Consider the following 72,089-nt stretch of genomic DNA (forward strand, 5'->3'; position numbering starts at 1 on the left):
TTCTTCACAGAGGAGGAGAGTAAATTAGTTAATGTGTGCCCTGTGCTCTAGGAATACACAGTGAGCTATGAGCCTAATATTGTGATTTCAGTGCCCCCCCCCCCCCCCCGGCATTTCATCTTTTTGTGCGTGTTTTGTTTTTGTTTTTAAATTTTATTTAATCTGCATAAAATGCAGAGGACAAAACTGATCATCATTGGCCTTTTTAAAAGCAAGAATTCCCTTTTTATGATTTTTGTATGGCAAAAAATCGTGTCTATCTCTTTAACAATGATAACATATCTTAAAATACTGATATTTAAAATACTCATACTGATATTTGAAATAGTTATATTACAAAGTGCTGTAATTTTGTTGATTTCACTTACAAAAGTGGGCCTAGTTTTCATATAAAAACATCTATCATGCTAATTTTGACATTTTCTGTTAATGATATGTAATAAAGAAATGTCATTTCAGCAGAGAGTTCTAATTAGTTGCCAGTAACACAGTATAGTCCTTTGTAATTACAAATTCTGTATGTGAGGAGAGCTGCCTTGTTCTCATTATAAGGACTGAAACCACATAGCATCACATTTCTCGTTATCCTACCAGAGGAATGCAGGAGCACAGTAATGATTGCATTAGGGAACAGCGCATAATAACAGAATCAATAACAGATATAAAATGTGATGACACTAAACTGCGAAGAAAAATCTGCCCATAGCAAAGCCACCACCCTGCTTGTGTTGTTCACGTCCCAGTGCAGCTCTCTGGTTGTTGCACAGCTCTTGAACACAAGGGCAGGCGTCTCTTTTCCTCAGCTAATCAAGGCAGCCTGGGGAGTGATGGTACCAAGGGAGGGCTGGATCAGAAAGGGGAAGAGAAAGATCCAGCAGTTCCTATAGGACATAATAAACACCACGGGAGAGGCACTATGGAAGTCATTTATCGCCTGTTGCATGGCTTTCTCCTTTAATTACCAGGAGCTTCAGCATTCAAGATGAGCAGAGGTCGGTCAATATTGTCAAGTGTGACCAGGTTACAGTGCAGATGCCAAATTGCGAATAAAGCCAGAAGCTGAGAGGTTCTCACCATTGCTAAAGCAGATCTATTTTTGTTTCATATCTTGAACTGCAGCATTAGCTCAGAAACAGCATGGGAAATAGAACAGAGCAGCACACCTTGTGTTCTCAACAATTAAAATGGTTTGGATTGCTACAGCATTGATCCAGACAGCAGTGTTTGCTTTTCTGGAAAAAATACATAAATAAAAATAAAAAGCTTGCTATAGTCCTTTCTAAAGATGCATTTACTTAATTTCCTCAGAAAAGAAGGCCAGCCTTACAAGGATCTCAGGAATGGTAAGGATAAAGGAAGGGCTATTAAAACATGAGCGTGAAATGACTTATATGTAGAAATGAATTACTTATTATTTAAACAACTATGTTATGTCAAAATAAAGATAAATTAATCATAATGTTTATCTCATGGTATCTATTATATTTGTACAATTTTATGAGGACAAGCCAGTTATACTGAAGTTCTTGCAATCAAAGTAACACACTGACTGATGCAATGAGCCAAAATCTCAGTTAAAGGCTGTGTAAGGTCAGACACACGAAACCTCATATTGCCTTTATATGTGCAATTTTGTTGTTGTTTTTATCTTCATTTCATTAAAACACCATCTGAAGGAACAGGTGCCCCGTTCTCAAGAAGTCACCTGTAAGAATTCCTGCCCTGAATCACCTCTTTCCCATTTATTTTTTTTCCAGTCTGCAGGAAGAGGGGTGCAGAAAGCCAATGGTTTTAGGCTGCATGAGAAGTTTGACTTCCCCACTGGCCCAGAGCTGGCAGCGAGGCTCCACACTCTCCCTGTGACCCAGATGGTGCCAGGATCCTGGGCAAGTCGTGGTGATGCCCCTCTTCAGTTAGACAGTCAGAGAGGGCTTATTTAAAACGGTTTTGCAGAACATGAAGCTATCTCACCTTCCATAGCTTGCTTTTTCTTTCTCGCTTGGATTCTCCACCAGGAGCAGCTCGATACAAGGCGGCCTTATTAATTGTCTAACCCCAAGCGTGCCGTGCCTCCTGCCCAGGTACTCACCCGCAGCGTTCCTCTGCCTGGCAGGGACAGATTAGAAAATATCCACCCAAGCTACTGCATTGGAGGTGCTCAGAAGGGGCTCGCCACCCCCACTGTTACCAGCTCCTGCTGCTGGAAGTTACGTGGCCCGCACTTATATAGTGCGGGTGGGTGGTGATTGTGTCCCTTTCTGTGCTGGCTAATCTGAGAGCTTCTTTTTCAGCTCAGACATGAAAAGATTTTGTTATTTTTTGAAATGTGGTGGTAAGGATGTTATACTCTGGGCCAGAGTGTCAGTGGAGGCTCTGCGGGGACGCACGCATTCGAAGTGACAAGCGGTGAATAACTGACATCAGGCATAAGTAATAGCTGTGTTCTGACTTTGGTATGTTATTCTTAAAAACAAAACAAAACAAAAAAGAAACACAACAGTCTGTGAATACAGTCTACATTTGTTAGCTTGAAAGAAGGGAAAGGGGATACAGGAAGAATACAGAAGAGAGAAACGAATAACCAAAAAAAGTAGAAAAAGCAATCAGAAGAAAGCTAATATAGAGCAAATGGGAGAAGATTGATTGAAAGAGATGATGTAAATATACAAATGGATCAAAACTAATGTAGAATTGCAAGAAGGCAGGAGAGAATTCGAGGATGAAAGCAATCACAGCATTGCAGATGAAGAAAAAAAATAAATCTGAGAAGAAAGTATTTGCAAACTTCCTCTGATTTATAGCGTACAACCAAAAATGATTCCAGCACTCTAGACAATAAGGACTTGGTTTTGCAAAACAAGTGTGCGCTGAAGTCCCATTGATTGTGAGAGAGCCTGTTTTGAAGGTTAACAAGAAATCTGTGAAAAGACTTAAAATATAGAGCAGGAGTGGGTGGGGCAGCGGGTATATGCAGCTTAGAAGCAATTTGGATGGCGACGAAGTCGCACTGTAAGACAAATATTATCTTTAACCACCGCAGGAACAATGCCGTTATTTCAGCAATAGAAGCGTTATGCAAGGGAAGACATTTGAATGAACTCGTGGGCCTCTTTCAGTGACTGCAGTGAAGCTGATGACTGTATTTCCATTCAGACATTTTGCTTTTCTTTGTTAGTCATCTGTAGAACAGAAACGGTGATGAGAGCAATAAGCTGTGAGGTGGTATGTACTTATGCTGTGTTCTTTCTCTACACGCTGCCCCTTGTTTTCTTTGAAATGTATAATCTAGCAGGGCACAAATCTATAAAGTCACTGCAGTATTTTCCAAAAAGGAAATATTTTATGTCAGAAAACCAGAAGAAGGAGAGCTGGGAGGCTCCCAGGACAGTTCAATGGCTGAAGCAGAGCTTCAGCTCCCATGTGGTGGTCTCATTATCACCCTCAAACAGCACTTTTACGTACAAGAGCTGTCAGATAAAACATCACACTTTTTCAACACGCTGAACATAGTAACAGGAGAAGAGTATGCGTCAGCATGTTTAGGCATCATGAATCATGGAAGAACCACAGTGCCCATCCATCGGAAAAAAATACAGCATTTTAATATCGTGTTTTGGAACTGAAACATCAACGGCCTGCCTTTTGTACTTGTCTGTTCATAGGACTTACTCAACTATACCAGAAAAAGACACACGTTAAATTTTTGGAAGGGGATGGAGCCAAGGCTGGGTACCACAGGGCAGTGACTGCACCCAGCTCCGCTTCCTGGGCAGCCACAGGTGCCAAAGAGCTTCCAAAAAACATATGCTAGCATTTTCACAGCTGTAAGTGGAAAAAAAGATTTCTGTACTACTCTTCCTGGTGTTGAATAAATATTTGCTATTTCCTCGGTTCACATGGCCTCTGCAAAAATATGATATGATAAAGTTTGTAAATAGCAGGGAGATCTTGGGTAGAAGGCACCACACACAGCTAGGTACTTAACACGAGTATTATACACTAAATTAAATAAGGGAGTATTATACTGCTTAACTGTCTGTCATGTGAAACAATTAAAGTATTTATTTTACACCAGATAGATTATTTGGCAGAAATGGCAATGACTTATGGAATTATCTTTAAAAGCATGTGCAAAATAACTATAAAAGAGGCTTTCATGAGGACACGAATGCTCTGCAGAGGCATATTATAGCATTATAGAAATATTACAGAAACTTAAAATAAAGCTTACAACAAAAAGGCCATTAAACAAAAAAAATGAAGAAAGAAAAAAGAGAGAAAGAGAGAGAGAGAGAGAAAGAGAGAGAGAGAGAGAAAGAAAGAAAGAAAGAAAGAAAGAAAGAAAGAGATTTCTTCTTTCTTTTCCAGAATTCCTGGATTACTCTTAATGTAATTCCCATCTTTTCAAGTGGAAGATGTTTTATTACAGTTACCATATCCTGGGTCATCATCCATTTTTCAATTAGCAAAGAGGAGATTTTATTTGAATGAAATGATGGGAACTATTGGTGCATGTGAGGAAAGATTCTTTTTTTGTGTGTTTTACAACCTGTTGCAAAAGCCTTAATACAATTCACAGCCGCACCAAACCCACTGTGCAATATTTAATGACACATTGTTATTGACCATGCATGGGACTTTACTTACAATCATAATTCCTAATTCTGCAGTGTTTATTACAGATACCAAGTACAGCCTCAGTGCAGAACAGCATCCCTTTTCAGAGATGCCTCAAACTTAATTAATTTTTAGTTCATGCTTTCAGTGATAGACTTCCACTACTGCCCAAGCATTTCCTTGAATTTTGACCAGGTGCATGCAGTATTCATAATCTATTAAACATACAGGCAGAACACATTTAGCTATTTGGCTATTATTTGTTGTTAATGTTGCAGATTTAAATTTAAGCATATATTCAAGAGGTACATACATCTTTAAATAGCTTCAGTGCTGCACCAAGGAAAGTTTCTTCAGAGATAGGTAAAATAGGTAAGAAGACTGCATACAGCTGATTTCAAGGAGAAAAATAAACAAATATTCTTCCCTATTAAAGTTTCTGACTTTTATTTATTATATGCCTTAATATATTGTATTCTACCTTACTTAGTTTTACCAAACTGTTCTTAATATGTTTTATTCATAAAAGAAAGTGACAAAACTGTGTTGCTAAAACCTTCTGACTCAATCATAAATCATTACTTGTTTGCTGTTCTACAATATGTATTTTCAATAATGCAGAAGCAAACTTGAGTACCTAGGTAATAAAAGTCTCCACGTAAAAAGGGGGCAAAAGGAATCCTGAGTCTTTGTAAAGTCCCTAGCACTTCGATAACTTTTGGGGACTCCACGTGTGGGCTCTGTTGGTCCCCCCATGCTAGGCATGGCTGTGCAGGGCCCTCGTGCCACCAAGGGACAGCTCGGGTTTGCACGGTCCAAGCGAAGGACGTGGGGAACGATGTGCTCTGTCCTTTGCCTTTTCAATACATTGGAGGCTGATTTATAGCAACATCTACTTTGTTTCACTAGAATGGCTTTAAGTATACTGGGCAGGAAACATTGGTGCAACCGTTGAGTGCATCCCGTTTATTCCCCAGTGGGATTCTGAGAAGCGTAAAGCATATAGTATGGGATTGGTTAATAAGCAGGCGCCAAACATTTGTTGGTGCTTTAATTATTCCCTTTCTTGAGCAAAAAGGAATTAACATTCTGCTCTTACTGTGTTTTGTGCCTTGACTTGATACCCTACTAAAAGAAAATGAAACAAAATAGTTTTGTCAAGATAGGGGTCCGAGTTACAAAGTGCTGGTCCAAGGCCCCACGACAAATCAAACACAGTTTGTGGTTATAAACACCAGCCTCTTGCCAGTTAGAAGAGGGAGCAGAAGCTGTAAGTCATAAATGTTTCTGTGAACAAGATTATTGCCCAATAACTTTTTTTTTTGTTACAGTAAAAATCTCCCTTTCTGATATTTTAAAGTATTGCCATATTTATTGAACTGATCTCCCTTTTGATTATAAGTAATGAAAACTACATATTTTTAGTATTTCCCCGTGCTCATGCAGCCCAGAGCAAGGTGCTGTAAGCAGAGCGGTGTCTTCCAGCTGGTCAGAGGGAAGTTCATGAAGCTGTTAAAGACTAATGGGACTTCTATTGTCTTCACCCTTTTTTATGTGTCCTCTGTTCTGGGGACACTGGATTTTGGTTGGTTCAGTCAAACCGCAGGCAGACATCTCAAGAATGAAGGAGTTTACAAGCATCAAATATATTTTTGCTTTCCTGATAAGAGGGAGTCCAGTCCATGAGGAATTTCTTGCCATCGTGTGACCCTGCCATGGTGCCATCCCAGTGGATGGCGCATCACAGGGTGTGGTTTGTCCTATTGCTGTGGCACTGGTTAAGAAGAATGAAAACATCAAAACTGGCCATTGACTTCAGCACAGTAGCTGATATATTTCCTTCTGTTTCGTGACACCTTGTCCCATTTTTTCTTCTCTTTGAGTGCATTCACTGGAATAAAACAATCTTAATAATGTTTTTTATTTTTTTTTAAGTTATGACAAAAAAAACTTTCTTTTTCTGTTATTATATTGTAGATTTAGGGTGTATTTAACTCGAAGTTTACTTTTGCTAATGATACAGGATATTCAAAATGCAGCTAGTCCAGAGTTTGAACCTTTTTTTTTTTTTTTTCTGAATCACTGTCCCACATCCTACAGATTGCTGCCGTTCATAACAAATTGCATATTATAAACAGCTATCCTCTTAGGCCTCGTGTGGCTTTATAGGAAAGCATCTATTCCCTCCGTGTATTCTCTCAACCTTCTTGCCAGATGGCAAACTTGACGTTTTGAAGGGTTTCCTTTTTTTTAAACTTCAAAGAATTTTGCACCATTGGCCGTGCAAGAAGGTTTGCTGACTTTATATAATCTGTATTTCTAATATTAAGTCTTTTCCATTATACGTGCCAGTCAAAGGAAGAATGACGGAAACTGTGTCCACCTGAGTTAAGTCCGGTCATAAAAAGGCACTAAATGCAAATCTGCTTGAAACACTGTGTGTTCAAAGAAAACAAAACGTCATTTAATTTTTACACAGGTTCGTACTACTTTTGTGTTACTTTTTTCTGCCCAGTCTCATTTCACCAGAATGGGCTATGGAGTGCATTTGACTGCACAAGGAATGCAGGGCTACCTTGGGACACCATACAAGTTTTTGTTTCTTGAAGGAAAAAACAGAAAACAATCTCTGAGGACACAGTTAATCAGATATAAACCAGCTCTGCCTTCAAGGGAGTCATGTTCTGTAATTACCAGCACGATTTCTAGCAATGAAAAGACTTCACAGGCCAGACTGTTGGCCTCCTGTATTTTACCCACAGCAGCACCTGAGTGTCACAGTACGGATATAACAGTTCCTACCTCTACAGCCCCGTCCTCTAGAAACCCTGTTGATACTTTGCTTTCCTCTTTGTTTTCTCTCTCTTCACAAAGTCCCCAGAAGAACTAGAGCAACCCCGTTTCCCTTCTCAAAAATTGTAGCTGTAGCATGGCAGGGAAATCAGGAAATGGAGAAGGTGCTCATTTCTGTATCTTTTAATCACAAGACTGTAAGTAATGCTTTATACAACAGCAGTTAATATACTCACCTTTATTGTCTTTCAAAGCTTGAAGAAACTTGTTTTTTTTTTTTCTTTTTTTTTTTTTCAGAAACTGCCATGTGAGCCCAAGACTCGTTGACTCGTAGGTGTATAAGCTGCTTGTGTAAGTGAGGTGCACGGTAGGTTTCCTACTTGGAAATTAAAAAAAAAAAAATATTAAAAGGTATGAGTCCAAGTAAAATGACAAATTCTGAAAATTTTACTATGAAACAAAACAGAGGTATTTATGAGATTAATGCAGTTCTCATAGCATACCATAATTCTGCTGGGAAATTATAAGAAATCTGAATTCTATAAAGTTGTAAACAACAGAAACTGCAATTGTTATACAGCGAAACAAATTCTTCACATATAAATTTATTTCCAACATAATATACAGTATATCTGGTTTGTAAGTAAACAAAAGTGATGCATGTGCATACTATGAGTCATATATGCAGCTAGATTAAAAAATAATAAATGGAATATGCAAATAATTTGTAAAATGTTCACTAACAAGGTTTTTTTTTCATTTATAGTGTGACTATATTATATAGACCATCATTAAACATTCACTGTTCAATAATGTGAAGAAAGAAAAATCAGCAGATCAAAATGAAACCATACTTGCATGCTTCATTGAAAGCTCCTGTTTCAATAAACTAGCTCTGAGAGTTAATGAATATACTTTCTTCTTATCTGAAACATTAATCTGATACTTGTTTTAGAAGTATTTGGGGGGAAATAACTCCATAATAATAAAGCTGTTGCTAGGAGGCCTGGAGAAACCTAAACCAATTTGGCTTGAAGAAATAGATAATCAGTATCTTAGCGCTTTCTTTCTAATGTGCTCCTCATGCTTTTCAATGACAGCAGAAAATCAGTGAGTTGGGAATAAATCTACATTCTGATTGTTTACAGAGCATAATGAGGGCCTCAAGCAAAGAAATGCATCATTTGCTTTGTACCTGTGGCTGAACTGCAACACATCCCATTAAATACACGCTGAATACCACGCAGGATGTGGAGCAAAAAGCCATAATTTTAGATGAACACCTCCTTGTCCTACAGCAGGTATTATTGTTTGGAGGAAAGTTTAAAACTGTCCATCTTGCAAAGGGTTTCTCGTCATTTCATATTGTATCGCAGTGTCCTCAGATTTCAGTTCATTGCTCGTCTTCTTCATACTTCTGTGTGACTCATTCTGGTCTGGATCTAGTTGGTGCCTTTATTTCTCTCGGCTCCTGCATTCCCCAAGTCCTACTTCTCTACCTTCTTCTCCACTCTCGGCCTCCCTCTGGAGGGGAAGTACTGCAGCTTTGATAGCATCCCTCCATCAAAAATGCGATCACTTTGCTCGTTCAATAGCTACATGTTCTTAGAAGCACTCGTTCTGGGGGCTTTGGTGGCTCCCTTGGCATCTCCGGATTCACACCCCACATTGCTGTGACCTGGTGCATTCTCCTCCTCCTTCTCACCTTGGTGCTTCTGACCCTCCAATCCAAAACCATTTTTCTCCCTCTGAGCATAATCTCCCTACAACTGTTTCTCCACACCTTTCTCTTGGATGTCCTATTGCTTCCCAAAATAGAGCAGGTCTACAATGGAGCTTCTCATATTTCCTCCTAAAATGACTTCCCTCCCCCATTTCTCTATCACCAGTTTTCTCCGCAACATTGAAGCTCAGTGTTAGCTTTGATCTTTCTCACTTTATTCTGCTTCTCACATTGCAACTTTCACTAAGTCATTTTACTTACCCTGGAATGTTTAAAATAAAAAAAAAAAAAAACTTTTTTGTAGGTATGTGATAAAAAAAAATCTAATACTGATCATCTCATAACTGGTATTAACCACTTCCTATTGCTCTTCCTAACTGTCCTGTTCTCTTTCTTTAGCCGATATACTGTACACCTTCTCAAATAAACTACGCCTGACACTTGGGTTCACTCACCAGAGTCCCTATATATCTTCCTTATAAAATTCACACTTCCTTATCCTCATTTTTAAGACTCTTTTCAGCTTCTTCCTGACAATATCTCAGCTGTAGTTTCTCTCTACTCCCCTCATCTCTCTCCAGATATTGCTAAGATTTCAGTTTGTCCCTCTTTTTCCTGGGAATCTTCATCCCTCTCCAAACAAATTTATTTTTCCTCCCTTTTTTATTGGCTTTCTCTTTTCACCTTGAGCCTCTAAAATATAAACATTTACCTTACATTGGACTGAACTATTAAGAGAAAAACAAACAAACAAACATAAGAATGGTCAAATTTATGTCTGTGGCTGGTAATTACAGTGCAAAAAGAGGAGGAGGGACTTATTCATCAAATTTCAAAACACGAAGAAAATACATTGCTCTTTGCCTATTGTTGTACAAGCATTGTAGAAAGCATTTCTGTCAGCAATATAACTTATGCTAAATTCACTACAGTAGGGCTCTGTCACTGAGACTTCCATTTCTCTGATGCAACAGTAATTTTCTCAAAATCTTGATTCAGTAAAGTACTTAAACAGATGTTTTTGGTCAGACTTGTGAGTGACCTCACAGATAATACCCAAATTGTATACTTCATATACTTGCAGTTAAGCACATAACTATTTTTTCTACTGAATTTAAGTTACCTTAGTGGTTTATTACATTCACTGTGCATTCAGGATATAAAAGAAATCATGTAAAGAAACATATATTTTGCAAGATGCTGGATTTAATAGGATTTTTCATTTTTTAAAAACATTTTTAACTGAGATATTTACTTTCTTTTCCAAACTAAGACATTAGTCTGCTGTTTTTTATGGAAACTCTCAGACAAAATAGTTTGTTAAAAAAATAAAAATAAAAAAGCAGTGATATCTCCTTATACTAACACCTGAAGATGAAAGTGATCGCAATTTCAATTCTTCCGCACAGAAAGAATGCTGTACCATAATGACACGTTTTAAAATAATTTCTGTTAGTGAATACTGGCTTCTTCGGAAGTAATGATAAAGATAAATGGGTATGTAAATGTAAAAATATTATTTATTGAAGGAAGAAAAAAAAAAGGTTCTGTGTTCTTTCTCAGGTACTACTCCAAGTTATTGTAGCATTAATAACGGTGGAAATACTGCAGACTCTAATTGTTTTGTGTCTGGAGCCTAACCAAAAAAAGGCTAAACGCATATAGAAAAGGAGCTAAAAAAGACATAATATTTATCTGGTACTAAAAATTGATATATCCTTAAAATATCATGCAGCACAGGAGGAGTACTTGGAAAACTGAGTAGAATTTATATACACATAATAAATTTTCAGCTTACAAAGGAGAGAAACTTTTCTTTGTAGATAAAAGCAACTCCTTTTCACTCTTTTAAACACTTACAAGTAAGGATTTCCAATATTAATGAATAAAGCTTTGCAGCATGGCTGTGATGTGAAATACCTACCACTTGCTCAGGGAAGGGAAGTTTCATGACTTGATCACACAGTAACTGTTCATCAGGCTCACAAAGGAGCCACGAATACTGCTAAAACAGCTTGGCGCAGACTCTTGGATTTTGACCAGATTTTTCCTCCCAGAAATTCCCCTTTTTGGATCTGTGCCTCCAACAAATGCCACCTTTACATATCTTAACTGCTCCTTCCAGATAGCATTTTTCAGAAGCTGCTGCGTTAAAATCTCAGAAACTCCATGTCTTTCAAAATATGTATGCCACCGAGAGGACAGCTCTCAAGGTTGCTTCTGCTTCCCAGAATATTTTCTATTGATCTGCATTAAAAATAGATTCCCGTGAGACGTCTGTCTGGGTGAATACCTTTTAGACTATTGCTAGCAGCTCCTGAGGATTTAAGCTGTTTTATAGAACAGCACATGTATAAACGTAGGTCTTTTTCCTCCAAGTAACCCATAGCTACATTTAAATATTAGATAACATATGGGCTGGGGGGAAAGCTGGGGATTTTCTCACGCAGTGCACTGTTGAATAGGAGCACAAAAAACTGAGCTCTGCAATGCCCTGAGCATGCTGGCCAGGGTTCAGCACAGTTCCACACAGCTGAGATGGTCCCTTTGATCTGTGGGATCAGAGGTTCAGCCTCACCCCCATCAGACTGTTGTTAGGCTTTTAGCGGGGAATTTTAGATTTAAGTTCTCATTTTTACGCATCCCCATCTGCTCTTGCTGTCAGGTCAGGAGCAGTTTTGGGCACCAGTGGGGTCTAGTGTGAAGGAATGGTGTTGACTCTCCACCCACACAGGGAGAGGTGCTGGTGTGAGTCTTTGCCCTGTGCAGGAGGAGATGCTGTGGGGCAATGCTTTGAGATCAAACTCCTCTGAGTGGGCTCCCTGGCCAAATCCCATCTGCCTAGAGATGTCGTTATCCCAAAAGAGCTATGAAACAATTTGCCACCTTACTGTGGTGACGGACGCATCACTATGTGCTGCTTGATGTTTCTGTAGTTTAGTTGGGACGAAACACTTCTGTGGTGTCCCTTTATTCAGACTTTGGAGATGATGACATTTCCAGATAGGAGCTGTGTGGAATTCCAAAGATCTTATCTCTTTGTATTAAACAAGAAAAAATCTGCTTTGAGTTTGATTTCCATTACAAGGGTTAAAATCTGTGGACCTCATTTTCTAAGCTGGGACACCATTTCCATTCCATACGCATGCAAGTGACACTCGTGCCTGCACATCTCACTTAATTGAGGACTGAGTCATTCCCTCCTACATTCAAACCCGTGTTCCCAACAGCTGCCTCACACTGTCTTCTGTAGCTCTTCTTTTTATTTACTGCAATTTTCTTGCATATACTATAGATTTCTTCCTAAATCACAGTCACAGTCCTCCAAAATTCTGACATTCTCAGTTGCTACTGGTAGGGCATTCAAGGCTGTTCTTCCTGTTGCCAGTTCTGCTGCTGTTGCTCTCACAAAAATATTTCTGAGACTTTTGAGAGGTTTGATTCCTTTAGGCAAAGATACCAGCATTAGCCTGGTTCCCATGGCTACCAACTCCTCAGTCACTCTTCAATACTGCTTCTCTCATCCAAAAAAAATAATTAAAAAAAAAAATAAATCCTTATCTATGGACACTGCAAGTTGAATTTCAGCTTCCTCTTCTTATTCACATTGGCAATAAGAAACCCTGAAGAGAAAAGTAAAAGAAATACAGGAGTGTGAAGCCCCACTTTGACGGTTCTGTGAAAGGTCACTGCTGTCACAAGCACATCATAAAATCCCAGGCATAAATCTGTCAAGGTCCATCATAATTCATTGTTTGGTTTACTTGATTAAGTTTGGCTAAATTTTTGGCACTATCGAGTCAAATAAATTGAAAGAATATTTTGAAGCAAAATGAGTGAATTTTGTTACCTGCTTTCACAATGACGAACAAGAAACACCAAAATTATTAACTTTTCATTTCCAATCAGGACACCTTTAAAAAATTAAAGGAATAGAATATTCAGATAGCTGTGAGCATCATTCACAGAGTAAAGCAAAAAATTACATTTCTGTTCCTTCTTCAGGCAAGGGAAAGCCCAATTTCTTGATTGAACAAGAATTTTTTGCCTTAATCCAGCATGTCTTTAAGGACCACATAAAACCTAATTTTGTTGGCTTTCACTCTTTCTTCACACACTCCATTGTATACTTCAGTGGAATGGTTAAAGCACTCTCCTGAAGTGCTCTTATAGCAGGAAAAAACACCCAGTTCAGTTTTTCCAGGTTCCAAAAGAGTGTCCCAAGCCACAAGCTGGTCAATGAGGTTTTCTTCACCTCTCACTCATAAACCTAGCCATATAGAGTTATTTCCACTAGACACACTGACAAAATCCACATAGATGCATGACTGGCTTTGAGATGAACAAGATTGCATTCCTTTAATTAACTAAACTGGTTTTAAAGTTTTAGTCTTTTGGTAGTTGACCAAAACAGAACATAGAATCTCAGATGAGAGCTTATTGATGTTATACAGTCATACATTAGTATATCATAAAACACTTGATAGCCCAAAATACTTGACATGTGTATAATTTAAACAGTCTAGAGTGTCAGGGAGCCTCATGCTGATTTACCACTGTATACATCTCCTGAACTGCACAAAACTGCAGAAAACAGAACATTTTCTGGTGACATATTATCAGCGGCAGCTGGTCAAAAGATGGGGAGAAACTGTCATCTAGAAAAAAATAATAATAATAAAAAAGGCTTATTTTCTTCTTTTTAACTATAAAGTTAAAATAGTAGCACTATATATAATGTTTAATGCTTTGGATTTTTTTTTTTCTCGGAACTGATGCAAAATATTTGTATAACTGAGGAAAAGCAGCCAGATTTAGAACACTAAAAATTGATTAGCTGACAGAAAAGTTATTTAAATTCAATGATAATGGCAGAACTTTTTAAAAACATTATTCTTTTGGGACAAATATGAGATGAAATTTCACTCTTGAACAGGATTTCTACATGACTTTCTAGCATGCCCTTTGTTAAGACCCTGGATTAAATCAATCCTCAAAGCATTTTTCCTGCAATGACACAGCCTTCTGCAGCTCTGCTACACCAAGCGTCTGCTGTCATGGTAGTTTAGCTCTCTGATCCCTCTGAAGTATTGCTGTCCTAATAACAGTAATGGTAGGGCTATCTAGTGTCTCGATTTCCCTACATATGCCCTGTTGGATCTCTGGAAGAGCCGTATGGTGGAATTTGAGGAGTGTACATTTGCCCAGGATTTAAGGATAGCAAAAAACAAGCTGGAATAGTTTCTTCATCACAAGTTTCATGCTTCGTTTGGATCAACTTTTCAGCATGTGTGAGATGAGTCTGATGTTTCTGGAAGGCATCAAAACTCCTGCATATGTACGGTACAAGTGGTCTCTTTGTGCACAGTGGATGTGACACAATCAGGTTTACTGTGGACCATCTGTGCAGCACACGCAGTGAATCTGATGCTTTCTGTCATCATCAAACATAATACTCATGCACTACTCAGCAGAGGCTTAAATAATGGTCAAAGCCACTAAAACAAATAACCAACCCACAGCCATCCACACTTTTTCCACAATGGGCTTCTCTTTAGGAATCTCTTCTTCCCAAAGCTGAGAGGAAAGGTAGGTTTCATTTCACCAAAGTACAAATTCTTCTGACAAGGAATATGCACTTCTGGACAATTCACCCCCTTCTCAGCAATCCATTAAAATAGGCCAGATGAACTGCCATCATCTAAGAGTGCCTATTTCTCTCTATTCATAACAGAGACAGCCTAAAATGAAAACCTCAGCAGTAAATGTATGCCTGTTAAAGGCCATTACAACTGGGTGATGAGCATTGTACTAAGCACCCTCCAAAAAGCTGTCAGCTAAATCTAGGTTGTTCTAAAATGCTTTCTGCTTGTCCAGAGCTATGTGCCATCACATTCATCCTCCCTTCAATCCGCTCACCATTCACAGAAGGGCCTTTGGGTGAGTCAGAGGTCAAAAATGAGAGCTAACTTCACTTCTGTAGTATTGAATGTCTGCCTCTTGGACGTCCTTGGGAACTTTCTGGGACAGGGCAACCTTGGATATGTGTACAGACTGCGGGACGAGAGGCTGGAGAGCTGCCCTGCAAAAAAGGGACTGGGGGGGGTTCTGTTTGATGGCAAGTTGAACATGAGCCAGCAGTGTGCCCTGGCAGCCAAAAGGGCCAACCATACCCCGGGGTGCATCAGGCACAGCACTGCTAGCCTGTCGAGGGAAGGGATTGTCCTGCCCTGCTCTGCGCTGGTGTGGCCTCACCTTGAGTACTACGTGCAGTTCTGGGCACCGCAGTATAAAAAGGACATAAAACTTTTAGAGAGTGTCCAAAAGAGGGCTACAAAGATCATGAAGGGCCTAGAGGGCAAGACGTATGAGGAGCAGCTGGGGCCCCTTGTTTTGTTCAGCCCAGAGCAGAGCAGGCCGAGGGGAGGCCTCATGGCGGCCTGCAGCTCCCTCACGAGGGGAGCGGAGGGGCAGGCGCTGAGCTCTGCTCTCTGGGGACAGCGACAGGACCCGAGGGAACGGCATGGAGCTGGGACAGGGGAGGGTCAGGCTGGGCGTTAGGGAAAGGTTCTGCACCCAGAGGGGGGTCGGGCACTGGGACGGGCTCCCCAGGGCAGTGGTCACAGCACTGAGCTGCCGGAGTTCAAGAAGCATTTGGACAACACTCTCAGCTATGTGGTCTGATTTTTGGGTGGTCCTGCATGGAGCCAGGAGTTGGACTCAGTGATCCTTGTGGGTCTCTTCCTACTTGGGATATTCTGTGATTCTATGAAATTTCTCTCATAAACCAAGCATGCATTAATACTCAACTAAAAACTTAATTGCTCTCTCGAAATGAACATGTACATATTTCCAGTCATTAACATCCCCTTTGATACCAATTGCAGTAAACGTTTCAAATATGACAGCTTTTCTTAGAATTTTCATTACTATAACATGCAACTCAAAGGAAAACTGCATATAATTTGAAGCATATTAATGAACTCCAGTTTATGCCAGTTTATCCAAGAAGGTAACTTCATTGAGTGCATTTGAAAAACAGTGCCTAATTCTTAGGGGATTAAACCTTTCACAATGTTCTGGGTGCTGCAAGTTAAATTTTGTTAGTGATGGTGAAAAGACCTGTTCCCTGCTGTAGTTGTGAAATTACACCAAATCCTCTTATGCTGCAAGTGTGTAACTGAAGTTTGTTAGGACTATTATGTGCAGCCTAATCTCTGCTCAACACAACAAGAAATTTTCAGTATTCTTTGTGGCACAAGAAGTACTAAGAAATAATTCAGCAGAACTACTCACTACATTTTTAAGCATGTTGTGTTATCAAATGTATGTTTAACATAGTCTTTTAAATCTGGTAACAACTTACCTTCCTTTTAATTGCTCCCTCAAGAATCATTGTTCTCTCATATGATCTGTTAATAAAAATAATATACCAATAAAGGAATGAATATGTATAATATAATGTTTATTTATAAGATACTCTCTCTTCAGTAAGCTGTTCTGACATACTCCCCTCCCTGAAGACCTCATGAATTTGTAATTAATGAGGCCTGATTTTAAGAATTTCTTCTGCACTGATAATTTTTCCACATCTCATGAACTTAACTATGAGGAAGCTGTGCCTTATACTTAAATAGGAAGAAAAAAAAAAAAAAAGAAAAAAAAAAAGAAAAAAGAAAAAAAAGGAAAAAAAGAAAAAAGAAAAAAAGAAAAAAAGAAAAAAAAGAAAAAGAAAAAAAAAAGCAAAAAAAAAGCCCAAGAAGCTGTTTCACTCCAAGGGGAGTGAAATCTCTCCTTTCAATATTTTTAGGGTCACTGACAAGCAGGGTGTCAAGGCTGTCCCCCTGCCAAGCAGAATGTCTGTGCATGAGGAGCAAAGAGCACCATCCCAGAGGGATGGGGGCAGTGTCTCTGGATGCCCCAGGAGGCAATTTGCCTTTTCCAGCAGCTCTTCTCTTCCCTTGGGGGTGAGTAGTCCTTGCTCATTCATGAAATCCTATTCAGCCTCTGACTGTCATGTTGCTCTGGCTGGTGTGGACACTTTCCCAGTCTGAAGGCCTTGGGTGGAAGTTGCATGGCTCAGAAACACTTGTTTGTTGCTCTGATATTATTCTAGTCCTGATCTATTCCCTTGTATAACATCAACATTACAGATAAATATTCAGAAACCATTTATCATGCCTGAACCTTTAATCTTCCGTGACCAATTGAGCTATATCATTGAGTTTAATGGTAGCTTTGATGAACCCATTTTTTTCCCCAATTTTTACTTTATAAAGCTGGCATGGATGACACTTATCAATATCAACTCCATATTTTGTACATTTACTGTGTCACATGTTAATTCAAGATCAGCACCCTACCTTGGTATTTTGCTGTAGAAGAGGACTGACAAAAAAGCACTGAGCCTCCCTAGTGCCTGGTTTGCAAATACCAGAACTCATGGACCTTATCTGGTATAGTGTACCCCTCTCTCTTTCTCCACTGTAGTGGAGTAAGTAGATAGTACATGCACATTTATGCTTTGACTAACTTCCTTATCCTTAGTGTGAGTTTAGGAGGAAGTAGAAATTGTCAAGAGATTAGTAGTTGGCACATAACACCTTCAGAATATGCTCACACTGCTTGCCACCACATCTGTACAACTATAGCATTGCTCTGCAGGCATTCACATATTTTTTCTCCTTTTCTCTGTCCACTATGCCTCCATTCTGATGGTTACCGGCATATTGTTTTATTTATTCAGTGAAAAACATATTTCAAAAATGAAAACTTCTGTGAGAGCACTTGTGCTCAAAGTTTCCCTAACTCCGAATGAGAGGTGATGGGTATCATTAAGGGGCAGGGGAAAGGTATTTGAATCTCTCATGTTTTGAAAATCAGGATCATTGTTACTTTTAATTAGAACAGAAGTGTTATAAAAATGCTTGTTGAAGAAGCTATCTTGGTTTCTACTTTTTTGCTCTGATGTTGCCTTCTGCTGTATAAAATTGTATTATATACACTGAAAGACATAAATGGTGCATAAACTAATATAGTAATGCCGAAACAGTTGTGTTTGCCTGAGACATCCAATCACATATGCCCTTCTTGATTTACTGACACAGTTACAGGAAGGTGATGTGCTGATGTTTGACCTCCATTTCATAGGAGAGAGGGAACTGCTGACAGATGTTGAACTTACAGGCTTGCAAGTCTGCAACGCTTCCCCGTCCTTTGCCAATAATAACTTTGATTAGCTCATTTTCAGAATGTGCTTCAGTACCCATTAGTTTTGCCTGTTCTTGATAAAACATAGCACTAGGCAATGATTTTTATTTTTTTTTTAATATTCAGCTTTCTGTTAAGTCGTCTTTTTTTTTTTGCACAGTTACGTGTATAACAGAATAAGCAAAACAAACACATTACTCTTCATCAAAATATGATACATTTCTTATTAAACAATGTTACTTTAACTATATTCTGCATTTCTAATCATCTTTGACACCGAGGCTCCCTCTTTTTTTTCTATGATAGCAATAATTTGGATTCATTTTTGTCCTAGTAATGAATGAAAGTGGTGTGTAAATTCTATTCCCAGACTAGCCAGATTAACAACTGTAAAACCCTTCAATCCTCTAGTTGGCAAGTGATTTATTGACATGACATTCAAATGTGTTTTGCTTCAGCATTAATGACAGGAGTTCCAGAACTTCTGTCACTGAGGTGATAAATGGATCCTTATACATACAGCCTTGAAAAACTGGGACTGGTGCCATTTTTTCCCTTCACTTTATTGAAAAGCACATCCCTTTACATTTATAGGAAGTAGCAACTTCTTTTTCTTTCTGTGATTATAATACATCACCATTTTGTTTATGCATGGTTAATCACTTTATTTGACTTGTTGTTATTGGGAGGGTATAGGTTAGCATGCAGGAAAGTACACTGAAAACAGCTGTTGCAGGACTGATTTTTGACCTTGAAAAGGATAACTGGAATGAATAAACCAGCCTAATCAAATGCAATGGTAGTAAAACTGCTATAGTCATGAAACACATTGGCAATGCATTTTCTACTGTGTCTGTTTTAAGTATATCTATACAAGCTTATAAAAAGGATTCCCAAGGACACACTGTCCTAAACTGATGTAAAACCATTGAAACTACAGCAGTTGCTAAAATATTTATGCAAATGAAAAATAGCAGATTTAATCATAATGATATAAAAGCTCTCTAATATTTTCAAAACTATATTCAAGATGTGACAAACAGTGAGTTTCAATCAAAGAGAAAAGTGAAATCTGCTTTTTTTTTCTTTTTTTTTTTTTTTTTAAACCAAAATCTTTTACTCAGAAAAGTCAGACTTGTCTGTGGAAAAAGACTGATTTTAATACATTTCTTCTTTTGGGATTGGGTTTTCATAGAATCATAGAATGGCTCAGGTTGGAATGGACCCTAAAGATCATCTAACTCCTACTCCCCTGCCATAGGCAGGGATGCCACCCACTAGAAGAGTTTGGTCAAAGCCCCATCCAGCCTGGCCTTGAACACCTCCAGAGATGGGGCATCCACAGCTTCTCTGGGCAACCTGTTCCAGTGCTTCACTGCCCTTCCAATGAAGAATTTCCTCCTAATGTCTAATCTAAATCTGTCCACTTTTAATTTAAGAACATTCCGCATTGTCCTGTCATTATCTACCGGAGTAAAGGGTCCTTCTCTATCCTTTTTTATAAGACCTCTTTAAGTATTGAAAGGCTGCAATGAGGTCTCCCTGGAGCCTTCCCTTCTCCAGGCTGAACGCCCCCAGCTCTCTCAGCCTTTCTTCAGAGGAGAGGTGCTCCAGCCCTCTGAGCATCTTTTAGCCCTCTCTGGATTCGCTCCAAATCCCAGACCTGGATGCAGAACTCCAGGTGGGGCCTCACAAGGGCAGAGCAGAGGGGCACAATCCCCTCCCTCACCCTGCTGGCCTCTCCTCTGGTGATGCAGCCCAGGACGCAGTTGGCCTTCTGGGCTGCAAGCACACACTGCTGGCTCGTGTCGAGCTTTTCATCCACCAGATCCCCCAAGTCCTTCTCTGCAGGGCTGCTTCTCAGTGAGTTCTTCTCCCAGTCTGTGCTCATATCTGGGATTGCCCCAACCCAGGTGTAGCACCTTGCACTTGCACTTGAACATCATGCGGTTCATATGGGCCCAGTTTTGTAAAAATATTCTGTATGCATTGAAGTGAACTCTGTTTTCAAACAACAACAAAAAATCAAACAGTTCATGCTGCAGTTGCTTTTATTTAGGCAAATTTATTGAAATTGAAGGAAAGAAAAAAGAATTATACAATGATCAAACAAAAATGAACCACTTCTATGCTCAAATATTTCAGTGAACCCCATTCTTTCTTATTATTAATGGTTACCACGTTGACGAAATTTTCTGTGTTGACTGTTTGACCTGGCTTGGGAATGAACACTAAATTTAAAAAACTCAGCAGTTTCCCAGAACAAGAAAACTATTATCTGTTCTTCTGTCTTAATAAAATATTGTAGTAAACCCAATAGGCTAGCATGGGTCATATGGTATTTTGAAAAGGTTCCATGTTCAGATGTTCCAGATAGGCTTATATCCTTTTCTGGCATTGCTTACACCAAGTGTTTCACAACTCAGTCACAGCACTGCTCTTGATGCATGCTGAAAGGACCCTCGTGCCAGCTTGCAAAGGCAGGAGAAGGCAGGTGAAAGAATCAGTGTTGGCTGCCCCAAAATCACCGCTTACAGCAAGGGCCATGCCAGCCTCCTTAAGACACTGTTTTAAGATGCCCAGACTGAACAGTTGTTACTCAGATTAAAATTAAGGTTGCTTTGCTAAAGAAAGCAGGCATAAACTCAGTGTGATTCAGTCACTTGCTCTGATCTGAAGCTCGGTAGAAAGCACTGCCTGGACCAGCAACAACTGCTGCATCAGCAACGCAGACAATCCATTACAAGCCCAAACAGCCCAGTGGTTAAAAAGCCAGTGCCAATATTTTTTGAATATCTCTGGAGTTTATCACAATTCTAATGTGAAAAATTGGGATGAAATTCCTGGAACAACCAACTTTCCTTCCTCCAGTGAATCTGCAGCTATTCTGCACAGCTCTTCTCCAGCATATTCATGCATCTGGAAGAGGGATGGGGGAAAGTAGAAAGTGCCCTTGTATGGAAAAAGCTTGAAAGCAACAAAAAGTGAACTTAACTTTGATGTATCCCAAAAAGGTTTAATAAGTGTTTGTCTGTTGGGTGAAATATATTGATGCTTTATTTATTTATTTATTTATTTGTTTGTTTGTTTGTTTGTTTGTTTATTTATTCATCCTTCATAATAATAATAACATAATTTTGTTAGTGATTTTTGTATCTTTAGCTTGGACAAACTTAATCAAAATCATTTCTGTTATATTTCTGAATGCCTATTTGTTCAGGAGGATCAGGGTAGTTGCTCATGCAATTAGGTTTCCATGTAAAACTATCTGCTATGATTCCCGAGAGCTTTATTATATGTGAAAGATTAAATGTAGTTTTCCCAAGTCTATGCAGGTTTTCCAAGTCTTATAGGAAACACTCCTACTGTTCAATAGTGCAGAATGCAGTTTAAGTGTAAGGTCAGCATTAGGCAAGAGGGAAATACGAGCTGTTTTATACTTGAACACAAACCACAGGCTTTCGAAAATACTGGTAAAGTTTCAGTACTGTGAGAAAAATTATGATACATTTTTACTGCTCTGAAAAGCCTGATAAAGACTGGAATATAGTCATAGATATTTAAACAAAGTTTCTATTACACTGCCTCCTGACATTTTGTCAAATCAGATGGGTTCAGGCAACGTAATATTATCAACTTCAGTCCCACGTTAAAACCCTTGAAAGGATCTGAATGTATCTGCAGGAGCGCATGGATTTGTTTTGCTAATTTTGCTATTTTTTTTGCTAACTTGTCAATACCTACAGTGTAAACTGAAGACACAATGATGCTGCAAAGTAGCATATTTTGAAAACAAGTAGCACCTTACCTTACTTGCAGCCTGTTTTGCTCATCATTAGCTGCCTTTCTCAGAGGTGACTGTGAAGGGCTGGTGGCTTTGTGTTGTCCTCATCAAAGCTGCTGCTTTGCAGTCTCTTGTAGCCTCCTGTGCCCTGTTTTCAGGGAGAAGAGCAGGTGGAGAAGCCATCACGAAAACAGTGGTTAAGATTAGGATATGATACACCAGCTTGTTTAGTATTTGTTAATACATTGTTAATGCAATGTTTATTATATATACATATACTTGGAAAGTGATCACTGGGAAAAAGATGAGGGAAGTGACTTGGGGGAACCAAAGGGCTGAGGAGGAATTCTGACCTCAGTTATTCAGATGAATGATGGCAAGTGAATTACAGTGTTAAGCAACGTAAAATCATGGCTGTTGAAAAGCATGAACTACCCAGACATTAGAGCATTCTCAATTAACCTTATCAGCCCAGCAAAGAGGCCAGGTTCTCACTGCAGCTCCATTAAGGCTCTGCTGACTGCAGTCAATAAAAGACAGGATATGCCACAGAGATAAGAATGGGGTGATAAAGGCTGCAGATGTTATAATGCCGTAACCAAGTGTGCAGCCCTGTCTCTAATACAATCAATGGTACTAGGGAGAGGAACAGAAAGTTCAGAAAAGAGTGTTGGAACCAGCAGCCTGTGAGGTGGAATTCACAGCAGCAGAAAGACAAAGAAATCAGGAATTTAAAAAGATTTTCAAATGATTATAAGGTCTGACAACCTAAAAACCTGACTGAAATACCCAGAAAAAAATCATGCATAGGCTAATCTTTATTGGATCAGGAGGAGATATAATGATGAGGGACACCCACCCCACCTGCACTTGCTGAGAATTTCTTAAATCTTACATTGAAACTGCTGCTGCTGGATAGTGGTTGATAGTACTGCACAGCATCTCTAGCATAACAATTCCCACATTTCTATATCAGCTGAAAATTAAAGAGGAAGGAATGGGATAGAGTCAGTAATGCAGCTGTTCGTAGCTTTACCACCTAAACCTCTCCAAAATTATTTTTAAGAGCTCCCTTGAATTTCAATGGAAAGTTACTGTGCACATGCTTTCTTTGTGCCTGTTCAGCCATAAATCAAAAAAGAGTCTTTCCGTCAAAAGACCAGCATGAGACCAACCTCTGAACGCTAACCTCAGAAAAGTGGTCTTGTGCTGCTACAAAATTAGACAGTTCTGTGTCTCTGTTCTGAATAAACTGTTAACCCTCACCATTTTCCCAGCACTAATAGAAATAATTATTGCTATTTACCATTGTTGCTCAGTCTTCTGAAAGTATGTGGTTAGGTGGTGTCCTACCTTGAGAAGCTTTTGCACAGATTGCATATGCACAATTAAAATTAAAGTGGCACAAATACATTGTAGTTAATAAGCCATAAAGATCTGCTTGAAATAGGACTTTTAAGATGTGATTTGAACACAATGATAGAAAGCACCTGATGTGTGAAAAGTCCTAGATTCCAGAAATAAAAAAGAAAAAGAAATGATAAAAATAATGATAACGCACTGGAAAGGGAAGCACTGATGTATTTGCTCTCTATATGTACTTTAAAAGCTAAATTGTCTAATTATACATCCAGTGGAATCAAAACCCAAACTTTATCTATTTCTAATTAATTGCTTTTTCACGGTCCAACGAGACTTTTGACACCGTGTATTTGGTGCAAGATTTGGAAAGTGCTGACATTCACAAAGTTATCTATTGTCTAAACCAGCCTGGGTTTGAACCCATGCTCCGGGGTCTGAAGAAGAGCTGTGTTTGGCTGAGTGCCCTCTGATAGGGAACTGCTGCTGCTGAGCAGAGCTGTCAGCTCCTTCGTTTTAAAATGCCAGGGGGAGCCTGGCTCGATTTTGAAATTAGACACCTTGCTGTCTAATTCAAGAGCACGTTTGGAGCTATAAGTCCAGAGGTAGCATCACTTGCATCAAAAAATTAATCCAAACCCAGGTAGAATTAAAGAAACATCTCTCTGTGTTTCCTCTGAGCTAGCTGAGTTTTCTCGCTGCTCAGTGAGCTGCTGGTCCTGAATCCCACTGGTGGCACCCAGCACTCCTCATGCCCTGCAGGGAGAGCCACAAAGTCTTACTGAATAGTGAATAAGACTTCGTAAATAAGACTTTGTGGCAGCAGACTCCTATTTGGGAGGCAGGGGACACAGGGCTTTGCAACACCCTCTTGGAGGCACAGCTATACTGCCCCTTCCAACAGACCTGGGGAAAACCTGAGCAGAGCCTGGCACTCGAGAACCCTCTTAATAAACAATAACAGAAGCAGAGCAGAAAAATCAACATAGCATTGCATGCATTTTTTTTACCAAACTGGGCTATGAAGATCATATGGTCCATAAACAGACTGATGGTGCAGAACAAAATGTGAAGATCATGTGGTCTGGCATTCAGGGCGATGCACGTCAGAAAACAAAACAAAACAAAACAACTCTCTGAGTTCTGCATAAAGACCAGAACTTCTGTTTGGATAGAGGAGAATAGATCCAGTCTTGATTTAAGGACTTAATGTCTCCACACTCAGGGGCAAACTGTTCCAGTGAGTAATTATCCACCCTTGCTGCTAGGAATGTGCTATTTCTGGTTTGATTTTGTTTAGCTTCTGCTTCTATTTCATCTGCTTTCCTTCTTCTTTTTTTTCCCCCCTTTCTTCTGTTTTCTTCTCTCTTTGAGAAATTTAAGAGCCAGCCACAGTCACTAATCTTTTTCGCTATGTTGGCACTATTAGACTGTGACTGAATTACTGCTTAGCCGAATTAAGGCTGAGCACCTCGGATTTTGGTATCTAAGTCAGACTTCCCAAAGCACAGATTATTCTTGTTGCTCTTTCTAAAGCTCATTCTATTCTGTAGGGGCGTTTTATTAATCTATTAACCCAAGGATCCCACTTATTGGGATGAAGAGTTTCTTTTTACCCTATGTTGAGTTTGGTGGATTGGGGCCACCTCTTACAGGGAGGGAAGGGGTGGAAGTTTGTTCAGAGAGAAATTTGGCAGAGAGCTGCTGCTTCTTCTAGAAAGGGGTTTGGGGACAGCATCCTGTTGGCACGGCAAGGCAATTTATTGCCTGTGGGGTCTGGGAGCTGACAAAACTGTGCTGTGGGATCTGCTGCCTGTGAAAGCCTGGGGAAGGAGACTGGGACACCAGGGCACATTTTGGCCGTGTGAGCTCTACGGATGAGGTGTATGTGGTGCTGGACCCTGGGAGTGCCTCTAGCTGGCCCAGGCCACCAGGCTCTCCTGGAGGACCAGGCTGTACCTGGAAGGGAGCCTCCTCCTCAGAAACATTTCATATTAATGATCCTACGTTATCCCTTACTTGCTCTCTCATTTCCCCAGTTCCGTTCTGCCCAAATACGCCCATGCAAGGCATGGTTGTCATTCCTCTGACTGCTGCAGCTATCCTCTCCTTGGACCTGCAAGCCAAACTCGCTGCACAGCTGCTGGAGAAAGCTAGCTTCCCACTGGACAAATGTCTCTGAACTTTGTCAACTCTATTGCACTGTGAATTTCAGTGTTGCAAAACTCCTATCTGACGTGCAGTGATAAGGTATGTGAATGCCTCATGTTTTTTAAGAAAAAAAGGGATAAAGTTATAAGTACTTACCAGTTACTACCTTTAACTGCTCTCTGTCTTTTATGAATAGAGTCCTTTATGCACATTACCTCTGTTTTCTTAAACAAAATAATTCAAATTTTTTCAACAGATATTTTCTTCACGTGTATTTCAACCTACTGCTTATCTAAAAGAGAATTAAAGAAATGAGACGTGCTGTCACTTATCCTCAGGTATGAGGGTAATGGGTTACCTAAGTCACCTGTTATTACTTCTATTCCAGGATTGGATGAATCACATTTTTATAAACATAAGAAAATATATCCAAGAGATTTCCAGATAGCCTTTGGGGTCATTAGGACTAAGTAGCTGGTCGCATTAGTAGTTTCACTGTGTTATCTGCATCTTTAGGCTTTGAATCATCTCTCAGTTTGGCTGTATGTGCCTAAGCCAATTTTGAAAAAGGAAATTAGGTTCCTAATTTTGAAAGCTGAATGACATCAGAGTGAATTAGGCTCTAAAATCTGGCTTGGCTCTGTTCTTTATTTATGCCATGACTGCAAGGCAATCAAAGGCAGCCTTGCCTCTGCAAGAAGTTGCAACTTCTTTTACACTGGAGAAGTTCTCCTAAATATGCAATATATCCAGCCATGAAATTTAGTAATGTATTTATGTGCTGTTATAACTAATATAGGCATTCTTAATTAAGAAGTCACAATGTCTTATTAGGTCCCTTCTCACAAAGTGGCATGCAGCTCTGTTAAAAGGAAATCGTCAGGCAAAGCTCTAGTGAGTGCTTTAGAAATACTGTAATGGCTGCACTGCAATTAATGAAGTGTTAGAGATAATCCATTGCCATCTGTCTTTATTTTGCTAAGCCACTCAAGTAGAGACCATATTCGAGGGAAGAAAAGAAAATCCAGGGCTAGAAGAATACTGAAAATGAGTATTCAGCAACATTTGTTCCCCTTCTGACCAGCTGTTCAGCGCGATCGTGTTCGTACCACCTTTTATTCGCCATTCACGGTCATTCTCACAAACAGGGTTACTCCTCAGACAAATACCTAATTGTGAAGAAACAAGTTCCTATTCTCCTATTCACCGTGCTTTTGCCTCCCAGGCAGGGGCCCAAATCGGACCGTATGACTTCCCTGGTGGACGGTGCGCTCGCAGCGACCTGTGAGCAGATCGGAGGTGAGGCTTGCACAAAGGGCTCTGGTGCAGGAGTCCCTGGGACTTGCTGTGCCTGATCCTCGAGTGAAAGAGAGAATAATGGCAGAAGGGACTGAGACTGGCAGGCAGACGGCTCACTAAACCAGCCAGCTGTAGGGTTTCCTCAGCTCGCAGAGGGGCTGCAGCCTGTGAGCGTGTAAAGGCTGGTCTGAAGGTGGGAAGCTGTTCCCGTTGTCTTGTTTTTTACCAGTGAAATGCAATGAGGGCAGCAAGACATATCTGTACATATATCCGTACTGCATGGGGTTATAGATGGAGTTCCCCTGTATCTGGGCATCTCAGAAGTCTTAGTTACTTTTTTTTTCTTTTTTTTTTTTTTTTTTTTTTTCCCAGTTCTGCTTTCTATCCTTCACAGAGAGGGGAATCACCTCTGTGTTCTACTTACCCAGCTTGTGTTCATCAAATGCAGGTATAATTCAATCATAAGTATACTCAAACCACTCTGATGTGATCCAGGACCTTTTTTTTTTTTTTCAAAAGATTCCTTAGTCTTTAGTTTCTGGGAAAATGACCTACAGAGTCCTACTAATCCAAACAGAAGATACAGGCTAATATTCGATAAGTCTGCAGCTGTTTTCAAAACAATGATTTTTATGACAAAGATGCCAGAAACTGTGGTAAAAGCAGAAAATGGGTGGTGAGCATCTAAAAAAGTGTGGAAAACACTGACCTTTATGAGTATTTACTCCACTCTGTACAATTGTCTAAATGTAACACTGACAGTTTTATTACCTAGTGTATTGTAATAAACCAAAATTCAATATTCTTGTTTCACTACAACTATTATTTTGGAGCATCTTGAAACATGATGCTCTTCATGTCCAGAAACATAAAATACAGCAATTCAAGATACACCACACTGTTTGCCAAATAGATTTTGACAAAGGTGCTTCATCAATATTTTACTGAGAATGAAAAATGAACATCCCCATTTTATATATTCTCTCAGGAGCCTACCAGCCTCTCACTATGCTCCAAGGGAAAACTCAGTGCTTCTGAAATGATAAAGTCTTTCATGCAACCTTTCAAGAAGGCTTCAATGCCACATGTCCATAATTTTTAATTTATTTTTTTTAACAGGAACTTTTCCACGAACTCATATCTGGCATATTTTTGAGTAGTAATCACAGCAAAGCAGCACCTTGGCTGCATACCTATTCATTCCTGCAGAGATTTGCATTTTGATTTTACCTGTATGCGTAATGAATTTTGACAGCTCAGCCTGTCAGTAAAAATAAAGGCTGTTTTCAAAGAATAGGTCTGCTGATGCACTACCCAGCTGAACATGCTACAAAAGTCTAACAGTTTCATTAGGGAGAGGAAGGTTTTGAATCTGTTTATCCCCATTTCTTAACTCTGGTTTATTATAATGTTTTGTAGGGTGAAGTAATTCCACGTGCTGAACAAACTCTGAGGAATGAAGTCCACCCTTAACTTGTTGATGGTAAAATGTTCCCACCTTTACAATTCATAAGCTTTTTCTCCATGGTTAGTTCCTTCAGGGGAAATACGTGCATGTGGCAGAGGTGCAGACACATTACCTGTTACAGGCTGTTCCAGAAATGTAATGAAAATGCTCTGAATGGCTCCCTGGAGGCTTCTATCTCCTTTCACTGACAAGTTTGAGGAGAGAAGACATCTAATTTTTTCTTAGAATTGCAGGTATCTAAAGGAGACGGGGTGGAAAACATCCTTGGAAACTGTGAAATGTGCCATTCATTGGAAACCTGGCAAACATGCCTGCCTACAGAGGCAACACCATGGCAGCTGAAGTCCTTCTTTGGAGAGGGTGCCAATGGAGACAGATAACCACTCTTTCTTAGCTGTCACTCAGCCCTTGGCTATCAAGTCATCTACCATGGGCGTCAGCTAACGCCGGTTGTAATATTTGGGTCTCTGTGATGGAAGGAAGTAGTTGGACTGAAACCGTTCCTTTCTGAAGACCAGAAATATCTTTTGACTGGCCTCAATCAAATTTCTGTGAGCGATGTGGATTCTAACGATACCTCTATTATTTGCATAGAAAAAGTGCTATGTGCCATAAACCTCTGGAAAGAGTGAACAAAGCCATGGCTCGTCACTGGTCAAAAGCGGATTTTGGTGCATCATTCTGGAATGGAGCTCTGCCCGCATCCTCTTTATGTGTAGTATTTCTCTTTAAACGTTTTTTCAGAGTCAGCATGTTGGTCACTCCAGCATGGAAAAGAATCCTCATTTGTAAAGTGTAAGTAATATAAAAGCTGCAAGCACACATAAAACATCTTAGATCATGGAGATTTTCTCAGAAGTGACTGCTAATCAGGGAGATGAGCTGACAGACAGGGAGATAGTTAATGTGGTAGTAAGGCCATGACATAAATCTTTTAGAGGAAAGGGAATAGTTGGTTACCCAAAATGAAAGAGAATGTCAGATATTCAGCAAGTTGGATAAAAGCCTAGTTTGCAGTGAACTTGCACATACAGAATATCTACTCACGGAGGACAGTACGAGTAAATCAGAGCATCTGTTTTCCCAGCCTTCATGTTCAGTAGTGTTCTGGTCTATCTTAACTGGTTTGAAGAGGTCAGCAGTTCATTGCATCTGAGCGCATGTTTGTCTCCTTAAATGATCTTTAGGATCATGTTTACTTGTTTATTTCAGATATGTTTATTTCTGTGTACCCAGTGAAAACTGGCTGCTGTGCATTTTGATTCTGTAAGATGCAGAGTACTGCACATCCCTCTATCTGAGGGCACAGTTAAGCCCTTAGAACAGCTGAATTGTGTCTTTGTACAACAGGGGATTTGATAATTGGGCAGATGAAGCATGAAGGAATGAAGCTAGAGAGCTGGTGGCACAAATTCCAGTCTGAATCCAACGAATCACATCATAAGATTTTTTTTTTCTTTAAAACTTCCTACAGCAGGACTGTAATGGAGATAAAGAAAATGTTATTCACTGCTATGGTATCATTCAAGCGTCATTCTTTTAGCAGCATGCTGTACTGCTCGTAAGCAGGCTCAGGGCAGCAGCCAGAGGAGTCTTTAGGCTATCTGCCTTTATAATTGTTTCTGCTGAGCAAAAAACTACAGCCACGCAGTGTCTGCATGACATGTAGCAGGGGTATGTCAAAAACACAGCCTGTTATGCTTGGGGTGCAGTTAGAGATAATCATTGGTTGGCTTATAGTTTTAATCAGCAATGATTAAATGTGTCTCTGCCAGATATGTAGAAAAAACAGCTGTAACATTCATGTCGGTGCTGCATCCAGATTCCATAGTCAGTCATACATGGGAAAAGAGTAGGGAAGTATTTTGAGACAGCGCCAGCACATGGATATTAGGTTATTACTTGAACTGACTACATCAGCAAATGCACAGAAGTATCACTTACCAGACTAGTTTCTCTTGGTAAGTCTCTGATAGTGGATTTCAGTTCACATAAATGGAGTTTCTAGAGCTTCCTAAGGAAAGAAATATTAGGAACAGACATCCCATTTATCATCCTTAGGCCAGTGGGGACACTGAATATTTTAACTAAGTTTTGACAAATTGTGTGCAAGTCGGTGATCTAGGAATGAAGTTCTGGAAACCATTGGCTATACATTTGTAAAAACAAGTAGGAAATTTAATATGTTAGAAGCCAGATGGAAGGAGTATGCCAGCGTCATGCAGAGAGAAACTTATACCAGAGACAGGGAATAAACTGCAGTTATAATTACGGAAAGAAATTTTGGCTGCACTGAAGGATGTTTTGCCATTGATTTTGGAGAGAGTAGGGTTTCATCCAGACTATGTAGGAGTGAACAATGTTAACGGTATGTTAGGATCATATCTCTAAGACAGATGCAGGTATAAACTAAAGGACAGATGCCCCAGAGAGAGCAATAACAGTTAGGAGCCATAAAGTTTCCCTGAAAAATGAAGTTTGTACATGTTTTGGTAAAGGCGTTTTTATGCTCCACAGTGTAATTTGTGAAAATATGTTTCCAAGAAGTGTTTTGCTTCTTCATTGTTTTAGATTTGGTGGGTTCAAGCTGGTTTACATAAAAGGAAGGAAGAGTCCAATACTTAGATAAGTACTTGTTTGCTGTAGGAAAAAAGGATTCAGCAATTGACTTATGCTGAATGTAATTGCACCAAGTGCCGATCCCTGCAAAGAAGTTTCACATCAGCATAAAAGCTGACAGCACTGTGTATGTTGATGCTAGCTTTGTGCAGGGCTGTTATATATCACTGACTCTGTAGAAGACCAGCCAGGCTGCCCCTTCTTTCCAAACATGCCAGCAAGTCCTGAGGACTGTTAGCTGAGTGTTCCCACAACAGACCTCTAAAAAAGAAATTATTTTCCTGGTCTGAGGTATCTGTAGTGCAGTACAAAATGCTTTTCGCAATGCTTCTGTTTTAAAACCTGTAGCAAGCGTTCTCATTTTACTTTTTGTGCAGAGTTATGTCGCATGATGTAAAGCAGCAAGAGGAACTGTGTGGACACAGACCACAGAGGAACTATGTGTGACATTATGAAGTTGACAAACATAAACCGAACTTTGTTTTTAACCATATGAAAAGCACTAAGGGTACATCCTGCTCACTCCAGACCACTGAATGAGTAGCTGGTCCCTGAGCTCCACAGAGGTGCAAGGATAATGACCGTGATACCAGTGCTTGAGTGGCCATCTTCGTCCAGGGCAGCACCTCATGAAGAGTACATTATCTTAAAAGGACTTAATCCATTGCTCTTTTGTCTTCCTGGTGGCTCTATGGGCATGTGCTGTTACACTGCTTTGCATGTGAAGGTGTCCTTACATCCCTTCAGTAATACAGGTACATATCATCCTGAAATGACAACTATCAGCACGGGCTTTACAGTTAAAGGGCAGAGGAATGATAAGTGTTTTGAGAAGCAGGTTGACTCACTGAAGAGCCCTGGAAGAACTTCCCTCTGTAGAGAAGACTTTCGCATTCACTGATTCTGAGCAGATGAAATGACTATCATATAGCATTAATGTAGCCAGACATTTCCCCTACATTAGCTCCCTTAGGTTTATGCAGGACCAAGAGAGCAACCAGAAGAGCTCATGGGGCTCACAGGTCTCAGCAGGACTCCATTAAGCCAGTGAGGTGCCAGTGCAAGACCTCTTAGACCAAAGGGTTCAGACCTTTGTCTCCATCTGCAGTCCTCATGAGTCTCGTGAATGCAGTATCAGCTCCTGTATAGGATCAGGACTTGAAAACGGCCCTCTTCTAAGTGCTGGCATCTCTTGAGACACTTTTTGCAAGTTTGCAAAGCTTTTAACTTCCCATTTCCATGCTGGAAAATGAAAAGGGGAAAAAAATATTTTACATGATATTATGGGGTTTTCAATACATAAATTCAAGGAACGTGGAAAATAAGTGCATGATGAAAGAACAGATGTGGCTCTGCCAGAACCTCAGCCAAGATTCAGTGCAGCTGTGGCTCAACGATGGGAAAAAGGTCAGGCAGTCTCTCTATATCAGCCCTATCAGTCTGGCTGTTCAGAATATCAATTCTGTCCACTGGTGTCAGATTAGACAGTGAGGAGGAGAGGAAAATCAGCTTGCTCCCTGGAATGCACGAAGAGGAATAGTTTTGCTGCCCAGCCTCACATTTTTGAACCATGATTCTGCTGATATCAGCAGCAGAGTGCTGATTCATCTTCTGTTTTGCTGTTGCCTTGGTCCTATGAAAAGATAAAAAAGTCACTACTGTGATAGGCTAAAATAAAAATGAGCTTTAAAGAAACTACCATTTTTGCACTAGGGAATGAAGATCCCTTAAAAGACACAATAAACTGACACACTGATGATATGTTCATGTTACAGGGGATGGTGACGATTTTAACCATTGACTGGGAGTGCTGTGGTTCCGTACACTGGAGTGGGACCTGTTCACACAGGAAAGCCCAGAAAGGCGGGCTTTGTAGGCTTTGACTTCCATCCAAATTTTCAGGTGATATGTGACTCTATTAAAATCAGTGGCGACATTAAGACTGAGCACAGCAGAGTCACAGCTCGAATCTGAATATGGACATGCCACACTTCAGTTGCTGGAGAAGTTTGGAAATGGTTTGAATGAAATTTAAATGAATGTCCCGTAGCTGGTGACATCCTCCCTACAAAGAGCTGACTCAGAGCAATGCTGATGTGGAAGTCACAGCCGCTCTGTGCTGGTAATTCCCATGTTTGGATCAGGAAAATGAGTGCAAATGAGATTCTTGTCCACCCACCATGTGCAATGACCATAAACAGCTTCTGTTTCTCTGTCATGTGAGTTTCAATCGGTTTCATACAAATAATCCAACACACACACTCAGACACACAAATACCTGCAAGCTTTCTGTTACAGTGCCAGACCTCAGTAGAAGGAGGTTGTTAGGCCAGTTACTCAAAGATTTTGGCCCAATTTTTATCTCTTTCCTGACAGAATAATTCCACAGACTTCAAGAGATATGGTTCTCGCTTATCCAAGCAAGGTACCGCATAGGCCTGAAAAGTCCACAGAAGTTAAGCAGGCAATTTTATTTCCAGATGCTTTTCTGACTTCGATGAAAACCTAAGGTTTTAGTCTTATATGTCTAAATATAACTGTAAAGATTTGCTTGCCTTCACAAATGAATAATGTTCTGGGTTAATACCTGTGGGTTTCAACAGCTATTTCTGCATATAAATATATATTTTTGTTTTATCTTTATTTTTTTTTGTTTCAACAGATAGGATCATACAATAAATATAACTGACTGCATTTATTAAAGGTTACAAAAGGGTTGAGTCCATATCCTGTTTTTAAGGCAATTTTTCTTTTTAGCGGTGTATTGGGTTTACATGGCAAAGTTTTGGTATAGCAAAGAGACTGAAGGGGTGGTCTCTGTGAGGAAAGGAGTATGTCTAGTTCCTAATCCCCCTGCCCTTGCTCCAGCTTCACCCCAGTCCCGTCACTGCCTGCTGTGCTGGTGCTTGACTCACCCCAGGGTGATCACGTGCAGCTCACTAAGCCAGCAAAACCCTTTTTTTTTTTTTTTCTTTTCCCCTCCAGTTTAATGAGTTGAATCAGATCCCTGGGAGGTCAGAGTGAGGTGAGAATGGAGAGGAGGAAGAGGAGGAGGAAGCAGGAAGGCTGTCTCCTTCAGCAATACCAAACTCTCCAACTAGGCTCAGCCCAAGTCAGCTAATCGCTTTTTGACTAGGTTCACACAAAACTGAGATAAACCTGAGATGAAACTGTTTAACACACTCAACACCTACTTACCACCTTCATATGTCAGAGAAGAACAGATTATGCACGCACATTTTCCAATCACTTCACATGTATTTCAATACTAATATACATGTCCATATCTTGGTTTTTGTGCCATTCAACAAGAAACAAATTCTCAGTCCCTATCAGGTGTGTGATTTTTCTGGGTCAGTGCCCTATTCAGTGGGGTCCATTCAGCGGGAACTAGTTCATTTCTTTGGGAGTTAATCCTGAAAAGCTCTGGGGCAGCCTAAGACAAAGAAGGATTGATCAAAAAACAGACACAGCAGTCATTTCTTTGGTGATGTGGTCTGAATAAGAGACGAACTGTAATGGGTTATTTAAACAAGCCTGCTTTATTGTCTTTGTGCTAACAAGATTCTATGACATTACAGAAGGAGATCATCAAAAGGTCCAGTAAAGTTCCCTGCCCTTTAGTGTAAAATTTCACCAATTTCCTCCAGGCTAAAATCTGCTGACTAGCAGCATCTGTCCTGTGCTGCACAGGCACTTTTACTACAAGTGAGATTGTGCTTCCTTCCACATTTAACAAAGGCAAATGCAGGAAGGATTGCTTGCTGGGTATATACGTGTGTGCTTATATATAACACCGTGTACACATAAATATATTGGGATATGTGTGTATGTGTTTGTGTTCATATATATAATATATATACCTGTATATACATGCATATATGAGCAGGAATGCATATCAGAATTAAACTAGACATAAAAGAAAATTACTTAGAATAGGCCAAAGCTGTGAGGAAGGAAGGAAGCTTGTACATTTCTGCTACTGTAATCTCTCTTTGGGTCAACTATGCTGTCAGCAGGAAAAACATTGCTTTGTTAGCCTGCATCTACAAGAAAAAAATACATTCTGCTTAGTGCCATCTGTCCCACTTCTGTGACTTAGGCGAGTAGGGTGGTTAACACCAGGAAGTTTTAGCAGGACTGTCATTGTATCTAAGTAAGTGAAAATGTTCGGCATTTGATATGTGGAATGAGCAGAGATAGTGCAGAGAAAACCAACCGAAATGAGCGATCAGAAAACATGACCTATGAGCATTAAAGGACTTGGACTTGTTTATCCTAGAAGAGAAAGATTAAGGAGAAGACAAAATAATAGCTTTAAAATAAAAATGAAAAAATGACTTAACTGTCTCCATAACCCCTGTGAGTCAGACAGATAAGGGAAACTTAGGTTATAGATTACAAAAAAATTCTTCTGGGAGCAAGTACCTATGTTCTGACATATCCAGGGAGGGAGTGGATTGCCAGCACCGAGCTCTTCAAGAATAAAGCAGAAGACAAACTATCAGGAAGGGCCTGGATTTATTCTTTTGTGCAGAGGGATAGAACTCTTAAGGTTCCTGTCAGGATCATTTTCAGACTTTATGGTAATTTTCAAGCTACTTTATCCATTCCAATGCTTCTTGACTAGAAAACTGAATCACCATGTTGCAAGTACTATTAGAATACACTAGGGAAAGAAGCTGATGCATCTGCTACAGAGGTCTGATTGTCCAGACAAGAAGAAAACAGTTCAGGAGTGAATCTTCAGTTTATGCTTTACGATCGCTAAAGACACTAAAGTTGCTTTTGTATGCATGCAATGGAGACAAATGCTCCTTTATTTCCCAAAACACACAGAAATGCATTTAAAAAAATATTCTGGGTTAAGCTTAAGCTTGTCAAATCCAGGAAACTGAGAGTTAAACTTCTCATTCTTTCCCACAAATGAAAGCTGTTGTGCTTGGTCCTTGATGCATAGCTTGAATTTTTGCAAACTTCAGGTAATTTAGAGGATTTAGGAAGGTGTGCTATAAATATTACATAACACTAACATTCTGTGGTACGAAGAATGAATACTGGTGACTTTGTCAGTGGCAGGAGGTGAATTTCGAAACATGGCAAAGGGGCATGCAGAAGAAGATGTACAAATTGATATAGAATCAGCTCAAGCATACTAAAATATGCTAATTTTTTATCTTCAACCAGGCCTTCTCTCTGCCGACCCCCATTTCGAAAAGACCAAACTATGTTGCAAAACCAGAAAGCCAAGTACTGCAAAATGTTTCTTGGACCATCTTGGATGTGTTAACTCGAAGACTGCTGATGACTTCAGTAGATTTGAATCTTATGAATGCGTGATTGCAGTGCCTGGGGATAATGTAACCAGCAACGTGATTTATGTTCATACTTTTGGACCAGAGGGAGGTACCATAGGGTAGAATATGTGTCTTTGAATAACAATGCATTATTTTATCACTGCATTTCAACATGTTTTGAACAACTCGGATAATGCAGAGTAGGGGAGGAGGCTTAGAAACACAAATGACAAATCTCATCAACTGTTTTCCCCCAGTATTCCCACAGATTTCTTCTGAAGTTGGTCTATTATCCCTGGAGCTTTCCAGTCAGAGACTTTGCAGAAAAAAATCATTAGAAATAAAATCAGGTACAGAAGAATATGAACATCTTAGACAGAAAAGGAACAAGGGAGAAAGCAAGTTTTAAAGAGCAAGACCACTAGCAGCAGGAAAGGTAGAAGGCATTAGATGTGCTCTCCACGCGTACAGCAGTTTGAACTACATTTCTTGGGTGTGTGACCCAGGTTTTAGGTGTAATGAAGATGGTTGTTAACTATCTACAGAGATAGATAACCATCACTGGAGGTACGAGTCAGGTGCTGAGTGTGACCCTTGTGCATACAAGGGTCCCACAAGTGATAATCCAGGCCCAGGATGCATTCAGGGAAGTCAGCCAGGAACGGCAGGAAAAGAGATCAAAAGCAGTACTGGAAACGAGGCAACCACACAGGTACAAAGTCCATCCAGGACACTGGGCTGGAGGCAAGACTAGGCCTGAGCTGAAATGGGGCTCCTGGACCAGTGGATGTGGGTTGGGTGTAGATGTCAGGTGAGGCCATTAATGCCTCCTGGTACACTTGCATCCTGACAGAAACATAAGCATGCTTAGGCTGTGTGGTCATTACATGGCACTGTGAAATGGTGACCAATATTTGGAGAGTTTTATGCAACACTGTTCTGCACAGCCAGAGGGATTTATAGCCTAGTCTCAAGGAGTCTAAACAAAACAATGATTGGCTTGTTGGGGATAACATGATCTCCAGGTGGGCTGTGTTAGTTCTTTGATTGTCTGTCTTTTCAAAATGCTCCCTTTCGTAAGGAGGACTCTTTCAACAGTCATATTAGGTGATGTCACTTATTAGATGCTCATCCTCCTTCTAGAACTCAAGTCTTGCCCAATTACCAAAACAGACAGTTAGTATCAGCAGAAACCCATTAGTGTGCAATGTAAAAAGAGAGAGCATGGGGTGCTGGAAAGGTTAATATGTAAGTAAGAAGCAGTCCCTGCTGCTTCTAATTGCATGCCCCAGTTCTGACCTCAGAGAATGGCAAAGAAAGGAAAATATCATTAGAAAACTACAGGTAGTGAATTTTGAGTTGCAGCTGGACTAAACATATTCAGACTGTTTTCTTAGTCCTTTCCATTTGTTTGAACCAAGCTGTGCTCCTGTGAACATTTTTGAACGTTAAATGTCAAGCCAAAGCCAAAATTATTAATTGATATGCAGTATCCCTTAACTTGAGAGAGCAAAATTAGGTTTGGATTGGCTACTTAACACTGTGGATCAAGCTAAAACATGCATTGCTTTGTTGGCTAATCACAGAAGTCAAAAGTTAGAACACACTCTTGCACAGAGAGTCAAGAGAGGGCTATGCACCACCTAAGCTTTCTATCTAAAGTCCTCTCCTTGGGCTTATGGTGCCAGCTGACCCCATGCAGACACCAACCTTTTGCCTCGCAAAATTCAGATATCAGTGAAAAGTCACAAGACATTCCAAGATTGATGGTCACAAGAATCACAAAAGAACCCCCCAAAATGAGTAAGTTGGTAGATAAGCTTTTTCAATGCTAAAACACCAATGGGGTGGGTTGAATGATGACTGTGACCAGTGCTGAGAATCCAGCAGTCTACTGAGCGCGTCACTGGTACACGGGCTCAGAAGCTGGACACTTTAAAGACTTCTATATATTATAGTACTGGCAGATTTAAATCTTTCATCTCATGTGAACTGTGGCTAACAGCACAAAATTAGGAAATCGGATGTCATCTGCATCCCATAGGAAAGGCTTAGCAGGGCTGTAGCTCCTAGCTCTGCAATCTCGTCAGGTCTCTGGTACTGTGGCAGAAACTTTCTACTGCCACATTGCAGAATCTAACTGTGGTCATCACAGTCTTGAGGAGAAGTGAGGACAGCTGTGGGGGAGTTGCTGAGGAGCAAACACGCCCAGAGATTCCCTTTTGCTATATGTCTCCAAAGGGCCAAATGGGCGCAGCGTATCACCTGGTCACTATATCTTCAAGTCCACGTTTTTCTCTACACAAGTCAACATCAGGAACTACACAGCCCAGTCGTGGCATGGAAATGATATTGCATGAATAGCAGACCTCTTTTTATTCAAAAGGGTAGATCTGTAGGGATGAAAGTTTCTTTTCATACAGAGGACGGAATGTTGCCATTCTGGCTTTCTCCATATGGAGGCATATTTCTGATTCATCTAAAAATGTCTAGTGCATATTTCATATGAATTGTGCCTCAAATAAATTGTAAGGAAAAAACCCACCCTCTATAGAACAAACATAAACTGTCAGCAGATATTTTCTCTGACAGTAAGACACTATGTGGCACGCACTTGCCTATCCATAGTAGACTGAAGATATAAGGAGAAGACATTTGGAGTGGTTTCAGAAGCATGCCTTACAAAAAAAAAAAAAAAAAAGGTGTCTGTGAGATCACAGGGATCTTGTTTATTTACACTGAAGGAGATGGAAGCAACACTTCTATCTAAGGAGGCAAGAAATGTGTTTCACACCAGTGGCAAAAAGCTGTCACCTTCCCAAATAGCTGAGAGCACCTAGAAATGTTGCAGGACAACAGCTTGTTCACACCTCTTGGGTTGGAGCTCCATGCTAGTGGCAGAGTGCTTGCTGGAAAATTCAGCTGTTCCCGCAGTCTGTTTTCATGCTGGTTTTCATTACTGCTTATTCCTTGAATTTTCGGCAATCTCCATGGGCATCAGATCATGTGCTTGCCTAGCACTAACCAACAGTGTATGCAAACAGGGTGTTGACTTGTGTATTGGGTTTATGTGGCAAGGTTTTGGTAGCAGGGGGGCTGCAGGGATGGCCTCTGTGAGCAGAGCCCAGCAGCTGCCCCATGTTAGATAAGGGCCAGTTTCAGCCGGCTCCGAAGGCCACTGACCAGAGCCAAGCCAATGTTGTTTGTGTCTGTGTGAGACCATATTAAAGAAAAGGGAAATAAAAACCTGCTTCTGTGCAGCAGCTGGGAGAGTGAGGAGTGAGAAGCAGCCCTGCAGCCCCCCAGGTCAGTGCAGCAGGAGGGCAGGAGGTGCTCCAGGCAGGCAGCAGCAGTTCCCCTGCGGCCTGTGGAGAGGCCCCTGGTGGAGCAGGCTGTCCCCCTGCAGCCCACAGGTCCCACACGGAGCAGATCTCCACGCTGCAGCCCGTGGAGGAGCCCCCAGTGGAGCAGGTGGATGTGGCCTGGAGGAGGCTGCGGCCCATGGAGAGCCCCCGCAGGAGCAGGCCCCGGGCCGGAGCTGCAGCCCGTGGAGAGGAGCCCACGCAGGAGCAGGGGGTCTGGGGGGAGCTGCCGCCCGTGGGGGACCCGTGCTGGAGCAGTTTGCTCCTGGGGGATGGACCCCGTGGTACGGAGCCGTGTGGGAGCAGTTGTTGAAGAGCTGCTGCCTGTGGGCAGCCCCCGCAGGCTCAGTTCGGGAAGGACGGCATCCCGTGGGAGGGAGCCCACGGGGAGCAGGGGCAGAGAGGGACCGTGAAGGAGCGGCGGAGGAAAGCTGGTAGATTGCAAGCTGGGTCCTGGACTCTACAGCCACCGGCATTAGGCTTCAAGTTTTCAAACCCCTGATCACCTGGCTGGGATTACTCACAGTGTTCACAGTATATCATGTTTTGCTTTCTGTGGGTTGTGTCTCCTGCTCTTCTGATAGTGGCTGAAGAAGCTACTGACAGCAGTAAGATGCCAGTCTAGTCCAATGAAAAGGGGCTGGCAGAAGGGACAGGGAGAACTGATGGTGATTTCCAGTGTCCTAAGCCATTCTTCTCTTTCTTCCTTAACATTTAGAAGAATTCAGTTGGGAGGGTCCTAAACTCTTCAAGGCTAACTAAAAGTTAAAGCAGTATTTAGGGCATTATCCAAATGTCTCTTAAACACTGACATACATGGGGCATCAACCATGTCTCTAGGAAGTCTATTCCACTGTTTGTTCACCCTCATGGTAAAGAAATTTTTCCTTATGTCCTATTTGAACCTCCCCTGGTGCAGCTTTGTGCCATTCCCACACATCCTGCCTTCAGTTCCCAGGGAGCAGAGGCCATCACCTCCCTCTCCAATTCCCCTCATCTGGAAGCTGCAGGGAGCAGTGAAGTTGCTTCTTGGCCTCCTTTTCTCCAGACTAGACAACCCAAGAGTCCTCAGCCCTTTTTCATCGGACACGCGTACATCTTGTAGCTAAGGGTGACAGTCTTACATTATCTTCATTGTTATTTCAGGGTGTGCTGGGCTGAGGTCACCTTCTCCCCAGCAATTTCCTCCTCCCGCCTCTCTGTAATGGCTCTGATTACAGCACCTATTGCTGTTACCACCATCAGATATCCTGGGGAAGAATTTCAAGCCCTAGAAGCCCTGGGGCAAGCACGATTACCGTATAATAAGAAAAGAGTAAGTGGTGCAGTCCAGTGAATAAAGCACTGACAGAGACTCCAACTCAAGGCTTAAATTTGAAGCTCACTTGGATGACCTGAAGCAAGTCTCTGGCCTCATTTTTTTCACCTCATGTGATGAGACAGTAAACTTAATAATCTCTTACAGTGTGTTTGCCCAGACTCTACCAGTGGATCGCTTTTGCTCTTCAGGGAGGCATCTAAGTACTATTGTAGCACCATAACAAATCATTTTATAAAGCCAAAAAAGACCACAGCAATCATCAGGTTTGGTATCTTGCCATATACAGTAATAAAGAAAACCAAAAGTACTTGAAGAAGGTGAAAATGTAAGTTTAATTGGCCCCTGTTCATACTTCTGCCTTTGAACTGTGTGATATGAGAGTCTAGTTCTTCATATACAGTGAAAGAATACTTCAGGCAGTTTGAATGAAAAAAAAAAAAAAAGATTTACTGTACCACACTTTAAACTTCACCTCAGAATTTGACTCTGGGCAGCCACTAGTAGCTACAGCTGGAAAATTTCACAGCATGGCTGTCTTGACATGTAGTTATTCCTTAACATTTGAAAGTTGGATGAATCAAAACATTTGAAAATATTAATGTGCCTGTTTGCTATGGATCCCTCTCTCTTGTGGCCTGAAGGCAAGATAAGAACAAATAAGTACATATGTTAATATTCCTCTTTTGAATTTAATTTTACCAAAGTCCATTAAAGAGGTTAACCATTTCCATGAAGGTCTGAAATGGAAAACAGGGCAGAAATCAAAATGACAGTGAGATTTTAGAAAATTCCTCTTTAAGTTTCTATTTTTTAACTTGTTTTTCATAGCTGTTTTTTGCAGTTCTTTGTAAGCCTTATGATACCTTGCTGACCTCTCCATCAATGGATAATTAGAAGGCCATCAAGTTCTCAGTGGCAATGATATCCAGATGTCCTTTTAAACACATGGTTGCTGGGTAACAGGACCTTGCACTGCATTCCTTCTTTGAAATATTTGTCCTATTTTTCATGTATTCCTGCCAGTAAGTATGTCAGCATTCAGCTAATGTGCTGGAGGGCAAAATGCTAGCTGGAGATTTTTGATATCATGTGCTACTTCCCAAAAGGAAAATAATCAGAACAACCAAAGAGCTCTGACGCATTGTGCTGCAAAGGGCTGCATCAACTTGACTTCCACTTTCATACCAGATTTCTCTGGCTGAATTGGTCTTGGAATAGGAATGCATGAGGATTTGCCTTCTTGTTACTGTTTAGTAGTTCTTACTCTTGAAAAACACTGGAATTTAAAGCACAACTGAGGATACAAGAATTTGGCCTGACAGATCTAAATGAACTTTTGGATTGTAACAACAGATTTTTAAAAGTTCCACTTTCTTGTGACAGTGACCAATGTATTTGGGGAAAAAATAAAAATAAAAAGTGAAGTCAAATGACAACCATGTGTAGTTTAGCAAGGATTCTGCAGGGCTGTGTTTAAACTTTCTTAGTCATGCTCCAAAAGCCCTTGAGAAACCCAAAGTCCTTGCAGCCTGCCATGGTGTTCTTTTGCCCGTGTACCTTATGATAACCTCTATTTGTATGACTTTTAAGGAGCCATTGTTCCACTTACTTAAAAAACAAAAGAACAATAACAAACAAACAAAAATAAAGAACAACAAAAAAAGCAAAGAGCACAGAGAAAAACAAGAAAACCCAGAGAGTGAAAGTCATTTTGGGACAAATTCTGAACTTGTATAAATAATAGGGAGTTTTTTTAAAAAGGTAGAGCTTTGTCATGATATGTTAGACGTACAAGGATTAAGTAGGTGACTGTACATCTGACTACCAGTGAAGAAAAGAAAGAATCAGTATCTGTTCCTGTAATTCCCCCAGGACTTTTCAAAGATGTTTTCCTCTCCAGGATTGTTTTTCTGTTTTTGGCCCTCCTTAGCTAGTGAACTAGTGAGAACAAAATAAACAGTGCAAAAGGCTGAACAAAATCAAAGTGCATAAAGACTGAATAGTGAATCTGTTAAAGTATCCAGAAGAGGAGTGCATAGGGTAGGTATTCCTGTGTCAAAATTATGTGTGATCACATTGTTAAAGACTGTGTCAACATGAAAACCATAAAGGAGCAAACTGGCAGCTTATTTCTGGTGTGTTTTTTTTTTCTCTTTTTTTCCCCCTGTTTTAGAGGAGCACAGCTTTGTAACTTTGATGCTAACAGTCTATTCGATTTAAATAATAATATGCAAATAAACATCATATGAGAGAGAGAGCAGATGTATTTGCATATAAAGTATATATAGTATACTCATTGTCATCTAATATATATGAACTAAATTCTCCTCTCAGATACAATGGTATAAATCCAGATTAAAGCTATTGGCTTTGGCAGAATTAATCTAGATTCACCATAAGAAATGGAGGGAGGGAGATTTTTTTCTAAAAAATAGCTTTTTATGAAAACTACCTCTTAGTCTGTGATGTTTCATCAAGATCTTGTGTGAAGGAATAAATTGAGCCATTCCTCCCCAAAGCCTTTAAAAGACATGTTGCTTGTTTGTTTGTAACCAAATAATTCAGCAGGAAACCAGCAGACAATGGGAAAGCCTACTGCAAGAGGAAAAAAAAAAAAGTTTGACAGCGCTAATGAATAGCTTTGGGCAATATATCTTATTGATGACTGCTTCCTTGCTCCTCTCACAAAGACTCCTTCCCATAGCCCTCAGGGTCAGCTGCTGTAGACGTGAGTATAACGCAGCACTTGAAAGAATGCTTTCTTCCTCCATATCTAAGGTATTTTTATGCTCTCCCTCTCCATGGAACTGGTCTCAGATAGCATTTAAGATGCTTCAAGTGCTGCAAACACAGCTCAGGCTTTTCGCTGACATTGCAGGGAGGGCTGCTCCGGCATATGGGAATGATTTGAGATCCAGATGTTAGCAGGACCAGAGGAACCAGTGGGCAGCTCTCGCCTGGTTCCAGCTGATAACTGTTTTTAGGTGGGCAGCTGCATGGCTTATTCATAGCAGATAACAGTCTTGACAGCTGCTCCATAGATCCAGGATGAGGAAAATGATGTATGAACAGGGTATGATGAGGTGAAGAGGGGAGCTGAGACCAACCTCTGCTCTGCATCTCTCAGTCACCGGGAGAAAGGTTGTACAGTTTATGCCTGAAAATGCAAAGTTTATGAGAACGTACAAAGGACATGAGATTGCTAAATGAACTCTGGATATGCTTATTTAATTATCTCATGAACATGAACTAAAAGACTATGTTTAGAAAACAGTATTTAGGAAGAGAGTTGTGGGTGTGTGGGCAAATGATGTAATTAATTCCATATGTAGTTTTCCCAGTGAAAACTTCAGTATTTGCGAATTCCCCTTCAGTTTTCCTGTGTAGATTTAGTGAGGAAAAGACTGGATGAGGGAGAAACTATCTTTACAACCATCAGGTCTGTTCTGATTTCACCACCTGCTGCACTAATCTCTAAGAATAGGTGGGTATACATACCTGGGTGTACAAGACCCAGCTCAAATACTTTCTCAGCTTTAAGGGAAGTAATCCCTGCATTATTGGTGTTTTGCTAAGCGATTACTCACTGTCACCTTTCTGTCCTTGATGCTGCTTAATGAACGTGTGAATGGGTCCTAGCTTTGTACCCTGCAAAACCAGAAGAGCTAGAGGCAAGGATGCAGTGTAAAATTAGATGATGGCAGGTTACTGGTGCAGTGCTTTTGTTGATAGATCTTTTCCAAAATGTAGTGGTAATCTTGTGCAAACTAGAGAATTTCGTCTAATTAAAAAAGCCAGTCCTTATTTTATTTTTATTTTTTTTACTGTAAGCAACCGAGACAGAGGTTGTCTAAAGTACCCATAATGTTCACTGTTTATATATTCAGGTTTTGCTAAGAATTAAAAAATGTCTCTTTTAACCTGAAGAAATGCTGATTGTTTCGCAAGTTTTGGATCCAGTCTTTATTTGTTCACTATGAGAAATGTCCCTTCTAAGAAAGAGAGTTTCAGTTCTATTGTTCTTGGATTTACTTTGCCAAGTAACTGGACAAAAGATTCTAAAATCACCAGGACATGTTAGCCAAAATCTCCTCTCTAGTAACTCTTTTGTTGGCAATGGTGTCCAAATTTTTTTCCTTGTTTCTCTTGATCTTGCCCAGACTTGCTGTTTTTCTCTCTCACTTTTAGTTCTTGTTCCTCACTTCAGCTCTGTTATTTGAGAGTTATTCTCCCCGTATTTTCCCTGCTCTGTAAGCATCTTCATGCTTCTTGGGTTGCCAACAGCAAAGAGGTCATAGCAGCTCAGCAGAGCCTCAGGAGAGCAGAACAAAGATGTTACAACTGCAAGGATGCAGCATGCAACAAACTTTGGCCAGCTTCACCGTGTCAGGCATGTGAGCAGGAATGAAAGGAAGACCAGTTATCTCCCACAGACCACCCAGGGTTGAATTTGCACCTGAGTGAGTACACAGTTATTGTAATAGTAAAAAGTTTTGGACTTGTATAATTTCCATTTTTTGTTTTCTTTGTTTTCTTTTTTTCTTTTTCTGTTTTATCCCCTTATAGATTCTTCTTCCAATTACTGCTTTAGAAGATTTTCTCATGTTGTACCTCTCAAGCCAGTGGGAAACATAATAATAAACACATCTGTTGGTTTTACTTCATTGTGTTTACGTAAGCAATGTGACTTCAGATGATCCAGTGCTATGGGGTGACTTTAATGGGTACTTGTCTCTGCAGAACACTTACTGATTTCATTTTCTGTCCTTCCTGTGGAAAACCTGGGACTACTTCCATAAGAAATGAAGTATGAACTATGTCCCAAATTATGTTGTGTAACAGAAGAACTTCTCGAGGACAACACCTCCTACTCTGCACCAGGCAGAATGAGGCCCTTTTCTGGATGGGTCTTTTAAGTTTTACCATAAAGACTAGGAAAGATCTGCAGAAATATAGGCATAGCCATATGAAAAGTCTCAAAGGGAGCCAGGCAACAGCAACTCCACAACTCTCAGTGGCTCTGTCTCCCTATGAGACAGTTGTGGATGTTGGAAAAAACAAACAAACAACAACAACAACAACAGAAAAACCCTGGAAGTGCATCCTGTCCTGCACATGCATAATGTCAAAAGGCTCACAAGATCCAAACGGAGTTCCTGTGTTCTCCCTAACCCCTTTAATTGGCTCACCTGGTTCCAGTTCCCCAAGATATATCTCTGGATGTGTACCAAAACCTCAGGAGAAGGAAATCAAGTGCCATTTCCCACCTTCTCCTTATTAGGAGGCATGGGAAGGACCTGCACATAGAGGATCTCTTCAAGGGGGAGAACGAAAGCCACGATCGCAGCCAGCAAAACCAAAGGAGAGCTGTGTTTTTCCATTTTCCATGGAATAAACACCATTGAAAATTATTGTTTCTGCAGAGAAAATGAGATCAAATATTTCTTCTTTGTAAAATTAATAGAAAAGAAAGTACTTTCAAAGACAGAGTGAACTATAAAATTAAGAAACCTTTATGCAATTACAGTATCCCTTCAGTGCATGCTGTTCTTTTGCAATGTGCTTGCTCCTATTTGACCCAGAAAGGCTAAGAGATACATAATTCAGTGGGTGTTCCCTGTGGTGTTCTAGATGCAAACACAACTAGGAACTGTGGCAATGAAAGAGGCTGTAGGCTTCAACAGATGTTACGAAATTCATATAAGTTGACAGGGGTACAAGTAACCCAGATTTGATCTGGCCTGCATACAAATTCAGCCTCTTAGGAGATAAGATATCTAAATTTGTTCCGATAATAATCACTTTAAAAACAACAGTTAATGGCCATGTTCCTAACTTCCTTGAAAAAAAAATCATGAGATCAGATGGTAGATCAGAGAGTTTAACACATGAAGTATGTACAGAAATCATGATGAAACAGCAAGGAAAACATGGCAAATTCAGGGTTCTAATTGCGTGGTATGAAGATTTTACTGGGGATACTGACAGAAGTGTGTCCAAGTTCTGGTATCCCCTGTACAAGAGTGACATGGAGCTGCTCGATAGAGTCCAATGAAGGGCCACAAAGATGATGAAAGGACTGGAGCACCTCTCCTATGAGGAGAGGCGGAGAAGCTGGGACTGCTCAGCCTGGAGAAAAAGAGGCTTGGGGGGGATCTCATCAATGTGTATAAACACCCGAAAGCAGGGTGCAAAGAGGACGGAGCCAGGCTCTGATCAGTGGTGCCCAGCGCTAGGACAAGAGGCCATGGGCACAAACTGGCACGTGGGAGGCTCCCTCTGAACACCAGGAAGCACTTCTGTGCTCTGCGGGTGGTGGAGCGCTGGCACAGGTTGCCCAGAGAGGTTGTGGAGTCTCCTCCGTGCAGATCTTCAACAGCTGCCTGGGCATGGTCCTGGGCATGGTCCTGGGCAGCCTGCTCTGGGTGGCCCTGCTGGAGCAGGGGTTGGAGCAGATGACCTCCAGAGGTCCCTTCCCCCACAACCGTTCTGTGATGCTGCGAAGGGAATTACAGCCCTACAGCTGTAGGAGCTGAAGGAGCTGAATCAGGGATGAAGTGGTGGTTCAGTGAATGAATGGAATGGTATGAAAAGTATAGTGCTTATTTTCCAGTGACATCAAACACATTTTACAGCCTCTTCTTCATTGAAATTGGAATTGTTTAGTAAAGACAACTGTGATCTGTAGATCTGTAGAGGTTTTTTTTATTATTTTTTTTTAGGTTTTTGTTTTTGTTTTTGTTTTGTTTTTTACCAAAGCTGGGGACTAATATAGCAGGTGAGGATGATGTTACTTTTGGAAGGAAAACAATCCTTTTTACAAACGGCCTATTTTCCACCCTGGAAAATTAGATTTTATCTTGCTAGTAATGTCTACTATTGTTGCCTTTATAGTGAGAGATTCGGAATGGAAATGCTGAAGCTGGAAACTCAACATTTTGCAGCACATCCTGAAAACAGTCCCAGCTGTTAGGCAACTGCTCCCAGCTCTGCCTTACACACATCATGCCACACGCACGGCTCTTCCACCACTGTTCCTGCTCTCAAAGGTGTCCTTCGCATAGGCATTGGTTTCACTGCATTAACTTAGTATTGCAATCTGCAGATGATAAAAGTCTGTGTGGGGAGATGGAAAGCACAGAGATAAGGGAAAATGCTGGGATTTCCCCCACAAATTTTGGTTCTTTTACAAAGGGCAGGCTGTAAAGTTGATGCAGAGGCCATGCACATGCTCTGTAAGCTGCCTGAAGGAAGTGATGGTCCAGTGTTTTCTACAACTCCCTGGGAGAAAAATAAAAAAAAAGGAAAAAAAAAAAAGGAAAAAAGAAAAAAAAGGGGGGGTTTCAAACATTCAAACAGCATATAAACAGTCCTAAGTTTTCCACCTCTTATTTTTGTAGACTTGCTTTATTGGACAGAAAAGCACTTCAAAGATTTCCTCAGTCTCCAAGTGCTATATTCCTGTAGCAGTAATAAGACAATTATTCCAAACCCAGGATGGGGCGGGGGCTTGGATAAAGGTGAGGGATTCGTTCTCTGCAGGAAAAGGAAGGATCCAAACTTTTGCTCACTCTGATCCCCTAACTCCACTATGTGGGTGCCAGGATCTCTCTTTAGCAGTAGCTGCATCATGGGGTTCCCAAAGCATGAATGCTCAGAAAAATTGTTTGCTGAATACCAAGTAATCACAGGAAGAAGAAAGGGTAAATTGTGATTTTAAATAGGAGATTTCCTAGTTCTTTAAAAGTCAATTTTTTATTTTTTGTCCAGCAGTCTGCTGGATTTTTTCTTTATTTATATTGGAAGCAGCAGAAGTGTGATTCCCTACACCATGAGGCTGCAATTCCAGAATACTCTGGAATGAAACCCTATGGCCAAGAACAGTGTACTGTGTGAAGAACTGAGGATGTTGGTTGTTCTAACAGACCAAAAAATTGTGATTGAGTCCCAGTCAGGTTGGTGAATGGCTTAGGTAATATTTTAAAAGTATGGTTTGAGCAGAAACCTACAGGATTTCGGTTGGAGTGAACTGAAGATTTATACAGTAGAAAACAAATCATTTGTCTTGTACCAAAGATAAATGACAAAAAGGAACAACGTCAAACTCTTGACGCTTTGGGCAATATTTTACCCTTAACTTACTGTCCAAGGTTCTTCCTTCTGCATCTCCAAAAGCACCAATGTGCACATTAGAAAGTGCACACTATGGATTTTTATTTCGCATAAACCTCTTTTCCACTTAATCACAAACAAAGGCTTTACAAGGATAATGCCCCACAAGAGAAAAAGGCATCCTCTTCTCAGCACCTGGAAGCTGAATGTAGGCAAGGAAAAGGAAGCGAAAAGGAAACTGAGGGGATATAATACCCAGTGGTGTGCAGCCTGAGGGCTCAGGTTAGCCCCTTAAGTTTTGAACAGAAGCTGCTTTGAATTTAATGAACTAAAATGAGATAAATAATCCAAAACAGATGCTAAAAAGAACTAAAAAAGCCCTAATTTAATAATGGACAGATAACAGATTGTATTGTCAAATTGATTAAATAAAATGTTTTTTACTTGCATTTTGTCTGTCTGGTTTCCACCTGAACTACCACCACATTTGTCACAGAAACACTGATAGCAGAAGTTAGTCTTGTTTGACGTATTGTTTTGGAATATGGGAGACTTCGAATCAATTCCTGGCTCTGATCTGCATTTCCATAAACAGTGCATGCCTGAGTTCTCCTGAAGATACACAGAAGCGATAGCACCAAAAACACTGCCTTTGCCTGTCCTGACCTTACAGCATGGTGTTCATCAATGTGCAGTGTCTCATACACTGCAGTCTTGTAAATAATAATAATAATAATAATAATAATAAAATAATAATAATAATAATATAGACAATATTTATATCAGGCCTATAATGTTAATGAGTAAAATCTCTATCTTCTATTGTAACTGAATCATTGTAAAACTACGGGGCACAATTTTTGCCCCAAATCACGTCTTTGGTTCACCAAGGCTATCTTACAGTGGAACATAATGTAGGGTCCATTCAGTCTGGAGTGAGTGTTTGCTGCAAATCCTCTAAGCCCCCATTGTGACATTTGCCCTGCAGGCACAGACTGTGGACATCAGAGACAGTGCAGGCCTGTAATGGCATTTGTGAGAATAATAGAATACCCATCAGAGTGTAATTTTCCTCACTCCAGGGTCCAGAGCTGGGAAAAGGTTAGTCCTACAGGCCTAAGGGAAACTGCGGAGCACAATGGAGTTCACACTGCCGCATGATTGTTATAATTCCTTGAGTTGATAATCACTGCTATTGTTGATAACCATCTCAGTTTCTGAGGAAATATAATAAAGTGAGCTCAAGGCTTGGCACTGAAGAAGTTATTTATTTTCACAGAGATAATATGCAGCTTTATCTGTTTTTTATTTATTTATTTATTTTTCTGTTACAAATGCTAAATTAAACATGGTAAAGGCAGAATCTTGAACCCTCAGGCATCTACGACAAAATGCAAATTTCCTGCTGCTTAGCTACAGCACCATGAAGCTCTTTGTTGGGAGCTCTTCACTCTGTAGAGAAAACAGAATATTTGATCCTCTTTCCATTGATGTCAATAGGGCTTTAACTTCATAGGCAACAGAGGCAGGCCCATAATAACCTTGTTTGATCAAGTTTTTCCGAGTAAACTGTAGCACAGTGTGATGGGATTTCTCTGCCCCTGGAACACCCCTAGACGTTCAGTGATGTAAAGGAGCCATCCCCAAGCCCAACGCAGTTGTTATGGACAGAACTGCAAGGCTAGTCAATGAGATGCAATCCAAACAGCTTTAACTCTTGGAATAGTAGAATAGATAGCTTTTACAGCCCAAGCACCTCATAATCAGTGCTGCTTGTCTCTTTGTTCCATCTAGATATCTTTTTCTTTTTCTTTTTTTTTTTTTTTTTATCCTCAGGAGAAGACAGAGGATAAAAGGAGTGAGTTTGGCAATGAAACCGCTGCTGTTAGAGCAGTTTCCTTCTCAGGAAATTCACTAACCCCAACCCTAACCCTAATCTTAACCTTAACACTATCCCTAACCCTAAACCTAACCAAATCTAGATCTAGATATCCAGGTCTTGTCCTTCCTCATGCTCAAGCTGCACAACAGGATATGGGGCCTATGGGATTTGTATTTTTCCAAAGACTATTCAAAATCTCTGTGTTTAAATCATTTGTCTTGCATATAGAGGTGTATGAATCCCAGGCATCTTTTTTTGATTGATTACTCATGTACTGAAATGTTTGGAATTGGAGCATTTTGCTTCAATCTAGGTTTAAAAAATACCTTTGGGCAATATTCCAAGCAAAGCCTTCAAAAATATAGAAAAAACATAATATCTTGAGTTTTAAAACATTTTAGCTATCAGCATGTGCTAAGTCTATGTCCACATGCAGAAAGTATAGCTGTAGTGAGAGAGGCTGTTTGCTTGTTTGGAATGGCTGTGGTTTGTACATTAGCTCTGGGCACCTCTATTTCCTGAAGGTATTGATCTGGCAGATTTGAATTCATCTACTTAGCATGGTTGGTGAAATTCAAAATCTATATTTTTGCTCAAAGGTTTTGCTCCATTTTTGGGTTGTTTTACAACACTTGTTCTGTTATTTAAAAGCTCATCAACATCATATAGCAATAAACGTCTTCAGCAAATACAGATCTTCTGTGTTTCATAGTTGCTGAGTTGTGACAGATGTTTATGCAAAGCAAATACTGAGAACATAAAGAAGACATATTACAAACAAGAAGTTATTTGTGCCACAGAGTGTATCTATTTTATTCTAACATGCTAGAGATGATACAGATGCACTAAGCCAGAATGTACTCAGTCAGCAAAGATGATCAAAAATTCTGTTTTCCGTTCCACTATAGCTCCGATGGTTTACAACCGTGCTTCTATGGTCACTAAAGAACATTCCTTTTTTCAATGTACGTTGAACGTCCATGATTCCATAGGCTTTCCAGTAATAACATCAACTAAAAGGTCTTTTTATTTCTTAATACCTTGATGAAAATACATTTTGCGTAAACATTTGTTTGGATTAGTCTTGCTGCAGAAATCAACAAGCCATATTTTTCTTTTGGCTTCACCTTTGCAAATCCCCACTTAAATTGTACACAGATGTACTTGGCAAATATTCTTGGAAAAAGTTATTAATAATTTATTCCCCATATTTAGAAGTTACTTTCCAGGTGCGTGTATCCAGGATGAGCATTATTTCTCTATCACAAGAACCAGCATAAAACATATTCACAGTGAAAAGCAAGAAACTTTACACAAAGCCTACATGTGAGCATTTACCATGTAAACTCTTATAGCAGGACCTGTGTTGTCAGAGTTGCCTGGGCTAGAGACAAGCCCCACAGAGAGGGCTCAGTTTGTTTGTCATCTTTGGGTACTGCGGTAACATTTGTACAGAGAATTGATTTTTTTTAAATATGTGCTGTTTTCTTTAATTCCTGCCAGCTCTGGCTGAGTAGGTTGCAAGAAGGCAGATTTTATCCTTCTGTTCCCTGTCAAAAGGATGGATATTCCCAATCGATTGTAATTGCATGACTGTATTAAGAGCAATGAGATTTCACAGGTATCACTGATAAAATCAGTGACTGGATTCTTCAGTATTTGTGATGTTAATGTTCTTTCTCACTGATGTTTTCACAGCTTTGAAATAACCCTTTTATTTCTATAAAAGACAGTTATTTTTCCACATAGGACTGGATTCTTGTTTCCCTCCTCACAAAGAACTCCTGTGAATTCATTGCTGACATCAGTGAGAAGTAAGCATAAATATGGAGCAGAGGTCCAAGCCATTCCTGAATCTAGAAGGGATCAGCAGCCTTCCCGGTCCATGGGAACTCCACAAAACTCTGCAGCTTTGCAGGCTGTTTGGCACGTGTCCCCAGACATTGAGGTAGAAACATTCAGCACCGTTAAGGCTGCTCTGGCAGATGATGAGCAGCGTCCCATGATAAATCACCCTTCGTTCCTGGCCATCCAAGGGGGATGCCTGTGGAGACTGCCGGTGAGGCTGCCAGTGATTGTTGCTGCTTTTCATTTTGTGGACCATCTGTCCCTTGAAGCTTGGATTAGCACCACCTAACCCATGTCAAGTGGATGAAGAGCTGGTAAGCACTGCAAGACACCCACAGCCATGAGCTAGAAGCAGAACAGACAATGTGTGGGTGGGACACAGGTTTAGAAGTGCAGAATCATGCCTTTACCCAGACCCTTAGTCCCTCAGCTTCTTGCAGCAAAGCGAACAAGTCACCTGCAGTTGCCTTTCATTTCCTACCCCTGTAGCAAATCCTCCTTGCTGATTTTCATATCAAGTGCTGGAATGATGATCCCAGCCTTTCAGAGCAGGCTTTGCACCTCCTTTTGCAACGGCCTTGTCAGAAAATCTGGTTCTCCAAAACTTTATTTGGGGAAAAATGGTACAGTGCCTTTTAAAATTTTAGCCCATGTTAATGATATTTGGTTTCTGAGGAAGGGAAAGGGGAACGCCACTTACAGAGCTGAGCTGGCCTTTTCCTGTGACCTCCAGTGGCCAATGACAACAGGTCCACAGTAAGTCTTGTCAGTCAAATCCCAGCTTATTCGGTCATATATTCAAGAGGCCCCCAAATTGGTCTAGAAATTTAGTATCTGAAGGGATATTCAAAGCTCAACACTGTTGGAAATATTAAAGTTATAAAACTGGAAAGCATCATAAAAAAAAAAAGTAAAATGTTTGGTTTATGGTAAATGAAGCTTGTTTCTGGCAATATCTGCAGCTTTTTATTCCTCTTTTGAGAATGGCAAGGTCTAAAAAAATAACAAGGGAAGAAGATGTTAAACTAGAAAGATTCCCAAGACTGTGTGTGGTGGTTAGACCTCCCTGGGTCCCTTAGATTGTGTTGATTTCAATGCCTGCAACTTCAATCAGCAGTTTGTTTACATTTCTGATCATTCCTGGGTCTCCTGCCATAGTTCCCGTCACCCTCACGACACTTTAATGCAGTCATTAGGGCTCACAGAAACTCCAGCAACCTCTCACTGCTAGGGGTACGTCCCCGTAGTATGGAAACATACCCACGACTCTACATAGTCACGGGGCTCTTCTTATCAGTATCTACTAACTCTTGGCTAGGCATGGATTGAAGAGCTTCAGTAGTGTGGCTATTTGATCATAAAATCTGGGTTTTGGCCTATTTAGTCTACTAAAACCAGAAGGCTTGAAGTGAATCTTTCCTTACTTTTTTCATGCTTTTGCATTTTAAAGAGGCATCCATTGGCATCTTTCTTAAAAGGAGCCAGAGGAATAAGGAGGGAAATGCTAGTGATGTCAGCAGAGGAGCCACCAACAATCAGGGAAAATGATCTTGCAAAGAGATTCTCTCCTCTCTACTACCACTAGCTGTGAGGAAGAAAGCAGTGTTATCAGGAAACGACGTGCTAGATTGTTTCTGCTTCTAGATCAATAAGTGAGTGCTCTGCAGTCTCCCTGGAAGATATTCTTTCCTCCATGGTGTCTTGTAGGCTGACTCTTAACACTTTCAAGTCAAAGTGAGACTACTTTCTACCAGCAGCCACTTAATCATGAGTAACAATAGCTGAGTCATTGTGGCTGCTTTTCAATCAGTTTTTAAAATACAAAGCACAGCTGCTGAGTTCTTCACCCAGAATGCAAATTTAAGGTCATTTATTAACATGGAGTAGGAACTAGAAAAAACAGAGTTACCTGAAATTCTTCCTTTGAAATGGAAAAGATTTCTGTGTTACAGCCAGTTCTCCATTGTTCAAGGTGGGGAAAGGTTATTATTCAACATCCTGAACATAGAATTAAATGCCGCAAAACATGAAATTGGAAGACACTCCTGGTGTCATGAGTTTCAGCCTTAAACTGTTCACAGAGACAGGGTTTCCTAATGACATTGGCTGTTTATTACCTCCAGAACTCCAGAAATACAGTGGGGGAGGAGGGGGAGAAGAGAGAGAGAGCAAGAGAGAGAGAAAAACAGGCAGGAAGAAAGAAAGAAAGAAAGGAAGGAAGAAAGAAAGAAAGAAAGAAAGAAAGAAAGAAAGAAAGAAAGAAAGAAAGAAAGAAATGAAGGAAGGAAGACAGAAAGACAGAAAGAAAGAAAGAAAGAAAGAAAAAAGAAAGAAAGAAAGAAAGAAAGAAAGAAAGAAAGTATTTATTCATTCAAATATGCAGGTGGTCAGGATTTGCTGTGGTTGCATATGTGGCAACAACATTTTGGGAACCTCCTGGCTGTTGAATTTTGTTTCTTTGTTTAAGGTTTGAATAAATAACTCAGAAAAGTTTTCTTTGCTATCTTAACTCTTGTTAATTCAAAACTTCCAGGAGAGTTAGTCTGACAGTTCTGTATGTTTATTTAATTAAAAAAAAAAAAAAAAAAAAAAAAGCTGAGAAGCTGTCTTTTTAAGATTGTGAAGAGATTTGTATTTTTCACTGGTGAAGTTGCTCAACAACAAATGAACACAGCTTAGGCTCCACAAGCAGAATTTAAATCTCCCTGGGGAGTACGAATATTTGGCACTTCATTTGGTCAAGATATCTATTTCTGGTTCCTCTGAAGGAACATTCAGAGCAGCAAAGTCATGCATCCACCCTGACTCACTCTGTGAACCCCTTCTTTCTCCTACAGGGGAAGGCTATCAATAGGGTATAGTCATTAGTTTTCACGCTCAAGTCAAGTGCCCAACCTGATGGCAGTCTGACGATTCCCTTTTTCTTACTTATTCAATTCCCATTAATTATTTTTCTAACCCTGTGTAAAAGCTCTCTAATTTGTTAGTCACTTTTTCTCTCAAATGATGGGAGACATGGGTGGCCTATTCAAACTCATTCTGTTGCTCCTTTAATGTTGACTTTCCCGTAATTTCAGGGGAAAAGTAAGTCTGCACATATTGGAGGAGCTGTGCCATCTCTGCATCAAGCAGTGACGTCTGTGTAAGGCTGCAGAATAATTTACCCAATAAATTAATGCAAAGGATATTGTCTTCATTTCTAAGCAACGTAGAAGAACAAAAAGTGACCAGTAAACACTTAATTAGTGAAAGAGAGGTGCTTCCACAGACTGAAGAAACCCCAAGATTTAAAATCGAAAGAGAAAAAAAGTAGGGAGTAAATTACAGTCAGAATGGTCTAAGTCTTATGTCAGCATTAAAATTCACTGTGGGGTGGACTCAAATTAATCCCAGGCAGGCTAGGATGCTTCATAATTGTCTTGTAAAATGGAGTACTCTGAATCTGGACAGATTCCATACATTGTTGCAACCCCAGAAATCTGAATAATAGAAGATGCACAATGTTTAATTGCAGCTGGCAGCTAAACAAAACACTGCAACACTGTCATATTTAAATTGGTTTGATTTTAAATGATTACACGGTAAAAGATTTCCTGCTGTTTATCTGTTTTATTGTGCAAAAATAAAGAAAAATAATGGCTCCCATGACCATGGAGCATAGATTACTATTTTTCCTTCTATTTACAGCACAGGCCATAGGAGGGAAATTATGCAAGAATAGCAGCTCATCAGTTTTCAAGCCAGTGGTTTCAATCACAAATGCAGTGTGACAGCAGAAATTTTCTTCTGTCAAAAAGTAACAAAGTAACTCAAAAGAAAGGACATGGGGCCTGCAAACAAATTGGTGAATCAGGTAAAAAAGACAGACGTGGGAGTCAGTGATCAGGAAGCCTGTCTGAGACATTACTGGCTTTGACATAGGCATACAAAATAGGAGTGCTTGGTCACTGCCACGTTTTTGGTTTTAATTTCTTGACAATCTGGAAGTTCAGGCAGTACAAATGCATTCATCTCTAATGGTCTGCAAACATCCAGTTCCTTTTCTTGTTGGAGGGCTACAGTATATAATACCTGCATACCTGGCAGTGCCAGCTTGAATTGCTATTACAGGTGATAGAGACTTCTAGAGACACTGGAACACATCTACCCACCAGCATGCCAGAAGCAAAGGGCACCAGCTGGGATTAAGGTGACAGCACCTGTGTGGCAGCAGTACTGCCTGGGAATACCACTCTGGAATTCAATCTTATATCTCAAAGTGCTCCTCAAAGGCTTCTTAATGTATTATCATGAAGTTCTGGTATATTTGTGATTTCCTGAGTCACCTTCTTATTTGTAAATAATACATAGCTCATGATGGGTGTAAGTAATAACCTGGAAATCTGAAAAATCTCTTTCTAAAATGTTTTTAAAATATTGTTTTCTATGCAGAAGACCTGTTAGCTTCAATGCTTCTTTTTTGTTTGTTTGTTTGTTTGTTTGTATTTGTTTTGGTTAGCATCTGAAGCAGCTATACGCAGGTAGAAAATCCTTATTCTTGCCAATTACGAGGCAATTAATTGTCACTGGGTCAAGTGAACTCATGCTGCAGACAGCCGTGAAAAAAGGGGAAATCTCTTCACTATAATTAGTTTATTTTTAGCAAGTGATAGCATTAAAATGCCTCTTTGCTGAAGACAATTAATGTTCTGAGTTCACCTCCAGCAACATACAGCCAAAATGGCACACTGAAATGTAATTCTCAACAAGAAGGTCAGAAAGCTTGTATATATCTTTGTCAGGGAGCAACCAGATTTCTGTCCAGGTAAATATTAGCACTTCTAGAATTTGATACCTGCTTCCTGAGTGATTTGCACTTCAAAGCATTTGCACAGCACAGTATCACACTGGCAAAAACAAACAACTGATCACTTTCATGGCTTCTTTAGTCACAGAAATTATAAAGAAGCATCAAAGAGTTTCTTCTCGTTTCCAATAGACTAAATACCCATTGCCAAATATTTGAAAGATAGGGTTATTGACAAAGATCTGAGGGTAAAGACCTTCTACCTCCTTTCTACCTCCCTAGCCTATGGCTACTCATAGCTACTTCCTAGCACTATGGCTACTCATGTCCTAGTGCAAAGGACAGAGGCTGCTTTTTGCTTGTCTCCATGCGGAGAGAAAATAAGCTTCCTCTCTCCTCTTCCATCATTCTTAGCTCCATGGGGGTAGCTGTTGGGCCTTATCAGTAGATGGTAAAGCGTATTGTGTCATTCAGAAGGATGCTTGTTTCCCAGTGGGAGCATATGTAACTGGCTGTAACTGGACATATGTTTCACTTCGCTTGCAATCAGCAGCAAGGGAAGAGACAGTTAATAAGTTTTTAAAGTGTTTAGTGAGTGCTCCCCTGCTAGAGGAAGAAGTAATCACAGATGCAAGAGTTTTCTCCTTATCTTTTGGGTCTGGGGTATAGCTGGGTAAGCACGCACACTGCCTTTCTCTGCTCCTTGCCCACCTGGTACAGGACAGCATGCAAAAGACTTATTTTGCAGTGTTACAATTTAATGTTCCAGCTGGCCTTTCAATAAGTGGAGGAAGAAGGAGGAAGAAGGTAAACATCAAACCTTTCCCATGTCTGTGACAAAATTAGAAGCACTCTGTAATGGGTTATGAATGCTGTGTGTTGGCCTAGTTCTTACCCTGCTCAGTGTATGAATGTATTGGGTTAGTTTACCTGGAAATGTGAAGAGAAAAAAAAAAAAATGAAAAAAAGAAATCAAAGAAGCAGAAAGGGAAGAATGGGCTAAGATAAGCCACCTCTCAGCAAACACTTAACAGTTGTTAAGAGACAATGTCAGGACAGGAAAATGCCTGGGGATTCAAAGATTAAAAAAAAAAAAAAGCCTGGCAGACTTGAAAAGGAAGACTTTCTCAAAACAAATGTTCTTTGGTTTTAAGAAAGCTTCTTAGTTATTGAATACCCCTTGTCTCTGACTTCCAAAGGAAGAACTGCCAGGGCAAACACTGTCCGATGTTCTGTGTAAACACCATCGATAAACAGGACACTGAAGCAGAAGGACTAGAGGAACTGTGGGGGAATTTCATTTTGGCTTCAAAAGTAAGCACCAAGTCTCAGAAAGAGAGTCTAGTAATAAACCAGAGACGACACAACTGGACAAAAAATGGCCAAAAAAAGAAGTCCGGATTTGATGGTAAACCAGCCATTCACTACTCTTCGAAGGAAGGCTCAGCCCTCTGTTGTAGTTGATAATTTGCAATGGGATGGCTTTTTACTTCAAGAATTACAGCTTGAAAGACTGGTGTATATAGAGATAAAATAATAAATGTAGTTTAGTATCATAAAAATAAATCTGTCTTCCATTTAATATCTTCATTGTCTTGCGACACAATTTATTCACTTGCTTTCAACTAGTACACTGTAAGGAAAAAGTACATAGCTCTTGCAACAAATTGAAAACATCACCTAACTAAGACACAAATAATAACAAGCCAATTGCCTTTCTTTCACAAAAGGAGACGTCCCACAAGGACTAATCATCACACCCTTCATCTCCCACTGAAGCAACACCAACGTCTCTGTTCAGTCCAACCCTCTCCCTCCCCTCCATTATCTGCTGATTTGGGTTTACAGTGGGCAGTCATAAGAGCCTGAAATAATCTGAGATCCCTCTTTTGCTGCCATCTTCTCCTTGTGCTTGAAGTGAAGTCATAGCGCTACGTTTGTGACATCCCATTCATTTCCATGGAAACAGATTGCCAGTTCACAGGCACGGGCTTATGGCTTTACTGCTACATAAAAAGAAGGAACCAATATCTGAGAAAAGGAAAAAAAAAAAAAGAAAGAAAGAAAACAACAACAACAACAAAAACCTCTCACTGGAAACAGCAGCAATACACATAGTTTTTTATAGAAATAGACATATTATCACATTTCTTACAGTATGAGAATTTTCCTTTAGATTCCAATTGTCATGCCTGAAATGAAATGCATGGCTGCACACAGTCTTTGTAATTAGTGATGCATTATTCATAGCAATCTATATCCACTCTGAGAGACGTTATTTCAAGGCTCTATTCTACCTTACTTCCTCTTACTTCTCCATTTTCATTCTTTTTCTTTTGTCTTTGTAAGACTTTCACAAGGAATTCAAGTCACAAATTAAGTATCCTTCCCCACCTTCCATCTTAATTTAGCCCCTGTCATTCATCTTAGCTCTCAGAATCCTCTCCAGCATTATTCATCCTTCATCTCTTTCAAGGACCCTTTACAGGTGTCTGTTTTAATCTTGTATTTTATCTCTTTTATGCTAGTTTACCAAAAAATATTGAAAACACTGAGATAGGCAGAAGGAGGTAAAAGCCCATCATCCCAGCTGAACGTGTGCCCTATTCTGCCCATTCATTATGGCCCACATCCTTCAGTGGCAGGGATTACCACCAGCACTTTCTTTGGATTTCTCTTTTCATCTTTCCAGGACCTGGCCGTATTGCTGTAAATTAGGGCTGCCTCCAGGCTGTTCTGGTTCACACACAAGCTGCTATTAGCCCATGTTGAATCTGGCTGCAGCACAGGGTCGCTCCAATTGTTCATCCATATCTTTCCATCATTGCCACAAGACACTGAATGGGGGACAAATGTGAGGTCATTCGCCCTGGTATATACCTACAGAGGACCTACTGCATTGGTAATTCTGTGCAAATATCTCAAAAATATCTCTAAAATATCCCCTCTTCCCAAGTGACTGTGAACCAAACAGCTTGTTGTGGGCTACACCGTTCTCTCCCTTTATTCTCTTTGACTATAAGAAGTCCTTCTCCCAATTTCCTTGCCACAACCATTCACACTGCTGATGAGAACAGAAGTTCAGCATAACAGGGCCTGTTGCTATTTAAAATGAGGCCCTAAGTGGCCTACCCTCACTGGCAGACTGTAGGCAGGACCTTTCTGTCTGAGATATGACAGAGTGTGGAGAAGCAAGGGACAAGAAGGTATTGATATAATGAGGCTTTGATCCACGGAAACCTGCCCAGTGGGATGGTGGTGCAGGACAACACAGAATCCAGCAGGTGTGTGTGTTCTGGTGGAAGGCAGGGGAAAGGGGATGTTTATAAAACAGGAGAAGCTGCATAGCTCTTACTGTGTCCAGGAGCCAAACACAAACCTGCCCCTGAATCATTCACCAGGATGTAAAGCTGTGGTGATATTCTCTGATCTTAAGTTTAAGACAAGAATGATATCTTGCTATTGTGCTATCTATCTTCTAGATGACAAACTGAAAATAGCTCAATGACACAGCAGGTAACTGGAAGAACAAAGAGTCACAAGTTGTGAATTATCCACACTTCTACCCTTGTTTGAATAGGTATTCTAATGCACTCACTACCAAAGATATGCAGATCTGCTGGGAGGAACAATGCACTGAAATATTAGCATCCATATTTTTTGAAAACAACCTTAAAGAGAATATGAAGCAATGTATACCAAAATTAAACAATATATGCACAGAAAATATTACAGTCAAAATACAAAGAGGGACTTTTCTGATTGTATGATTGTTTATCAATATGCTGTTTTCTGCTGTGTAGCAGAGTGGCCCTTGGTCCCAGGGAAGGCAGTAAGACTACTTGTCCACGTAAGGATTGCAGGCCTGTGGTGTACTTAGAATCATAAAATCACAGAATGGTTTGGGTTGGAAGGGACCTTAAAGATCCCCTAGTTCCAACCCCCCGCCATGGGCAGGGACACCTCCCACTAGATCAGTTTGGTCAAGGCCTCATCCAATCTGGCCTTGAATGGAGCCCTTTGCTCCAGGGATGGGGCATCCACAGCTTCCCTGGGCAACCTGTGCCAGTGCCTCACCACCCTCTGAGTGAAGAATTTCTTCCTTAGATGTAATCTAAATCTACCCTTTAGCCATACCACCTTGTCCTTTCACTACACTGATTGACAAAGAGTCCCTCCCCAGCTTTCCTGTAGGCCCCCTTTAGGTACTGGAAGGCTGTTATAAGGTCTCCTCAGGGCCTTCTCTTCTCCAGGCTGAGCAACCTCAACTCCCTCAGCCTGTCTTCATAGCAGAGGTTCTCCAGCTCTCTGACCATCCTTGTGGCCCTCCTCTGAACTTGTTCTGATAGGTCCATGTCCTTCCTGTGCTGGGGACCCCAGAGCTGAACTCCGGGTGGGATCTCACGAGAGCAGAGTAAAGGGAGAGAATCACCTCCCTCATTCTGCTGGCCATGCTTCTTTTGATGCAGCCCAGGATAAGGATGGCTTTCTGGGCTGCAAGTGCACATAGCCATCTCATGTTGAGTTTTTCACCAACACTTACACCCAAGTCCTCCTCAGGACTGCTCTCAATCCATTCTCTACCCAGCCTGTATTCATGCTTGGGATTGCCCCAACCCAGGTGCAGGATATTGCACTTGGCCTTGTTGAATTTCATGAGGTTCACACAGGACTACCTCTCAAGCTTGTCCAACAGCTTGGTGTCATCGGCAAACTTGCTGAGGGTGCACTCGATCCCAGTGTCCATGTCACCAACAAACATGTTAAGCAGCACTGGTCCCAACACCAATCCCTGAGGAACACCACTCGTCCCTGGTCTCTACCTGGACATTGAGCTGTTGACTGCAACTCTTTGAGTGTGACCATCCAGCCAATTTCCTTACCCACTGAGTGGTCCATCCATCAAATACATGTCTCTCCAATATAGAGATAAGGATATAATGTGGGACAGCGTCAAATGCTTTGCACCAGTCCAGGTAGATGATGTCAGTTGCTCTTCCCTTACCCACCAATGCTGTAACCCCGTCACAGAAGGCCACCAGATTTGTCAGGCACGATCTGCCCATAGTGAAGCCATGTCAGCTGTCCCCAGCCACCTCTTTATTTTTTTGTGTGCCTTAGCAGAGTTTCCAGGAAGATCTGCTCCATGATCTTGCCAGGCACAGAATTGAGACTGACTGGTCTGTAGTTCCCGGGCTCCTCCTTCTAGCTATTTATGTAGTTGGAAATAATTGTTTATTACAGTAACTCAGTAATTCATGTATGTAACACGAAAGGCTTATTTTCATTTTGCTGCCCGTTGTTGAAGTTTCTCATGACAGCTTTGTATCTTATTTGCTTTTATCAGAAGTTTCTGTCTGCTGGTTTTTTGTGGTTTAACCCAGTAGGTAGCTAAGAACCACACAGCTCTTTGCTCACTTCCTTCCTACTCCCCTCTCCCCTCAGTGGAATGGGGGAGAGGAAAAAAAAAAAAAAAAAAAGGTAAAAAACTAATGGGTTGAGTTAAAGAACATTTAATAGGACAGGAAAATGAATGCAATAATGATAATTATAACAATGATTTAAAAATATACAAAGCAAGAGATGCACAATGCAATTACTCACCACCCACTGACTGATGCCCAACCAGACCCCACGGAGTGGCAGCCTCCTCCCTTATCCACTCCCTGGGCCAATTCCCCCCCATTTTATTGTTCAGCAAGGTGCCCTATGGCATGGGACATCCCTTTGGCCAGCCTGTGGTAGCTGCCCAGGCTGTCCCCTCCCAGCTCCTGGTGCACCCCCAGCCTCCTCACTGGCAGGGCAGCACCAGGAGCTGGAAAGGCCTTGGCTCTGTGTGAGCACTGCTCTGCCACAGGTAAAACATCAGCAGGTTATTAACACTGTTTTCATCAAAAATAGAGAACACAGCATCATACCAGCTAATAGGAAGAAAATTAACTGTATCTCAGCTGAAAACAGGCCATGTTTTCACAAATGGACTAGTATGTCTGGCTTTGGGTTATGGTACAGTCCTTTGTTCATGGTACAGACCCTGCATGTCCATGCCATGTCCTGACTGCCCATGGTTTCTTTTCCTGAATCCAGCTGCCATCTGGCAGTGTGGTGGCATACAGGATGGTTCTCCTTGTCCCAGAGACACCCATGGGAAAGACACTCGATTTCATGATGGAGCTATGAGCAACCAGCTCTCCTTTAGGCAGTCTCAGGACCCAGCCAGGGTGTTTTTAAGCATTATACCACAGAGCAGCCCTGCCCAAAGGGCTTCTTAGCATGCTTGAAAGTTTGCATTCAGCAGGCCCAAGTTAGATGAATGTGGTATTGCTTACACTATGCCTAGCAGCACATAGCAAGCATATTATGCCACTGTTCAGATCACCAGTGAAAGTAGCTTGTCACAAGTAACTACCTACATTAAGTCATTTCTGGGAAAAAATCCAGAACTGTTAATGCTGTTAAGCAATTGCTATTACTTGACTGAATTTGCCTTGGGCAAACATTAACAGTGACACTGCATTATGCATTGGCAGGGATATAAAGACATGAAATTTGAAAATAAATAACTGTCTAGGCTAATTCTTCTTCTTAACAGCAGTCTTCAATAGCATCAGAAAGAAGTATAGACCTGAGTACAGACCTATGAGCAAACTTGCACTCAGCTCACCTGTGTGAAGGAATTAGGCATTGTTATGTTCTTTTCAAAACCAGGAGAAGTAAAGCACAGAGATCAAGACCGATGTTCTCAAACTACATTAACACAGCTCAGGTATTTGCATGAGAAAGGACTGAACTGTTTTATTCTCCAGATCTTCACTGCAAAACCTATAAATCTTTCCCAGAAACAGGTTCCTGAGAACCCCCTGTCACTCAAAACATCTTGGATGTCCATCATTAGGTATGGCAGTTATCTGCTGTCACCCAAAGCACCCTGTAAATATGCTGCTATAAGCATGAGAGACTGATTTGCTGCCTTGTCTGCACCACTGATGTCAGTGATCTTCCACGTCACCCTTAACCCACATTTTGGGTTTGGGTCCCTACAGTTGACTCCCTTGAATGAAAATATCTATATAAATGTCCCACTTTAGGAAAGTGTTGAACATCTGCAGTTCTTACGGAGTTCACCTCAGGACTGCCTGAACAATCCCCTAGTGCTTCTGCTTTTTGGTTGGTGTTGTCCCTGTTGAGCAACATTAGGACAAAAGAGACACATGATAAATGTGACTGAAACTACACAAAAGGGTAGATGGGCCATGTGACCAGGCACAGCAGTGGAGCCCTGGTAGAAGGAAGCCCTGCTGAAACAGGGATCTCTAGATAAACAGCAAAGTCTGCTTTCTGCAACCTTCAGCAGTTTTATTCTCCAAGTCACATTGTCAATTCAAACTGTGGGAAATAAATATAACTGGCAAAATTTGGGGCCAAGACTTCTCCCCCTATGGGAAGCATTACATTTAATAGAGTATTTTTTCATCCACATAAACACCTAGTGTACCAATAACAAAGACCCTTATGTGGTAGGAATTAGGCAGTTCTGGCTCCAGTCTCTGCCACTCTGTTGCTGTGGAGCTAATCCTAGCACAGGAGAAAAGATCCTGCCTTTTTGCTCTATCCCCTGGACAACCATACTATATAAACAAACTGCTACCTCATTCCCATTGAAGGAAAGTGGTCCTTACCAGTGATGCCAGAAGGGCTCAATTGAGCCCGTGCCAAAAGAACAAATGGTGTCAGCACATTTCTTAAGAATCCAGATGACAACATCACAACAAAGCATTAGCCTTGATATGGAAACACAAAAACTTCATTATAATTGTCTGACAGAAATGTGCACAGAGGCGGATTTGGTTTCTAGGTCATGATGGGCACAATACAATATGTTCATAGCACAGTCTGTGTTTTTCTCCTTTCCTGTCCACTGCCAATGGCTTTCATTTCCTTTGACTTAAGGGTCTGTCTTTCTAATTTCTGATTCTTTCGTTCTTTCCACACTGATTTCTTTTCCTCTTGTGTAGTTACCTCCAGCTTTCCTAGTTCTTTGGTCTCTTCCATCCTCATCTCCCTTTCCTTCCACTTGTATAAATTCATTTGCCACATCAGCACAATCTTCCTGCTTCCTTTCATATCTAATGTGACACTTATCTTAGTCCTCCTTCCTTTTTGCCATCTTTGATTTGTTTCTCAGAAACACTGTTCTTTGTTTCATGAGTGGTCCCAACACCTTTGAGACATATAGTAAAATATAACACGATCTTCCTCATCTCATTTTCATTCCCTCTCACAACGAATTCTTCTCCCCATCCCAAGTTTCCTGCTTTTTTCTCCTCACACAACAGCAAGCCATGGAACTCTGTTCAATGCCATGTCACAGTCTCCTTAAGGTTTTGTTTTATTATTTTATTTTATTTTATTTTATTTTATTTTATTTTATTTTATTTTATTTTTTTATTTTATTTTATTTTATTTTATTTTATTTTTTTATTTTATTTTATTTTATTTTATTTTATTTTATTTTATTTTATTTTATTTTATTTTATTTTATTTTATTTTATTTTATTTTATTTTATTTTTTTACCCATCATATTTTCACTTTCTTATTGCTTATCTCCCTCTTAATGCCAGGTTTATTGCCTTTTCTGTATTAAAAGCACTTTTGACTTCCCCTTGCTCCTCCAATGACTGCTTTATCTTCTTTCTCCCTTTTATGTCCAAGTGGGCTGAATAATGTCAGGTCACATATTTCAGTTCCATCCTCAACTCTTGAAGGAGATCTTCTCCTTGCATTCATCTGCAGCCACACTTAATGAAGTCTTTAACAATGCCTTCCAATTCAAAATTTAGAGAATTCTAAACCTAAAACTGGAGTATTTCAATGTGTCAGTTCTCTCTTTCAAAGGCAACCTTAGTCTGAAATTGTACCTCCTCCCACCACTTGTGACACTGGTGTCCCCTAGTCCTCTTCTATTTCTTCAGCATATCTGTCAGAAGCATGTCCTTGTCTTTCCTTAGTTCTCGGTGGGAATCCCAAATGTATTTGCCCTTGCTTCCATTCTCTTTCATCTTTATATCTTACCTCTGGTTAATCTCATCAACAAAGCACAAACTTAATTATCCTCTCAATACAGATGACCTACACATCTCTTTCTTTTATTTGGACCAACACCTCTCCTTTAAAATCTTAGCTGAATATCATGGTAGCACCTAATTCCCATTAGCTGCAATTGTGTTAACTTTATTTGTGAGTTCTGCTCTGCATCAAACATTAACTCTGTTCCCTGAAGGCTCATCATGGGCTATTTCTTCCCTATTTTTCTCTCAGTCAGTGCAGTATCTGTTAGCTCCCACTTCCAGCTGGTTCCTGGTATCACTATGCAGCATTCGTTATTGGTTGCACATACTGTAATTCAATTTTATTGGGAATTAAAAATCTAAGTATTTTTAGAGCCAGATTTAAACTTGCATAGACTCATAAATTTACTTTCTAGCTGAGCTGCAAGGTCTCTTGCTTTTCATAATAACTATCTATTTGTGCGAAGATAGATATTGAAAACGTACATCCCCTATCATTTGAGACACTGTCTTTTATCCAACTGTCCAACAAAAATACTTATCGTCATATCTCAGTCAGTTCAATGTCATATCCAGCTGGAACAGATGGCCACTTCCCTAGTGGAGAAGTCTTCCTGTGACTGACCTTACCTTGCTGCCATCTCTGTCTCCTTCTTCTTCAGATCTCTCTTCTTAAGTACTCTCAGCCTACTGTCATCCTACATCCTTCCGATCAGCAGAAGCATTCTGACCATTGGCCCTTTCGTCATCTGCCTGCTCAATTCTGAAACAAAAGTTTCTATGCTGTTTGCTAGGCAGCCCCTTGCACTCGATGGATGAAACCTCTAAGTATACGAAAGGAAATCCTTCAGTTTCCTCTGAAAGTTATCTTAAAACTTTTCTTTGACACGTAGCCTTGCAAAAATCTGTAAACAGTGTTGCCGATATGGTAGGGCTACCGGCATGGAGAGATTGATTGTGTCATTGTTTCCTTCTTTGTCAATCTATTGTGTCTTGACCTATGCTTTCACTGAGCATTTTTTGGGTCAGGACTTATCGGTCCTGCCCTGATGTGGTGACTACTAAGGGTTACAAAAAAAAAAAAAAATCATAAACAGCCAACACTGTCACATGTAGGACCTGTAATAATAGCACATTTCCCTGAGATAGACTGTCAGCTCTTGCTAGTATTCGCTCTTGCTAGTATTCTTTTTATATGGGAAAAGAAAGGAACAGGATTTATAGCAACTTTATTTTCAGTGTTTGGTAAAGGAAAAAAAATGTCTAAGTGATTTTACTGTTTTTCTCAGCAGGTTTCCCAAGGCAGCAATCCCTGATGTGCAAACACTGCTGATGAGAAGCTGGGGGTGCGTTCCACCATTCTGCATCCTGACACGCTCAGAGGTGAGGAAGGCAGGTCTCTGCTTATTTACAGTGCAAGAAGAGGTCATAATTTAATCCCCAAAACCAGTGAGTTTCACTTCTAGAATAATGAATAGATATTTACAGAGAGAAATGTTGTTTGTAGAAATGAGAAAGCTGGCTCTTAGCAGCAACGCGGGTGTTTTTCCACAAGGGCAGCCAAGTGTAACAGAGTCACCCAGAAATCTTTAGCCTCAGTGCTTTTCATCACACTCTGTTGGTGGTCTCCTGACATTCATTTATTGGGCTCTGTTCCAATAACTAAAATGACAAATGGCATTTTTTTTTAAGTGTGTGTACTGCTATGATCTGGTAGTATGCACAGCTGATTCCACCAAGAATAAGCTGCAGAATAGAAAAGATGGACCTGAATCTGTATTACATTTTTCAGATAACAAGATATATTATTCCTGTGATTTATTTGAAGCATATGAAATAGCTGCCTTTTTTTTTTTTTTTTCCAGTTAAACTCATTGAAAAGACAATAGTCCACCCACTTGAGTTCCAAACTTTATTTTTTTTTCCCCACAGGAGGACAAATTTAGAAGGTACACACTTCATCTCTCTCCTGTATAAACTCATGAATTAGTACCACATAAGTACTACATCAAGCAAACAGCTGCAGCACATGATTCTCTGAGCTGGTAATGATTCAACACTGGTAGGGAAAGGACAGAGCTGTGATACCACTTCTGACACACACTGTTGAGCATCTTACTCTACTGGTAAGAAGTGTTTGGATTTCTCAAATTAAAGAAAAAAAAGTTGTGTGAGAGAAAGGCTGTACACATACTCATATATGTGATTAGATCAGTGAGTGAGGCTGCTTCAGTTGTTTTGCATTCAGGCCCAGTTATTGGCAGCTTTAGCAGACTGGAGTTCCATCTCAGTGCACACACACACTCAGATAATTGGTCTGCAGAGAGAAGGACTACAATGATAAACTGATATTTCATCCTATTTGTTATTCAAATCACACTTCTCAGTGCACCTTTGACATTACCTTCCATCATAACAGATTTATAAATAATTCTGGTTTGTAAACTATGTTTGATAACATCTAGGATAGTTTCTAATTGGGTTAAGGAATGAGTGTTCATTTTAGATTCTCTTTGACAATTTCTGTATCAAATACTTTCAGTCTGGGTTATAGAATAGAACGGAACAGAACAGAACAGAACAGAATAGTTCAGCAGGAAGGGACCTACAAAGATCATGTAGTCCAACTGCCTGACCTCTTCAGGACTAACCAAAAGTTAAAGCATATTTTTGAGGGCATTGTCCAAATGTCTCTTAAATGCTGATGGGCACAGGGCATCAACCCCTCACTCGGAAACCTGTCCCTGTGTTTGACCACCCTCACGGTAAAGACATTTTTCCTCATGCCCAGTCTGAACCTGCCGTGGCGCAGCTCTATGCCATTCCCATACACCCTGTCTTCAGTTCCCAGGGAGCACAGGCTGAGACCTCCCTCTGCTTCCCCTCCTCTTAAAGCTGCAGGGAGCAGTGAGATTGCCTTTTGGACTCCTTTTCTCCAGACCAGACAACCCAAGAGTCCTCAGGCTCTCCTTGTAGGACACGCCTTCCAGCCCTTGTACCAGCTTTGTTGCCCTCCTCTGTATGCGGTCAGGTATCTTAACAATTTGTACACAGTACTCAAGCTGAGGCCACACCAACTAAATATGGCAGGATAATCACCTCTTTTGACTGGAAGGCCATGCTGTACTTATTGCATCCCAAATTGCAGTTTGCCTCTTGACTGCCAAAGCACGCTGCTGGCTTGCGCTGAGCCAGCTGTTGACCAGCATCCCCAGGTCCCCTCCTGCTGAGCTGATCTCCAGCCACTTGTCTCCTATTTGCTACTGGTGTCCGGTATTACTCCACCCCAAGTGTAGAGTCTGGCGTTTTCCTTTGTTGAACTTCATGCCTTTGCTAATCACCCAGTGCGTGCTCCAATCTATCTCATTCATTTGAGTTCATGTTAAGAAAGACAATAAAGTTAAGTAGCAGCTGGTCATTAGAAGCTTATATGTTTCATATTCAGTACACATGTGTCTCTTAATCCCAAATAAATTGTATTAATCACAATTTAATTATGTTTCTGCCCTATTAAATTAGAATTAGAGGCTGGAGCTCTCAATGAAACCAGTCTGAGTTTTGCCATCTGCAGATCAGGCTTTGTATTTCCTACTGGGTATTTTTATAATATTTAAATTTTAAAAGTAATAATTACCTGTGGATATTAAAACACCTCTGACAGTTGGCACTTATCCACTATTAATGGCTAACCAGGGGTCCCCTTCAATTGTGTGTATAATTCAGTCATCATTTGGAAATTAATGATCAAAATATACATATATATTTTTTGTAGAGTGAAAATGGAGTTAGTTTCTGATATGGAAAAGTGCTAAAGACTCACATCTTCCATTAAAAGCCCGAGATTTGCAAACATTTAGCAGTTCCCAGAAGCTGTCTCTTAACAACAACCAAATGCTGAAGGTTAAAGCAACAGAAGTGGGTACATATTCTCCATGTATTGAAGGGCTGACCCCGACATCAGACAAAATTCCCATTCATTTAACTGGCATTTTCCTCGAGTGAAATCTGAAGGCCTGGATCATACCCATGTGTACATATAACTACATGGGCCTCTATTGGCCATGAGGCATTTTCTTGTGCAGTATATTGGTTTTAGCTGTCTTGAGATATTTAAGATATCCATGTGGAAGGGGAAGATATCACAAAGGACTTCTCAGAGACCTGTATTTTTCTGGAGCATCAGCTAGACAAGAGACTGCACACCTTGGTTCATACTGGTTGACATTAAACACTAGTTCAGATAATGGAATCCAATCCACATTTTCCATCATATATTCAAATGTCGAGTGTGTAAAAAATATAAAATAGGTAGATCTTAGCTATCTTCCTTGGGTAATGTACTTTGAAAACAAGAGAAATTGTTCTGCACAAAATTCATAAGCTCTGCTGTCAGTTTTGAGCAGTCTTGCACAACTTTGTCCAAAATTTATTCCAGCTTCAGTCTGGAAACTCCAAAAAAAAAAAAAAAAGCTATGTGAAATATGCTGTAGAATTTCAGTAATTCCTGGTATGACATGAACCTCACAGGTCAGAATAAGAGTTCTCTTCTCTATACATCATTTTTTATTACCACTCTCTGCTGAGTTAGACCCTTCTTTCTGAAGGGTTAACTGCCCCTTGCACTGGCTTTTAAATTATCTCTATCCATAATGAGGGAATACTGTTAACATTTCTGTATGGAAGGGAATATTCTCATTTCTTTCAGATTGTACTTTTCATGAAGGGAGAAACCAAACATAAATAGAGAGGGAAGTGGTACAGGTGTCTTTACTCCATCTCTCTTTTTCCAAGAATTAGCCTCAGGATCTCCCTGAGGACAGGAACAGCTACTTTAAGAGTGCCTAGTTACTGGAATAGGGAAGGAAAATATTACTCTAAAACAGCTGAAAACCTGAAAATAGGTGCTTGGGAGCATCTCAATATAAAATAAAGTGCATAGGCACAAAGCATTCAATTATACATCTGGGGATCTATAAACCTGCAGCCTTAGGAGCACAAAACAAATGGAAGCTGTAAGCAAGTCTACAGCACTATTCAGCAAACACTTGGCAGTCATTTCCATTTGAGAGCCAGGATGCAATACTCAGGGAGTGCTCCAGCTGCACATGACTGCTGTTATTTGTATGGCTTTGGCAGTATGGTTTTAGCAGACTGTCTCCCTTGTTCCTCAGTTTGGTTGCTACTACTTTGGTGTTTTTTTGAGGAATCTTGTTTACTGCTTCCAAGTGCCAGATGATCTGTCTTCAGTGAATGTCAATTATCTTTTACTGTCACTTCAGGTTTTCTCCCTCATATGTGTGACCACACAGTTGCATGTGGCTGCTCATATTTATTTGTTCTGTTATGTTTTGAGCCAAGGGAATACATTAGGACACATCTAACTTACAGT

General features: G+C 40.5%; 1 long non-coding RNA gene across 6 annotated transcripts; it reads left to right on the top strand.

Moving 5' to 3' along the window:
- Positions 1 to 24,011: 24,011 nt before the first annotated feature.
- LOC310894276 lies at positions 24,012 to 33,748 on the top strand. Of its 6 annotated transcripts, none has more exons than XR_014579733.1 (8): positions 24,012 to 24,726; positions 25,526 to 25,736; positions 25,894 to 25,975; positions 26,863 to 26,936; positions 27,309 to 27,384; positions 28,356 to 29,199; positions 31,401 to 31,778; positions 32,799 to 33,748. It is a non-coding gene; the product is annotated as an uncharacterized lncRNA (long non-coding RNA). The 6 variants fall into 6 exon arrangements; XR_014579734.1 differs by having other exon boundaries at positions 28,356 to 28,419; positions 28,630 to 29,199; positions 31,401 to 33,748; XR_014579735.1 differs by having other exon boundaries at positions 28,356 to 28,419; positions 28,638 to 29,199; positions 31,401 to 33,748.
- Positions 33,749 to 72,089: the final 38,341 nt, after the last annotated feature.

The sequence above is a fragment of the Anser anser genome, assembly GCF_964211835.1.
Source record: "Anser anser genome assembly, chromosome: 2".
Lineage (NCBI taxonomy): Eukaryota > Metazoa > Chordata > Aves > Anseriformes > Anatidae > Anser > Anser anser.